The 72,089-nt window shown below is 41.2% G+C and overlaps 3 protein-coding genes across 3 annotated transcripts; 2 read left to right on the top strand and 1 right to left on the bottom strand.

Moving 5' to 3' along the window:
* Positions 1 to 9,486: 9,486 nt before the first annotated feature.
* Positions 9,487 to 12,628, bottom strand: spata2 (spermatogenesis associated 2). The gene is made up of 2 exons (XM_053317816.1): positions 12,223 to 12,628; positions 9,487 to 11,371 (listed from the first exon to the last, which is right to left on the bottom strand). The coding sequence occupies exons 1-2, from the start codon at positions 12,571 to 12,573 to the stop codon at positions 10,016 to 10,018; spliced, it is 1,707 nt and encodes a 568-aa protein (XP_053173791.1). The 5' UTR covers positions 12,574 to 12,628; the 3' UTR covers positions 9,487 to 10,015.
* A 3,761-nt stretch (positions 12,629 to 16,389) lies between these two features.
* rnf114 (ring finger protein 114) lies at positions 16,390 to 22,144 on the top strand. Its single transcript, XM_053317356.1, has 6 exons — positions 16,390 to 16,551; positions 17,443 to 17,593; positions 17,840 to 17,946; positions 19,815 to 19,929; positions 20,053 to 20,160; positions 20,269 to 22,144. The coding sequence occupies exons 1-6, from the start codon at positions 16,415 to 16,417 to the stop codon at positions 20,332 to 20,334; spliced, it is 684 nt and encodes a 227-aa protein (XP_053173331.1). The 5' UTR covers positions 16,390 to 16,414; the 3' UTR covers positions 20,335 to 22,144.
* Positions 22,145 to 62,106: 39,962 nt separating this feature from the next.
* On the top strand, positions 62,107 to 65,933 carry mafba (v-maf avian musculoaponeurotic fibrosarcoma oncogene homolog Ba). Its single transcript, XM_053317528.1, has one exon. The coding sequence runs from the start codon at positions 62,565 to 62,567 to the stop codon at positions 63,789 to 63,791; it is 1,227 nt and encodes a 408-aa protein (XP_053173503.1). The 5' UTR covers positions 62,107 to 62,564; the 3' UTR covers positions 63,792 to 65,933.
* The last annotated feature ends 6,156 nt before the right edge of the window (positions 65,934 to 72,089 follow it).

Genomic DNA, 72,089 nt, shown 5'->3' with positions numbered 1-72,089 from the left:
TCTCCAAAAAGGACCTGAGGAAAACGCATGGACATACCTGTTGAAAAATAATTCTGAAAAATTCATCTTTTGGTCTTTTGACTCCAAATTTGGACTGCATGAAGCCAAGACATGTGGCTGTGGCCTCATTGTCTATATCCTGCTGAGAGGTCCCTGAATGTCTGTACACATGTCATTGTATAGGCAAACCTATGGGCGAGTAAACAACCCCATCATTGTAACCTCTGCCACTCTTTGTCAGTAAGTCACAGAATCACACAGACACTTTTACAAGAATCCTGAGAGTGTTTCCTTTCCAATGATACCAGACACATCTCTGAGTCTCAAATTATGTGGGATCTGTGCTGCTCACAACTTGGGCATGTCGTTTAGGCTAACAGCATAAAAAACAGGGGCGTGTATTAAGTGGTTAAACCCCTAAAAGTAGCTGCCATTAAGCCACTCTTAAAAAAGAGAACGCTGGATGCTTCCATGTTAACCAACTACAGACCTATCTCAAATCTTCCTTTTATAGCCAAGATCGTTGAGAAAGTGGTTTTTAATCAACTCAGCAATTTCTTGAACCCCAGTGGCCTTTTTGACAAATTTCAATCAGGCTTCTGACATCACCACAGTACAGAAACAGCTCTTATTAGAGTGTTAAATGACATAAGGTTGAACACTGACTCAGGCAAGGTGTCAGTTCTGGTCCTGTTGGATCTCAGTGCTGCGTTTGACACTGTGGATCACAGTATACTGTTGAACAGGTTGGAAACTTGGGCAGGACTCAGCGGAACAGTCCTAGACTGGTTCAGGTCCTACTTGGAAGAGCATATTTATTAAGAGTTATTTTGTGACCATTGGAAATTATGAATCCGATCGAGTGGCTATGACATGTGGAGTTCCTCAGAGGTCAGTTCTTGGACCCCTTCTGTTCAGTCTATATATGCTGCCTTTGGGTCAAATTCTGCAGAACTCTAATGTAGACTATCACAGTTATGCAGATGACACACAGATATATCTAGCACTGTCCCCAGATGACTACAGTCCAATACAGTCATTGTGTCACTGTTTAGAGTAAGTAACAAATTGGATGAACCAAATTTTCCTTCCTTCCTCCTAAAAACTAGGGACCAAGTCCGAAACTTTGGCGTGCTGATGGACTCAGATCTGACCTTCTGCAGTCATATCAAATCAATCACCAAAACAGCCTTCTATCAGCTTAAGAACATATCAAGGGTTTTATGTCTCAAACAGACCAGGAGAAGTTGATTCATGCTTTCATCTCAAGTAGACTCGACTACTGTAACGGTCTTCTGACTGGACTCCCACAAAAAAGCATTAAACAGCTGCAGCTCGAGTTTTGACCAGAACAAAGAGATCAGAGCACATTACTCCAGTTCTAAAGTCTTTACACTGGCTCCCAGTCAGCTATAGAATAGATTTTAAAGTTCTGCTACTGGTCTACAAATCACTGAATGGTTTAGGTCCAGAATACATGAATGACATGTTAGTAGAATATAAACCCAGTAGAGCTCTGAGATCTACTGACTCAGGTCAGATAGTTGAGCCCAGAGTTCAAACTAAACATAGTGGAGCAGCTTTCAGCTGTTATGCTGCAACTGGAACAAACTACCAGCAGAACTGAAATCAGCCCCAACTGTGAACATTTTTAAATCCAGGTTAAAAACACTTCTCTTGTGCTTATGATTGAGCTCTTTCAAAGCACTTAAATTGTAATCTTTCATTTGCACCTCTATGTCCTTTTAATGATTTTAAAGTAAATCATTATTTTATACAGCAACCTTATATTGAATGCTCTATTCTAGTATTTTATTTCTCTCTTCTATTTTTCTGTACTTTGTTTTTATTATTAGTGTTATGTTTCCATGTGTTTACTATTATTGGGTTTTATTTTTATTTCTGGAATTGCATGTTTTTGTTTTTTTATTTCCAATTCTTACTGTTAAATGTTTGTTTTATGTAAAGCACATTGAGTTGCCATTGTGTATGAAATGGGCTATATTAATAAAACTGCCTTGCCTTGCCTTGCCTTGCCTAGAGAATAAACGGTAAAGAAAAATTAGTGATTCACTAACGTATACACAGTAGTAAGAACAAAATTGGTTGGTGGTTATTTATTGAAAAATGTGTACAAGTCAAAAAAGGATATCAAATTTAAATTATTTTTCATTGATTTTTAGTTTAATTTGTCTGTTTGTCTTTTTAATTCAAGCGCCCATTATTAGCTAGGTGTTTGATTGTTTGTTAATACTGCCTGATTTTTAAAATTTCCATAGGGTTTCCTGGTGGCAGCCATTGAGTGCACTGGTGACAGTTTCATGTGGTGTGGCACCTGGATTTGCAGGTGCCACACCGCCCACATAGCTTGGGCAAGTGGTGTTTTTTGGTTGTATAGTGATTATTCTTTTACCATATGTCTTTGGCACCACACTGTGCGTCCTCTGACTTCTCTGCCTTCAGGCTCTCCTTAAAAAAGCAAACAAGCTTCAAATTTACCAGTGAGGAATTAAGGCATTGCATTTGCAAGGACATCAGCAGCATGATGTTTCACGGTTAAAGGGGTCATTGGAATGTAATGACACCTTTAATTATAAATTGAAAAACCTCACATTAGCCCCAGGCAATTATATAGTGTACAAAATATTTATGATACTGAGCAAAGAACTTTTAGTATTTGCCTTGAGAAGACAAGAGCTAAAATAAACACAAATAATGGATAATGGTGAAATGTTCATGTATTTTTTGAGTCTCAAATGATTTTTTTCATCAAAGTGTGTCATTTAATGTCATTACTAGGACAGTGTGATGAGCACGCCTTCAGTGAACGAATATGTTAATCAAACGCCAAGGTAACAAATCATGGGCACAGCAAGAGTGGAGGAATGCCAGAGAGAGGGAGGCGACCTTCAAGTGACACCTTCACCATCCCCCTTACGACATGTAATTAACCAGTCAAACCCTTACACAGGTCAAAATCTCAGCTCTAACACACACCAGTCTTTGGCCTCTTTCTAAGCAGCAATAGATCCTCCTGGTACTGCTCACCTAGGATGTGTGCAGTTGTGTGGGTATCAGTGTGTGACATATAGTAGAATATATATTGTAGTTGCAGTGTTAGGTAAGTCTGGCACTGTATGTGGGTGGAACTCAAGTATATACAGTAAAAATACAGTGTCGTGTACATGTTGCTTTGATTAGGACTGACATGTTTTTAGATTCAAAATGCAGTCCATTAAAAACTGTGCTCACATCCCTCAGCTAATGATCAGGCGCTGTGTGGGGTTGCAAACTGTGGGAATTTCTGCCACTGGAATCTCAGGATGCAAATTTCTTGATATCCCTCCATTTTCTTCAGCAGTTGTGGTTAAATGTTGCGAGAGATGGCCGAATAGACAGAAAATTGTAGATGCTGGATAAACAACATGTAAAACTACAGTTTGACTCTATATGCATTAGAAAATGCTGCTTCTGTGAAAATACTTTACGCCTTGACTCATACAACTTACCTAAATGCATGTGCTGTGCTTTAATTTTTTCACAGGCACTTTCTCCTCAATGAGACCATTAACTGAGATGGTGTTAATGCTGCCGCTGTTGGTGAATTTATTAAAAGGCTAAGCAGTGTGCCATCAGTCATTATCTGTCTCTCCTGCTGAACAGTGTTGTTCTTCACTCAGTATGTCTTAGGTTCCCTGAAGGGTGGTAAAGGCTGTTAGTCAGCATAGCTCTGACATGTCGCTGAGGAGAGGATGATGCAGGGTTCATGTCCATCTCTGCTATTTCTCTTTTTGTGGATAATCTCAGCTACAGTTATCGCAAATCTAACATTAGTATGTTGGAGACAGGTGCTGGTCCAAAAGCAGATCCAATTATTATACCCAATATATGGAAGATTATTTAGACTAGTGATGGGGCCTTCACTCTCCTTTGTTAAAGCAAAGGAGAGCCAAAACAAACACCTGAAAGTTTATCCTTAGCAGTTGTGCATTCCAAAATGATCCTCCTAGCGCTTGATAAAGCATATCAGGTGGATCTAAAGTAAGAGGTAACAGGCGGTTTGTATAAATATAAAAGGAATTTCACCTGAGCTTCAATTGAAAACAATCCCGAACTAAGTATAGGATAAGTTCGGAAATCTTCGGCCTGTCAGTCACAGACACAGACATAGCAAGAACAGGCAGCAGCCAAAGATTGTACGTCAAAACTCATATTTATTTAATGTCTGTCAGGTGGTAATTTTAATCCTTCATTGATCTGTATTCACCCCTTCAGTATTTGTCTATGATACTTTTCCATGGAGCTCAAGCTCTGTGTGTTGGACTACTCTTTTCTCATTTGTTTTTCTCTGTCTACATGAATGTTATTCATTCAATTTGAACTAGAGATACTCATCAACAAATGACTTAGCACGTGCCATTTATCCTTCTCCAATTGGAAAAGTCACAATGTTTCACGGCTGTAAAATGGGATGTCTAGACAAGTTGTGTTCTCTTCACATAAGTAAAGCACAATGACAAAACAGTATTTCATTTGAACATATTTCTCCTCGAAGCTGACTCTTGTCTTTTTTAGCATGCAGAAGTTATGCTTTGATCCTAGACTATTTTAGTACATTTGCAACAGCTGCTCTTAAAAGCAAAGAGACATGGCATGCAAAGGGCTGTTTCTAGTTAGTCTATTTACTCAATGGTTGTGTTTGTGTGGGTTCCAATGTTATTCTGAAATGAGGAAAACGGTAACAAAAGAATAAATGAATTATTAGACTACTTTTGATAGTGTGTGCACGTTTTCCATAATACCCATACATCTGCTCATAAGAGTTACTATTACTTAATAACTAATGTAGATTCAGCTAAGCACTTGAATCTGTAAAAGTTGTGCTTGAGTCATATACATTCAGTTCCAAAGATAAAAAAGATTGGTGTACTTTATGTAGCTTCAGTCTCCCTTTGTATGGGTATTTATCGCCATCTGCTGGTCATATGGGAAAAAGCCAATTCATGCAGAACTGGGCACACTGTAGACTCAAGTCCTGACTGCATTGAGCTATGATTGAGATTAAATTTAATTAACTGATACACAGACATATTCAACAAATGTGTAGCCTGAAAGTCAGCTAAGAGGACATGAACAGAAAAAGCTCTTCAGTACCTCGAACAACAGTTACTGTCAGAGACACAAACGAGGCACGGTGTTGGATGGATAAGGACATGAATGTATCATTTGTGCCTGTGTGTGTGTAAACCTCTAATCAATGTTTTTTTCTCCAGCAGGCATCTTCTCTGAGTAAAATTAGGATAGATTCAATTTAGTGAATACTCAGAGATGTAAAAAGAAAACAACCTACCCACAGTGTGTCAGACACACTGCACACCTTTGTTCAAAAAGGCTGCATGCCCATTTTCAATCACCCACAAACTCAAGACAGAGAACAACTTTTTTTCAGAATTTTATTCTTTAAATTATTTTATAAAATCTCATTTACGTTTCAATATATATTTATATATATTTTCACCGATTAACAATTTTGGCTATTTTCCCTTTCCACCCCCATGTATGCCCACATATTGATCGTAAGGTCCATTACCCCTTCACATAGACATTGTGCAATGATCCTCAGTGCCAAGGTGGAGGGGGGAGGAGAGAGCAGAGACAGTGGGTGAGGGCACATGAAGAGGTTGAGGGAGAAGAGGTATGGGGTCTGGGCCTTGTACAGAGCATGCCAAGAAAGGGTTAGGGGAACGGGGAATGGTAAAGGGGCTGCCTAACTACACCATCACTGTTAATATCAGCAAGATAACCACACAAAGAGGTAAAGGGAGTATTGACTTCCACAATGACTTGAGTGTGTCCGGTGTGGGTTAAACTAATTATGTTCAAATGGCTCAATGTATTCCATGACACAAAATAAAAATAGCTCTTTTGTTTTTCCAACACCAGTAATTCATATCCACTGATGAATATAAAGTAAGCTCCACAGTAGATATTTACCATTATTACCTATGACAAGTCAGTTGTTCACGAAAAGTTAAAACAGTGCCAACAAACTTTGCAGCAGCCCTGAAGACTGTTTAGCCCTTAGTAGTGACCTACACAAGTTATCAGTCCACTGTTCTGAAGTCAGATCCACATCCCATGGTATGCGGGGTAGGTATCTATGCTGATGGTTCTCTTTCTAGGCTTCTTAAAAAGGTCAACATCTACAGACACAAAGCCAAACTTTAGCAAAACCACAGATTTATGTTACATCAACTATACATCCGGGCAAGCCACAGGATTTTGTCTTCTACTCCAATAAGATTTGTTCTTCATTTGGCAATACGATCACTCTTTCGACATGGCTCAATACTTCTAAAAGTCGTCTTTGCTGCTGGTATGATTTGTCATGACCAGAGTCGAGCAACTAAAATATATCTATGATAAATATTCAGACTATTTAAAAAGGCGTCATCGGATTAAAACGAAACAATTGCACACATCCCTAAGGTCACTCAAGATGTTTGTGTTAGCCATTTTCAAAGAAATCTTAAGCTACATCCGAACAGTATCAAAACATCCCTTCTTTATGTTTTTTTTTTTAAAACATGAAAAAGACACAAAACTGAACATTAAAGTTTTAAAGAGAAGGAATGAACAGAAGCATGAGATCAGACATCACTCCCTGTGACCAAATGTGTGTTTAGGTATGCCTGTAAGCAAAGCAAAATAAATTTCAAATTTGACTTCCAGGCAAAACATGGTTATTATTACAGACATTAACCCCTCTAAGCATATAGTAAATGCATTGGTCTACAATGTGTGACTGGCTGCATAATTCTGACAGATGCATGGTTCAATATGTTCCATCTTAGAAACTGTAGTGCTTCATCCATACTTGTGTGTTTCTTATTTCCTTAGCTGTCATAGAACAGGCTATGTTTTTAGTTTATATAGCCTGGAAAATGTCAAACTTTAACCTATAGACTGTTAAAATACAAAACAATGAAAATGACAATACCAAAAGCCTAAAATACTCCAGAATAGAACAGCTGAATGAGTTTAAGGCATTTAGAGGTTATTCCAAACAGAGCTTAAAGACTAAAGCAGCCTAAGCGGTCTGTCAAAAAAACCAAGACTCAGACCTTTTTTTTTTTCTTTCTTTTTTTTAACGTAATGTGATTTAAAATTAGCCCTTGGTGACTATCTACTAGTTTTAAATGCTAGCAGAGTTTATTTACCTGTGACCACCATGGCCCTTTAAAGTATACCAATGAAAGAGTTTGAAGAAGGGTTCACAGCAAATGGCAGTTTAATTTCATGTGCCTACTTACAAGTATGTGTGTATCCAAAGCCTGATATATCATAGACATCTGTTGTTGTCCAAAAACTATTAAACACATCAATGAGCCACAGTGCTGTACTGGGTGACATGTTCCTTCACCCTTAAGAGTTTGGTCATGATAGATCAGCTCAAAAGAACATTTTCAGTCTCAGTAGAGTAGTTCAATGTACTGTATAACGCCACTGCACACTATGCTTTGCGAGATTGTTGTGTAGCGTATCACAAACGTTTGACTTTGTACTGCAGTTCTTGAAAGAAATTTACAATGTCGCACAAAGTCAAGAGGTTATGATAAGTAGCACAACACAATGAGCTTGAGAAGCTCTGTTAATGAAAAACACATCATGGTTACGCAACGGTGAATTTCTCTCCTGAGACTGACAATATGCTTCTATCTTTGCAGCCAAGAAGACAAGATACAGATCAACCTTTGTATACACACATAACACTTGTAAGTTAATCAATTCACTGTTGGTTTGGTTCTGCACATGAGATTTGTTGAGCATAAGAAAAATACAGCAATATTTTTAAATTACTCCATACATGCAATCACTGTACAGTACAGGGAGGTAAACACCTCAGCATAAATTCCTATAGTGCAATATCATGCAATGGGCATGTGATGAATAATTAGCTTTTGTGAAGCAAAAATGTAGGGCTGGACAATTAATCAAAATGTTATCACAATCGCAATATGGCCTCTTGTCTATCTGTTTGGTAAAGATCCCTGCTACAAAAAAAACACCATAATTATTTTGACGTGTTTTTTCCCCATCACTCCCGCAATTGTAACATGTCAAAAATACTCGCAATAAGACATTTTCTTCAAAATTATTCAGCCATACGCAAATGCTACATGTGATTAACAAAGTGTCAGAGAGGCATCCATTCAACTCTAGTCATTTCTGAGCTTGTAGTCTGTGGTGGTGTTGTACTTAGTTTCTGTAATTTGTCTGTAGGATGGGCAAACAATTTACAGTACACCATCAACACAACATGCATGCTCAGAAATCATGATAGAAGAGCTCCATCAGCACCTCTCTATCAGTCTCAATCAAATCTAACATTTCAGGCATCACAAAAGTAGTATTTGTACTACTGTTTTCAACTGCACTATAATTTACAGGTGCTAATGTTTTTGCATCCACCCCCATACAAGTACTACTAGTGGTAGTAATAGTAGCCTAAAACCAGTTGCATGAACAATGATCAGTCTAAATAGCACAAAGGACAAACTGATATCTCATGAGTACTTTTTAAGACTGGAAACCTTATGCTATATCAGAACACTGTTCAAACAATAAAGGCCATGATTATCTCACAAAATAAACTCTGCTAACCTTTAAAAGTGACTGGGTTAGTTTATTGTACGTTGGGGTATTATTTCCTATTCAGCGAAAACATGAGTTGAAATTTACAGAAGAATGAGGTACTATATACAATATGTATTGGGTTTCTAGGGCTAGTTTAAAACCACAATGTTTAACTAGGTGTACAAGCTGAAGCAATTTGAGGTAGACAGAAACCGTGTCAGACTATACACTTTCATACTGTCTAAAACCAATCAATAGGTTCGCACACTGTCAAAGAACTGCAATCATTTGATTTGTGGCTCAGCATGAGACTCTCTGTGACTCCACATGAGACTGACGGGGAACCACTGATCTTTTAAGGGGCCACTACAACATCATGGACCATGGAGGCTTAAGGAGTGTAATGAAAGGGGATGGGCAGGCTTGGAACTGACACAACTCAACAGGCTATTTACCAGAAAGAAGTCAAACACCACACATCTTCAACGTCTCAAGTCAACAGCAGCATTTAAACTTCAGTCATATAACCAGAAACAATTGAGGGTTAATTTACAAGGCATATTTTTTTAAATAGAATATATGGCATCTGACCATTGTCTCAATGTGTCCCTTTGAGATATTTCCCACCCCTGGTTTATACCTTCAAAATCCCAATGCCAGACCTCATGCCCATTTAACAGTCTCACATTGTTCTACAGAATAGAGATTAAAAATATAAACTATTGACTTATTGACTTCCAGTGTATGTTTTCTGTTTCAAGTTTAAAAAGATCTCCTTTGTCACAATGCAAGCTTAGAGGTCTTTTCTACACGCGCACACACACACACACACACACACCACACCCACGCACACACACATACACTCACACACTCACACATATATATACTGTATAGATTTATATATATATTTATATATTAGAGGAATTTTTAGCTGAGAAGTTAGGCAAAGTATATATGTTCATTTGGACGGAATTCATTCAAAAGGAGGAGGAATTAAACTCTCTTTTCTTCAGTTTCCCTTTTGAGGAGGACAAACTTTGAGGAATTCGGGAAGCGCTACAACATCACATGACTACTCAAGAGCAGGTAGCAAGGTAAAAGGAAGAAGAAATAGATAAAAGGCCTGAACTTGTACAAGGCAGAGAGATGGGCAGACGATATGGCTCTCTGTGGCATGTGCATTCCAGGGCCCTACTGACAGCAAGAGAAAATATACAAAGTTCAAGAGAGGGTTAGACATAGCGAAAAAGACCATCAGATAAAGGGGAAGATAGTGAATGAGTTGTTTAAGCAGGAACAGAGCTAAAGCAATAGTGCAAGACTACGCTGCAGATTAAGGGAGGGGACTACAAGGGAGAAAAAAATTTGTCTGCCTGATTCATCGGTACACCAGGTGAGATATGGTGCCAGATTTGAAGTTGAGCTGATGGTTGGGCACAAAACTGTGCTGAGGATTCTTTCGCGTGCACATATCCTTTGCATACAAGCCCATGCATGAGTCACATGACACCTTAGAGCAGTTCACACAGGTGTGTGATGCACCTGGCTTGTTGCAGAACCCGCAGCGTGATCCCCCCATGCTTATTCGCTCACTGCTGCCTACTTTTGGCGTTGTCAAGGCAACAGACTTGCTTGGAAACAGCTTCGTGGACAAGAGGGGTTTCTCCACCATCTGGGGGTGAGGGTGGGGATGAGAGTGTGAGTGGGTCAGTGTGAGGGGGTGCGGGTGGAGATGGGAGTGGGTGTGAGTATTAGAATACACAGAAAGCTTTTCCTTGACAGGGATGTATCCATCAAGGGGTCGTGGGGATTTTGGGTGGTAGTCTTGGAGGCCACAGCAAGGGGAAGGGTCCACATCATGACAGGCAGAACAGAGGATCATGTCACACCTCTGGCAGGAGGCCATTGAGGAGCAGCCAAGTCCACAACCCTGACACTTCACACTTCCATGCGCTTTGAGTAGCCACGCATCTCTTGCATCTCGAGGCTCTCTGGATGGAGGTCGAGACGGGGTCTGCCTTCCTCCCGTCCCCGCAATACCCCTCTCTGTGTACAAGTCAATCTCATCCAAAGACGAAAGGTGGTAGGATGTATAAGCATCAGCTGGAGGAGGTGACTGAATGGGGAAGAAATCCGCAATAGGGCTATAAGAAGGTGGAGCTGCCACAGAAAAAAGAGATGCTGAGGTGCTGGGCCTGATGATCTCATCCTTCATATCCTCCTCTGCATCCACAAACAGAGGCTCCTTCCTCAGACTCAATGAGGCCTTCAAGACAGGCTTGCTAACTGCTGCGTGCCAGTGACCAGCCCCATCTGTAACATCCACAGATTTTGACGGTCGGCTTCCTCGCCTCAGGTGGTGAGCATGAGGTCTCTCGATATCCAATGGGCGCACAGACAGCCGAGCCATATCTGCACCGAGGCTGTCGCGTCTGCGGAGTGCCTCGGCACAGCCAGCTGCATCATCTCTGCAACCTCTGCGGAGTTCCAGGGCCTCCAGCTCTGAGGCTGAACCACGGGCCAGAGCCACTATCTCTCCCAGAAGACGACACTCTGCCTGGGCCAGGAAGAGCTCAAAAGCCAACTGGCGAAGATGGCCTGAGCCTCCTGGGTGCTCCTGCAAATGGAACTGCGAATCGTGGTCACAGGAGTAGCCTATGGTGCGCATTAGGGATCGGAGTTCAACATCAGTAATGGCAGACTGCAGATGGTACACATATGGGCCAGTGAAGGTCTAAAAGAGAAATGGGTTAATCAGAGTTAGTGTAAAACAATTAAAACAGCTTGACACCATGAAGCTAATAGCTATCCTAAAAATATGACCTCACATGCTATTACTGCGATAACAAAGTGATATTAAGTTCACCATCCTTGATTCAAATAGGATGGACAAAATAGTAGAGACACTTTTCTGTATAACACAATACAATCCATCAGCACCACAAACTCCCTCCAAAATGACAAATGAAGTTGAATGACTGTCTTGGGTATATTAAACATATATTTGAGGTAACAGTCACATACACATCTTAAAATAATAAATTTGAGCATTTCTTGATTTATCATTATTAAAACTATAGGTCTGTTTTGCTACAGTATGAACTAACATTGCATATGTAAATGAAAATGTTATTTCCTCGTAAAAAGAATATATTAGTGAGTCATATCCTAATATCGAGTAGTTTTATTGCTTGTTCTCACTGTATTCTTTAGATGTTATAAGGTTACTAATCAACTAGGGAGACCTTATATTATATATAAATATTATAATTAATCACCATGAATCTTTACTGATGTTCAAAGATCACTGCAGCCTTTGTGACCAGTGGCACAACTACTACGATGGAAGTGAAAAAGAGCTCTTTTACACCTTAAAGTTGTGAAATATATCAATGTATGATATATACCCTAACCCCTAACCCCCAACCCTAACCCTAACCCAATTTGCAACAGTTCACACAGAAAACACACCTGGGCTGATGTTTTAACATTCTAATACCTTAAATATTCCATCAAGTCAGCTTTAAAGACAGTACTCAAGTCAGATACTATACTTTAACGACCCTAAGAATAAACTAAACTTACTTTAATACATCTGAACTCCTTCTTCCAGGGGAAGAGCAAAAGGTTGGTGCAGATGGTTTCCAGAGTGTGGAAGGCTCTCTCGAGGCTCTTGAGGTTACCTCCTCTCTGGCAGCGGAGCGAGGTCTCCAACACCTCATAAAAACGCACCATGCGGAAACGTTGTCCTGGATCTGGCTGATAGGCCCCTAGCAGAGCTGTGGCTGTAGACAGGAGGGCCTCACTGTCCTTGTGTCTGCCTCTGTCCCCCTCTTGTGCAGTTCCACTCCCTGTGTATTCCCCTCCATTCTCCAGGCGCCTCTCCAGTGCCGCCACATACCTCCGGAATAGGTCCTCTTTTAACTTAGCATCCATTATCTGCAGCAGACTACCAGTCAGCTGTTATACTTTTCTGAGAGAGCCTCACCCCTTTTAGCATACTCTGCACGAGGATGCCACATTCAAGCACCATTTTTGGTCACCATAATTCACTGGCTGCACTGGCACACACTCAACGTTAATAACGTTTTGGAGAGGTGGAAGAGGAATGAGTTTTGTGTCAAATCAGCAGCACATCCTCTTAACAAGAGATGCAGTTATTTGTGGCTTTCAGTTGGCGTAGCTAGGCTGCAGCCTGTAGGGATGCCTTCTTACGGGCATCTCCGATTTTGGCTCAAAGCCTGACTAGTTTCCAGACAAACAGGCCGATGTCATGCAAGACCAGGTCAGGAGGAGCTTTCACTTTACACTCTGTTAATGCAGAGTTGTATCTAATCCATTCCTTGGTTTCAGCATGTGCAGAGTTCAAGGTCACTCATCATGAAGACAGAGCCATGACAGTGTGATTCTTCTGAGCCGCCTGCAAGCTGTAATGACAGAGGAGAGCATTATAAAAATGGAAATCTGTCATTCTAACACACACACACACACACACACACACACACAGAGAGAGATAAAAAGAAATGTGGCCACTTTTGCTGATTCAGCCTGTGTTCATTTAATCCCAAAGAAAATGCATTTGTATTACCAAGTGTTTTTTTTAATTTCCCCCCATCTAATGACTAGCCTAGGTTAAGAGACAGCGTTTGTGCCCTGGGTGGGATGATGTTATGAATCGTGTGCACGTTTTAACATCAGCCCTACTAGACTGTTTCACTATTATTATCACCATTACTCTCTGTACGACCAAGAATGAGACCAAATGAATCAAAGCATGTGTAACGCGGATTGAATTCACTGTTATCCCTTTTGTCTTCCGCCCTTGTTTGCGCCAGAAAGAAAGTGAGATATCGGTCCAAACGTTACATGCGTATAAACCAGGTAGCCTGCAGATAAAATTGAGGACACTGTTTCTGTCACAGAAAGACCAAATATCTGCCTTAACGCTTGAACCACACAGCAGAGAAAGAAGAGGTCCTGCTTCTCTTTCCCAGGTTAGCTGGCCGGTTGTTCCAGTTACTTCGCACAAACCTAGCAAGTATCCGTTTAGCGAGTTAGCAGCATGTCCGGGCTAACAACATCACCATGCTTCGCTGTTGCGCATCAACTACAACAGACCCAGCCCTCCAATTCTAATAATGTCAGAAATGCTATTAAAATAGTGTACTCGTTATTTCTTCATGGATCTCATACCCTACAAAAACCGATGCTGTGGCTGCCATGGGCCCCGTAATGAGCATAAGCAGTGAACGCCCATTTCAGCGCAGCTAGCTAACAATTGCTTTAGCTAGCAGGGCGGTCCATCTCTAAATAGAAATCTGTGGCGATTTTAGGGTCAATCTTCTGAACATAAAGCGTAAACTGTACTGTGACTCTTGTATGACCAAATCTAATTCTGCTTCAGTTGAGAGATGACTGTTTTGTAACCAAATACACCACCATCCGCACATCTTACCTTTAACAAGTGCTAGCCGCTGCTAGCAACGCCTCCTCAGCTGTAGGAAATTCCCATCATCTCAACGCGCATGCGCACGGTTATGACAGTTCAGCAGCAGCACTGGGGGCCCACGTGCTGAGCCCAAACTCATCATCACCGGGGGAAAAAAATCACCATCATCATCATCATCATCATCATCACCACCAGCGATCAAACAGCGTAAGTAACATGAATATGCAGAGTATATTACACAGAACAAAAGAACATAAACATCGTATGTATGTGCGTGTGTGAGTGTATTAAAGCCTTGAATATACACTTTGTACTTATCTTGAATTTCTATTTGCAGTGCATCTTGTTCTGAAATTGCACCTTCAATTTCAATCTCACTGTTCGTGTAGCTTTACATTGCCCTGTCTCCTGATGTCACAGGGCCGACTGATGCCCTTTTAAACTGTATTTTAGACATTAAGTCATGGATGGCAGGAAACTTTTTACAGAAGTACTGGTTATCGTCCTGAAGCAGTGAGGGGAAAACTGAATTTTAAACTGGAGGCATTGCACTAAAACCATCAGGGAAAGTCAAAAACCTAGGTGTGGTTTCTGACTCCAAGTTAACCTTTGAACACCACATCAACATATAACTCAACTCAACTCAACTTTATTTATATAGCAACCACAACCACAGCTGAAACAAAATGCTGTACATAAATAGATAAAACAACACAGGAAGATTAAACAATTAAGAGGAAATAAATACTAAAATAATTGTTTATTATTTTTAAAACAAATTAAAAAAAACTAAAAACAAACCATAAAACACTAAAACAGGAGCAGAGTCTCATGCATGGTTGAAACTAATAATGTTTTTTATTATCTTAAAAACACGGGCAAAGTGCTACCATTCATCTCCCAAGCCAACACATAGACACTGATTCATGCTTTTATTACCTGTAGGATTAACTATTGCAATGCTCTTCTTTCTGGTCTTCCTAAAAAGAATATTGCAACATTACAATTACTCCAGAACTCAGCTGCACATTTGTTGATGAGGACCAGAAAGAGAGCTCACATTACACTGATTTTAAAGTCTCTGCACAGGTTATAGTTCTTAATGGCCTTGGTCAAACTTATTTATCAAATTTGCTTTTTGCTTTTTATTATTACCGTCCATGTCTGTGGAACAGCCTTCCTGAAGACCTGAGAGCAGCTGCAAGTGTTGACATTTTTAAAAGCCGACTTAAGACTTACCTTTATAGCCTGGCTTTTAACTAAATTTTATTTATAGGTTTCATTATATTCTATCCTTTTATTTATCAATTTTAACTGTTTAGTCTTTTAATTTATTTAGCCTATTTATTGTATAATTTTAGTTGTTTACATTATTATTTCCTCATTTTAACGTTAACTCTTTAATTCTAGTTTGAATTTATTTTTTATTAAGTTTAATTATTTATTTTAGTTCCCTTTATTCATTTGGTTTTATCCAGTTCCTGGTGTTTTCTCATTGCAAATTTCCGAGAGTGGGGTTGTGATTCTTCAGTCCTCAGTTTTCAGTTGCCTTTTTTCAAGTTTGTATGCAAGTGTTGATGATAAAGGCATTATATTCTATTTAATGGCACATTTTCATATACATTCACAGCTATCTGCAATTACACGATGTTAAGCCTTTCAACAACAATTAAGTCAAGCAAATGTAGCTTAGATATGAGATAAGCTAAGATAAGATAAGATGTATCTTCATTGACCCCCCTTGGGAGAAATTCAAATTGACACAGCAGTAAGGGGTGGTGAAAGTGATCAAATAAATAAAATAAAATAACATACTATCTACACTCAATAATCTCTGTGCAAATAAATATGCAATAACTAACTGTGCAATATGCAGGAGTTCCTGAGATGATATAGATGTGTGCAATGTTCCTTTACATAGTAAGGACAACATCAGTCTTTTTTAGTGGGAGTGGGTACTGTCTGGGAGATGTGGTGTTGTGCAGTCTGATGGCTGATGGTGTGAAAGAGCCCCCCAAGGTTTCAGTTCATCAACCTTTTTTAATTTTGAAATTCTTTTCAGTACTATATTAAAGCACAATATTTTAATATAAAACAGCTTTAGAGCTCATATAATGATTCATCGATTATTTAGTTGAATCAATAAAAAATACACTAATTAAATGTATGTATTGCAGAATTATTGTGATAAACAACAACCATATTTTTTAAACAATAATGAAGATGTTTTGATGACGCCGCCCTCGCGCAAAAAAAAGAAACCAAAACCTGGTGACGTCATAACGGGGACGGTCGGTGGCGGACTGACCGACACAGTAAAGAAAAGAAATGGCGATGCTCGGTGGGTTTAGCTCTACACAGCACAAGAAAAACATCTCTGACGGCAGCGGGGACGTGTCAGAGTTTGTCTGTCCTGTTTGTCTCGAAATTTTCGACAGTCCCGTCACAACACAATGCGGACATACGTGAGTATTTTACCCTTTTTTCCCCCGTATCGTCCTCTTTTTAACCCACGTCTACCATTAGCGATGCAATGGTACGAGGTGAAAATAAAGGGGGAAATGCTCGTTTTTAAGCATGTCTTGCCACCAGAGTCGCAAAACATCGACCGTATGTGTGCCTGCTTTTGTTATGAGCCTGTTATCCTGTTTGTCTTACTTGAATATTTGGCAAAACCCATGCAAAGCTGCTAAATCAGTTTCAGTTTTGTTTACATCAAAGAGGAGGCCTCGCCTGGGAGATGTAGTTTCTATTTCAATTGTATACACTCGGCAAAACATTTAGAGGGACTACAAGTCCCTGCGCCCTCTTGAGGTGGGGACTTTCCATCGGATTTACAGGAAAAGCTCCTCAACTGGATCAATGAGGCAGACAGTTTGTTTCACGTCAGCCTATAAATGATAGGACTGGTTGTAAAAAGCACATATTTCTGTTTCTCTTTTATCACAGTTACAGTAAGATGACACAAAAAGGAATTGGTGTTGTTGTTGTTGTGATGCATAACAGTCAAAAGATTGAATGAAAGAGAATGAAACAAGTAGCTACATAAAGTGATATAGTGTTATAATACAGAAGAATTAGAAGTATATTCTGTGTGAAGAGAGTTGACAAGTTAAAAATAGTGCACAAGATGTTGACAGTGTATGTAATGTTCAAGTGTAAGTGTGCAGGTGATTTCATAACATGTAATGTCTGTGAGTGGGGTAGAGTCTGCGTCAGTGGTGGCCCTGGGCCTTGTTGAGTCCAGGTGCAGTTTATGTCCGGGGTGGAAGGGGTCGGCCATGATGACAGTGACTTTCATGACTTGTTTTCCTTATCTGTTCATTGTCATATACCTTCACTTGACTCTTTTCTAGGTTCTGCCAGAGTTGTTTGCAGGAGTGTTTGCGTCCACAAAAGCCTGTTTGTGCTGTATGTCGGGCTACCCTTGGTCACTGGGCTAAAGCAGTCGAGCTAGAGGCCGTCATCCAATCATCTGTGGCGGCTTGCAAGGGATGTGGAGCTCAGGTATGGGTTATGAAAGTTCAAAAGTTGGCATAAAGCATATGAATAACTTGTGCTGGTTTTATTGTGAGCTAGATTTGGAAACATAGAAGGGCATGAGGGGCTGAACATAAAACTACATTATGCGCTTTGAATATGGTCCTCAGTTTAAACTTCAGTCTTCATATTCAGACAGTAGCAGGGAGAATAATTATTTGATCATTTTGTCATGCTGTGGTCGTTGTTAATATATGTTTTCTCGATATTCAGGTTGGCCTTTCTCAGATGAGAAGCCACACAGCTGCCTGTTCAAAATACCAGGAGTACATTGAAGAGGGAGTGAGGACCACTGCTCAGAGCCAGCCTGCCATCATCAGGTAAACTAGAGGGTAATAAGATGAAACACGTACTAAGTTGGAAATGACTCCCTCATTCACCCATTCTCTTATACCTACATAATTAAAACTCAGTAGCGGACTATATAGTGAGCAGTAAGTTGTTGCCATCACTGACAGCTGCAGTATTGCATAACTATAAGACTGCATTCAAACCAACTGAAGCCCTGCGAGGAAAACTTAAGCTGTCCTCAGACATTTGAATGAGAATACTGTGTTGACACAGGAGGATGCAGACACTGAGGGCTCTGGCTGTTCGACTTTTATTCATTTCGCAGACTAAGTAAATCCAAGCCATAATAAATCTAGGAGAAGCCTTCGAGAATAAATGCAAGGCAAGGCAGCTTTATTTATATAGCGCATTTCATACACAATGGCAACTCAATATGCTTTACATAAAACAAACATTTAACAGTAAGAATTGGAAATAAAAAAACATGCAATTTAAAAAATAAAAATAAAACCCAATAATAGTAAAAACATGGAAACATTAAAACATACAATTAACCCCCACCCCCCAACTAATAATATTAGTTAAATAAAAACAAAGTACAGAAAAATAGAAAGAGAGAGAAATAAAATACTACAATAGAGCATTAAATATAAGGTTGGAGCATACAATAATGATTTACTTTAAATTCTTGTATTGCTGGTAAATTATTGTATAGCATGAACCTGTTTCCCTTGCAAACACTATGAGAAAAGATCAAATAATTGCCACCTTAATAATGTTCCACAGTTGTAATATTCTCATTCATAGTATTACTGGACTTCCTGAATTATATTTCATATTCTGACAGATGCCTCAAATATGCCCACTGCAATGCAACCCCTTGCATTTTATTCAACACAAGGCTGTTTCCTGTCCAAACACCCACTAACACATATATCAATGATGAAGCATTGTAATGTGGGAATTATTGTCAAGAAGGTAATTTTTTCAGGCCACTACATACTGTGTCCGTAGTGTATACATTTCACACTAAAATAAACAGATACACAGCTCAGAACTGTCTGCACAATTCTACATTTTATTTAAGGGTGTGCCAGATATTAAAAATCAAGGATGAAAAATTATGTCTAAATATGCTTAAGGACATTTCTGCTATATTACATCAGAGGTCTTATGTTCATAGTTTTACCTACACTGTGAGAAGGACAGCACCTCCATCACTGTAAAGACTGGACACTAGCGCTCCACCAGATATACCTTTTTAAAATCCGGTGTGATGCAACCAAGGAAACACAAGCCTTAAACCAGTTGAACAACAATTTTATTTGCTCCATTTTAAACCATCTGTACTGGTTCATTTGACAGTTGTTTCACCACATGCCACATTCCTTCGTAAACAAAACAATCAACCTGCTGTTTCTAGTGAAGTACACACACGTTCTCGTAGAGTGATGGGTTATGATTTACATGGTTGTGATTAACCGTAGTTAAACGGGCCAAAACTATAACAGTGAGATCCAGCCATAAGAAACCGTTGTGCTTTTCATATTGTGACAATGATGTTAGAATGTTCAGAGGACTGTGGAGAACATTACAAAAAAGACAGTTGTTAGTCAAAATGTGGATATGATGATCAATCAGGTAGTGTCCTTCCAAAGTCTGTTTCACTCAGTTAAAGTAGTTGGATTAGTTCAGAAAATGGTGATGCTTTACTGTTAAGCAGAAAAAACAACTCTTATGCAATCACAGTTTTAAACATGGGCATATCATGATATAAGTGTTGTATCAGTATCAACCTATTCAAATGCCATACATAGAAACTATAATGTAGAAAAAATAACATAAAATAGAGAATCAGCAGTAACATATTATATTGTTCCTTGTTTCTTTCCTACAGTCCAGTGCCAAACCGCTACACCTTTACCTGTCCTTACTGCAACTGCCAGAACCTTGACCAGGATGGCCTGGTTGAACATTGCACTTCTCAGCACGCTCGAGATGCACGCCAAGTGGTAATAAATCAAGTTTAGCTGTGATTCCATGAGCTGCTCTTTAAAAATGAGCTTCTAGGCATTGTTTGGATTTAATCATGCTTGATAATTAGTTGTGGATGTTTTATTATTCTCTCTCTCTAGGTGTGCCCCATCTGTGCCTCAATGCCTTGGGGGGACCCAAACTACAGGAGTGCTGACTTTTTCCAGCACCTGAAGATTAGACACACCTTTTCCTATGATACCTTTGTTGTAAGTCAAGGCCTGAAACACTAGCTGAAGTTTTCTATTTTTTGACATTAATGATGAGTAATCTTACGTTGTTTCTGTTTATTTCTCTTTCCACCCATGTCTTTGCAGGATTACTCCACAGATGAGCACACAATGATCCAGGAGGCTCTACAGCGATCCCTTTTGGACAACTGAAGTGTGAAGAACAATCTGCCAGTGAAGGGAAATGGTGATGTGGTGTCTTGAGAAGACAGTAGCATCATTCATCTGTTAATGAGGATGGTGGTACTGTATTACTGTGGGTAATCAGTTTCACAGGGAATTGGTATTGTAACTATGAATCTATAGGTTTAATATTAAAAACAAATAAATCATGCAATATGGTTAAAAAAAAGCATACTGTACTGTCTGATATAGGAGTGATCCTGTGTTTCTGGTGTGATAATATCTTATCTTCCCCCCAGTTGAGCCTGTAGACTTGATAGTTTGTTGAAAATCTACTAAACTATGTTTGTTGAGCTGTTCGTTCATTGATGACATGGTGTCACATAGCCAAAAACTTCCAAAGCTGTAATTAAAATCCCCTGTTGTCAATACTTGATGTAATAAGAGGGTTCTACCACTAGGTGGCTAACTATTGCCAGCAAATGATAAACTTCACTCAGTGAAGTCGTCAAGTAATGTTCACAGTAATATATAATAATCTACTCAAGAGTGATTCTGCATGTTAACTCTAATAAGAGAAGATGGGTTTTTGTTAATCTTTTTGTTTCTGAGTTTATTGGCAAATGTCTTTTTTCTGTCTTTTTTATGCTGTTCTTGGGTGTAGTGTGTGTGAGAGAGTGTGTTCATTCTGTTTTCAGAGATCTACTGGAAAGAATAAATAATGTGGGGGTCAAACAAAGCCAGAGATGGCTGTTTGCTTTATTGTAATGTTTCTCCCTAATGTCTTTGTGCCTGCTGGTAGATCTTGTTTCTGACTTCCAAACTCATAGGGCTAATAGTTCACCCAGAAAACCAAAAGATGCAAGTAGGAAACCATCCATATGTCATAATTGGTCAGTTCAGTGATTTCCATGTGGCAAAGATTTATTTGCATGTTTATGGCCATAGGAGGGCAGTAGAGTTCCACCGTTATCTGGCCATCCATGACAGCCACTGGCCCTCACCAGCCTCCTGGCTCTGTTGCAAGACATAATTCAACACAGATTTCATTCTATAAATGTGCTTTACTCAATGTGTTGTTTCCAGCCTAGTTTTAACTGTGTTTTGTTCAAATGCAGCATACAAAAATGTCACTGATCTTAAAAAAAAAAAGGTTTTAGTGGGGTTATTTGTTAAAGTTTAACAGAATAACCACAACTTCACTTTTAGACATTGATGACGTGACATACAATTTTAAATGTAACCCACTGTAGTGTGTTTTCCATGCCCAGTGTCTTGGATGTTTGTTTCTGCTGGCTTTCATATTTCTTAACATCACTGCCAACAGTTCTGGGGGAAAAAAACAAAAACATTGTTATTATTTGTATGTTTCCAAAAACTGACAGCATGTGAAGAAAATTTCAGTTTGACATTGTTTGATTTGTACTGGATTATTTCAGTTTAAATGTTTTAACTTTAAATGTGAGCTGTGTGTATGTTATTTTATGTCAGTGTTATTTTCCAATGACACATAATTGTCACAACTCAAACACATAGTAAAATGATTCACACAGTTGCACTGCATTTGTCTTCTACTAACAGTACTAACAGGTAAATAAAACTCCACACACCCAGATTAAGTAGCCCTAGAGCAGAACCTTAATGCCTTTTTCACATAGTCTTTGGTGCCACTTAGGCTTAGATGTTCGTTTTTCTCTCCGGTAAAATGTGTAATAATTTTGAATGTGTTTCTCATGTATAATGACCTTTTTTTTCTCAATATATCTCTCATTCTCTTATGTCAGCCCTACTGTCAGAGGGTGCTAAATCCTGATAAATTAAAGCTCTTTAATTATTTAAACCCTGGCCCCAGAAATCAGGCGCAGTGATTTATACCTGTGTGTATGAGACATGTGGGGGAAGAAACAACACTCACTGCTTTGATGGATGACCACTGTGTGTGTGTGTGTGTGTGTGTGTGTGTGAGAGAGAGAGAGAGAGAGAGAGAGACTGACACACAGACAGAGAGAGAGAGAGCAGTTAAAATGAAAATGCGCAGGGTGAATCAATGGAAGCTCTGGATTTGCTCAACTGTCATAATTGGGGAAGAAGCAAAAGGTGTCTGCAAATGAAAAGAACTAATTGTGGAATATATTTGATAAGGAAACCTTTCGCCAAACACTTGTTCACGTTAGAAATCAGGGCAGTCCTATGTCACACCAACAATGCTCTTGCAATGTGTTTTTGCATGTAGTTGTATCGGTGTTAAGTTAATGATGAAACTCAGGCCCTTCGGTGTACATTGTCCACAGGGAGAGAAAACCCTCTCATCTCTATTATTTCCTTTGTGTGCCTCTTGTTTCTGTAATTACTGTAGCTAAATGATATTACAGTTTCTCACCTAGCTCTACGGGAATCTCACCCACCAAACTTCTTGATGTAGCCCCCCCTTTCTCTTTTCTATAATCCAACCCCCCCAATCAGATTTTTGCTCCTGGCAGATAGAGGAGAGATGTTAGCTATGAGAGAACTAACGAGATACTCGAGTGCTTCTGGGCAGGAAGGAAGTCGCGCCGAAAACATGGCAGAGAGAAGTCTTTCTTGTCTGTTTGGTGGCGGAGCTAAAAAGGGAGAGGGGGGCCAAGGTGGGGAATAGGAATAGGAAGAAAGAGAGGAAAAAGGGAAGAGAAGTGAACACATTGAATAAAAATTTCATAAAGTTCAGTGTGTGGTTTCTTTGATGCGAGCAATAGATAGTGTGTGGAGTCTGCAGGCTCTGTAGAGGCAGCAATTAATGCTACATGTGCCCATGGGCATACTGCAAGAGGCGCAGGGACCGTGGCTTGTTTTAGAAGTGTGTCGCACCATCACTCCACTCTAGACACCCCTCCACCAGCCTTTTGTTTTCTTTCAATGCATTGTAAACCTCTTCCACCCAAGCCTCCTGTGATGAGGACACTATGATTGAAATTCATCATTCTTGAACTTGTAGGTTCATGCCCCTCAGTGAATAAGAGTCAGAGGTTGCATGGTGTGAAATCAAGACAATTTCAGTCAACTTGTTTTGATATATTGTTTAAATAACACACTTTTGAATCATGGGTCAGGATTCTGCAGAACTCTGTTCATTGTGGTCTATAGAGGAGTCTTTCATAATGCCTTTTCAGTTTAAGTGATGGGGGACAAAATCTTCAGTCCAAAAATATATTGAAAAGTTCATCCGAAGGCCAGTTGGTCAGAGCAAGTGGATCTCTTCTAAAGTCTACTGAGTACAAAATTCCCCTTTTGTGTTTCCCTGTTGAGCTATAATGGACAATAGTAACAAAAAAGACTGCATCATCAAGATGACCACTTGACCAATTCAGACTGCTGATGCCTCCAACAAGTCCTCCAAATTAAATGACCACATAGCTGCACACACCTCTAGGAGTGTAAATGGTTTCCAAAACCATTATAAGTCACTCTTTAAAAACAATGATATTTTATGATAGTTCTGTTCTGGTCTTAGTCTGGTTAAATTTAGGCACAAAGGCCACATGGTCAGGATTAGGAAAAGGTCATGGTTTGGGGAAAAATTGCCTAACTGTAAGGCAACATTAAAAAGGTCCAGCATTGAGAAAAAAGGGAAGCTACTGCTAATGGTCAGTATTAAGTAGGAATGATTACAGCAAGCTTGACCTCTTTCAGTGTTCATATCAGGGGAACTGACTCATATCCATTCAGGAAGCTTTTGCACAATAAAAAAAGAAAGAATGTATCTCATATTAAAATAGTTTTGTAATATTCTCTCTGATACACAGAAATGGTGACAAGAGAATCTCCTCAAATGCCTGGAAAGTTCTCTCTCTTCGTCTATCTCTTTCTAGTTTTGCTGAGACAGGTATCTGTGATTAGGTGTGGGGCGTGTGAGAGGAGCACTGGGAGTTTGTTCACCGTAAAATTCCTCAAAGTCAGGAGAAACAGGAAGAGCGGGAATCCTGCCACCCGGGCACTGAAGCTCGGCAGGTCGGTCCTTTCAAATGTTTGAACAGAAAGTGCCAGTGGGCTTCCCCGACATCAATGCTGGTTCTACACCAAATTCTCTTCCGCTTTTAAACTCTTAACAACCGACCCCCTACCCCAGCCAGACACACACACTTCTTGTGTTGCTCGCCTAAGAGCAACGAGTCTTAACTTTGATTTAATAATGCCTGCAACCAACTTGGCCCTGTATCAGCTGAAGTGAAACTTGCACATCTTGTGTGTATGTGTGTATGTGTGTGTGCATGTGCATCTATTTTTGTGCCCTGTAAAACCTGCCCTCCTGCCAATTTATGTCAGAGGTACTCAGAGCTGCAAGGATAACACCATTTATCTTCACTCTTATCATTAAAAGCATCCTGTGTGCTTTGTTATTGTAAATCAAATACAATATCCTGAAAAGTGGGAATTGTTATTTGATCTGTTTTGTGTAAATCTAAGCAAGGGACTTTGGATTTGTCTCAAAACTACTACTGCTGTATGTGGCTCGCTGCAAAAAACTGTTTAAGAAGCCCCTCTAAAAGCTTGGAAAGTTCTCAAAATCACTGTTTCTGCAGAAATATTCTCCTGGAAGTGAAAATGAATATGAAACACATTCATATAACTATCAGGAGAATTGTTAATCATTGCTTCCCCATTTATTTATTTATTTGAAATCCGCACAGCCACTGTACTAATATTTGAAAGTTAAGCCCTCTGAGGTATAAACAGAGAGGGGGGGGTGAGGTCCCTTGTGTATGTCTTTGGGTGTGTGTGTGTGTGTGCGTGTGTGTGTGTGTGTGTTCATACACTGGTGTATTTTCCTGTGTCACAATGGAATAGCAAACCAAGTGAGGCGAATGGATCTAAATTTTAGTCCCCCTCTCTGTACCCCTGTAGACCAACTAAGACGTGTGTGTGTCTGTGTGTGTGTGTAGAGAGAGAGCAAGGCCCAAGGCTATTATTCTCCCATTAATTTTTCCATTTGAAATCAAACCTCAGCGGGCGTGCATGAGGGAATGAGAGGAGGGGGAGAGGACTAGAGTGGGGATAACCTCACCAGGTTTGGGGAGGGGGGAAAATGTTGGTTGTAGCAGCATTGATGTCCAATAGGGGAGGCAATTTCACTTCCAAGAGGAATCCTCATTATTTATCAGAAAGTCTCCCTGCTTCTCTTCCTGGTCTGGAATGCCCTGAGGGAAAACTGCCTGCCATTAAGACATGGTTTGATTTTTATATATTTATTTTTCTGTCTTATAGCTACAGAGTTATCAAGAATGGAAAAGAGAGTTGCGCATTTTCTGCTTTAACAGATGAGAGGAAAAATGTCACCCTGATGTTTTTATCTTGCTCTCACTGACACACAGATAAAGAGCACTCACACCTTTAAAATGCTGTAAATGTTCTCATTTTATCTGTCCATTCCACTTTCCACAGGAAAAAAAAAACTTTCAGTAGATTCAGGACAACTCACATCTTTATATTCTTCAGCACACATACAATAGAGAAGACCTGTTAACCATCATTCCTCCACCCTACCTACCCACATAAACGCACACCTCCTCTACTTCACACTTCCTCTTCGAGTCTCCTTCAATTCCAATCACTACTCTCCACCCTCTTTTCCCCCTGTCTTTCTTTGAAAAAGCGCCAGTGCTTGCTAATCTGTCAATCAGATGTTGTCCTGTTGTGGCAATGATGGGGGTCTGTGACGGTGGGCCATACACCTCCAGCAACTCAGAGCTTGGAGTGGCTCGATGATTAACCAGGCAGGTAGTGAGTCAAACTGCTGACAGCAGAAACACACTGACAGCTGATTTGGAAGACAATGGCCCCCGCTACCTCTACTTAACTTGTCATGGCAGTCAAAGCATCTTTCCCATTAACTTCTGATGTATCTGGAAAGATGGAGGGAAACACTCATTCACAGCATGCTTTTTGCAGATTTTTGGAAATGTTCACATAGTTTTAAATACTACTAAAAATGTATTTGTTTGATCATTTCTGTTTGATCATTTCTATTCTATTGCTTATAATCATATCTATGAATCATAAGATGGAAAACCATTAGCTTGATTGAAATAACAGAAAAATGCAGCACGATATGTGGAGACAGAACTGAGTAGTAACCTAAGAAATCTTGTGAAGTTCTGATTTATGGCCTCAATGTTTCAATAGAGGTCCATCAGAGATTGAAAGTACATAACAGTTTAATGGCTATAAAAGTACTGTACGCTGTTATTGTGGTAGGATATTACTTTGAATGGCTAATGGGAAACATCATAACGCCCTTTCACTGTATATCCAGAAGTGAAAGCCGCACAGTTCGGTGTCAGAGCTACAGCAACAAACCCAACGAAACCCAACATCGCCTTGTCTCTCAGATTAACAGTCCAACACTTCCCAATTATTAACCGCCCCTGCAGTGTAGCATTCATATTCAAAGCTATTTACCTCCCTCCACTTCCTGTGCTTTGTGTCTTGTGTCTTTACAGGAGGGAATGGACGATGCAGGCAGATCTGTCAATCAGACGGCAGCCCCCAACCACCAGTGGCTGGCCATAGACAGCCGTTCATACACCTCCATCGGCTCCGGTTCCCCCTCAGCTCAATGAGTAACTAACTTGCAGGTATTGAATCAAACTGCTGACAAGCAAGTGGAGAGGAGGGGAGTGGAGGGGTGGGGAAATGGGGGCTGTGTAGGTGGATGGATAAAACGATGGAAAGGGAGGGGAGGACGAAGATGACAATAGCATCATTTTATAGCCCACCTTGGTGACGTAACCTTTAACTTTGCAAAGAAAGATGGGTCCTATTCCTGTCCGTCCAGCATAAGGTTTTTGTTTTTTTCCTTTACCCCCCTCATTTTTCCCTCTCCCTCTCTAAGTAGCATCCTTTGATGGGCTGTCCCTCTCTCTCATCTTGTCTTCTTAGACAGATGAGTGCTGTCAGCGCTGCCATCACTGCCCAGCTAAACATTAATGACTCTCTTGCCTGACAAGTGTTGGCGGGACAGAGGAGAGGTGAAAGGGGGACGCCTCTGGACAAAACCCGGGATGAAAAGGAGAAGTGATGGCTTTATCTGCTTGACAGATTCTCTTTTGTCTCTCTGAACTTGCGTATATGTATGTGTGCCATCAGCAGATTCTTGGCTCGACATGACGGTTTTATTGCCCTGTTTTTCCTCCCCTCTGAGGAGCTGGACCTCTTTGTATTCCCATTGCCCCTCATCCTTCCTGCTGGCATTTCTGACATTCCTTCAAGTGTGTGCAGGCATGTGTGTTTATCTGTGCTCTGCTCTTATTTATAGGTTTGTGTGTGCTCCCCACGTATCCTCATGTGCGTTTCTTAGAGAGAGCATCCTGGACTTTGATGTTGGCAACAGTAATGGTGGTGACAGCAGGTCATAGGTAAGAGTCATCCCAAAGGGATGGGGAGTGAGAGGAGAAGAGGATGGAGTGAGGAGAGGAGGGGGATGTCCCTGCCGGTGTAAGAGTCAGTGTCTCTTGGTCAGTTTAGATGTTAGAAATATTACACGACTTCATGTCATGTTAAGTTTACTCCAAAGTGATATAGTTGTCCTCTGGAATATTCACTTCTTCTCTTATCCTTTCCATGGTTCTGCTTCATTGTTCCTTCCTACTGCAGTCACTTTTTCGGCACATTCACTGGTGTCTGTTGCCCTCTCGCTCTCTGTGTTGTCACTCAGGCCTACAGCCTCTTTCCCCTGTGCTCTTTTGAATTATTAACTCCCCAGCTCAGGGGAGTGAATGGGTACTGCTGAGTAGACACAGCACAGTTCCGGCTTCGCATTGCCCACATTTCGGAAGTCCGTCCATTTGAGGGGATTACATTGCTGCTCCCATCAAGCCCCACCCCATACACATTAACACACACACGCAACTGAATGCATGTAACCCTGTGCAGAACCTTGGTCATTATGAACAGCTGATAGTTGGACAGCGAGATAAAATGCCAAGTGGTTATGTCCTCCTGCCAGCATTCCTTTACTGAAGAGTTGCAGGCCTCCTGTGGTGAAGCCGCCCACTCGCCTAGCTTACTTCTCCCCAGGCAGCCTCTATCTTCTCTGGATTCCCGGAGCAATGATTAACCCCGGTTCTGATCAATGCTTCTGCTGACTCTGATACATCACTGGAGCCTTGCAGCTGCCATGTAAAGGAAGCGTCAACTCTGTGCTGCTCACGACAGAGAATATCCACTCCATCACTTACACAAAGACACACACATGCACACACACACAGAAGAAGCCAAAAAAACAGGAACACCTGACAATAGTTCTGTAATAGATACTTCTGCTGTGAAGTTTATAATTGTATTTTTGTAGAGATCCTTAGGATGGTTGTTGCACTGGATTGCATTATATATTCAGGTGTTTCTGTTATTGTGTCCACTTCTCTATACATGCATGTATACACTATATTTAGCCTGATATTGTATTCAGAGCAAGGGAAAGGACAGCAAGTATGTGAAAACCAAGCAGCTATTGTAGATGGACATAGAAAGAATGAGATAAACAGGGAACAAAGTAAAAGAAGGAACGAAGAGAAAGATTGGCATCACTCATCAGCCAGCGGTGCTTTACCTCGACAGCAGGGGGAAGCCCTGATTTCCTGAAGATGACAGGAAACACAATAGCAGAGTGTTCTGTCAGCACATCCTACTCACAGGGCCAGGTTAATGATTCTGTAGCCACAGCTGAGCAGGAGAGAGGGATGAGCAGAGGGAGGAACAGGGAGGAAAAAGAGGTGGAGAGGCTGGCATTCAGCTACATTTAGGCCGTCATTACAGCAGCATTAAGAATGATGGTGTGTTTTTGTCATTTTAATTACCTTTAATCTGATCTCTTCATACTTGGGCAATTCGTTAATGAGGCAGAACAAAAACTACATGTCACCCATGTTTAGCATGCATCCACGCTATCAGTCATACAGCTAACATGGCACAGTAGTTACAGTGAGTAGTTACAGTGAGGTAAACCCTCAAACGTACATTTCACTTTGTGTGGACCAATATTATACTGTCCCTAGGGTAATGACATATACATTTCATGTTAAAGTTTAGTGTTATGTGATAGAAATATTATATATTTGCTAAACATTTTTGGATCTATTTCTGTCTTCATTTATCAAAACGCAGCCAATGATTTCTGATTATATGGTTTAATACTGCATTTAATAAAAATCACTATCTATATTTCATTACTATATTTTTGAATTACTTGTCTTTTTATCTAATAGCGTTTTCCTTGAATAATTGAATTTCATAATTTTATATTTAATATTATTATTAAATATATCATCTCTTCATAATTTGGCACCTGATTGAAGCTTTAACTGCAATTTCAGACAGTGACAATACTTGAATGATTTTAATGGCATACAGTAACTAGAAAAAGGAAACTATAGAAATATCAGGGTAAACTACTGTAGGAGTACAGAGAGCAGAGGGGGGGCTGCCTTCTCCTCTTCGTCTCCATCCCAGGACTCGGTTAAAGCATTAACTAACTGCTGCTTAACAATATTGCTGACTGGTGTGTGGAAACAGGAGGGATCAAAGTTATCATGTAGAGGAGAAAGGTGCCTTTCACTCAGCCCATACAGCCTGTCCACTCCATCTTACCAGCCCATTCAGATCAGCTACCCAGATCAGCACTCAGGACACTCCCATCCTCCCACTCCTCAACTCCCTCATTCTACTCTCATCTTTTATTCCTCTTTCTTTATTTTCACACTTCCTTCCTTGCTGCACTCGTCATTACTTCATGTACACACAAGGGCGTAGGTTTGATTTTAACATAGGTTGGGACATTTTTTTGTTAGATGGCCAAAATAATTGTGTATGTGCAATTGCTCTCCATCTCTTTCTTTTTCATTTGAATGTACACACATATAGAGCCTAACAGCAAAATGTTTACTTTACTGAATATGTATTTGCTTACTTCCATGAAATCAGTGTATCATGATTTTTTTTGTGATTGTCACTTACTACTACTTAACTATTATAAGGTCAGGTGTCCCCCTATATCCTGCTTTCTCTCTTTTAATAATAGTGCACTTTTTTTGAAGATTACAGACAAACCCAGATCTTTCCAGGGACAATTCAGCTAAACTACCGTCCATACCCAAAACTGTGCCCATATGTACATGATATTAAATAATTACCACCAGAAATGCATCTGCATTTTCTTCCCTTGCATCCCATCCTCTTCCCTCACTTCTGTCCATCCGTCTCTCCATCTGTCACCTGGCGAAGTAATCACATCCACATTTGATAAGGCTGGTTAGGTGGGTCATAAAAAGTTTATGCTTGTGATGCCGGAGTCTCATTTATTATCCCTGCTAATGTAGCAGTTGGGGGTGGGAGGAAAGGGGGGTAGGGTGAGGGGGGGACAGAAAGAGTGTGAGAGGTTGAGAGAGAGAGAGGCCACCGCATTAAGGCATCATTACTCCTCTGTATGCTCCGTCCCTTACTTTCAACCCTGGATAAGTCCTCTTTATGCTTTATAGCCTTGACGAAGCCAGAGCTCCCTGTATTTAAGTGTTCCATGGCCACTAAGAGTTCAAGATGCTTATGGCACAGGAGGTGGTTACTGTTCTCTAACCACAGAACTATTGGCTTAAGCCCTAATGCTTGTCTCTATTTACCCTACATTTACTTCACCAGTAAATACTGTATGAGAATGTCCTGCTGTTCATTTCGCATTGATTAGTGCCTTTCCTATGCAGGCAAAAAGTACAAACTAATTTAAAATCTGAATGAGTATAATCAGGGGGAAAAATGCAATAAACATTTACAACATGAATGGTTAATCACTGATTCTGCAAAGTGGACAGTAGCGTTGTGTGCTGACCAGTGTGTTGATTCCTAAAGGAGAAGGAAATGTTTCTGTTTAGAAGCTTAGACATATCCATACAGGCCTTAACATCATGCTGCGACATTACAAATCTACATGTAAAAAACAGCTCTATTTCCTCCCGGACATGGAGTATTAAAGGATGATTGTCTATATTTTTTCCTATTGTCAACAAATCCCATGTAAATACCAAAACCAACAATGACTTAATCCTAACTCACAAGTACTGTTTGTGTAGTCAAAGCCTGGTATAGTGCATTCCTCTGTGCCATAAACCTCCACTATTGTCCAGAAATGAATACAAACACATCAGAAAGTTGCACTGGGAGACATTGCGATGAACAAGGGCACTGTAATTTATTTTGCATCAATGCCACACACATTGTCCTGCAACTGGAAATACTCACTAGAGCACCAAACCCACAACTGAAAAGAGTCCCCAACAAAGACACAATTTACTCCTACAACCTATAGTTCCCAGCTGCTTTAGGAATATATTTTGCCTTTTTTAATTAAAGTGTATATTTGTGACCTGTTTATGTCTTCAGTGGGAACTGTTGGGCTTTGGGCTTGCAGAGTCTGAAAATATTGGGAGATGGACAGTTGGTTTCAGTCTTTTCACTGAATTTGTTGACAATAATAAAATATCAAATATGACCAGCTGTATCCTTTAAATCCTTTAAAGATAAATAAAAATGCTCTAACATGGAGATACTGTTCATATGTGCTTCTCCAAACATGCTCCAAGATAACATTCAAACAATAGATAAGACAGTGTACGGATTTTTTTCAAAGGACCATGATGGGAACGTGCAGATGGGATGGGGAGGGAGTATGGGCATGTATGAGTGTGTTAGTGTTGAGGGGGGGGGGGGGGGTAGCCAGAGGCACAGATAGTGATAGATTGGCCTGGGAGAACTGTGATGCAGATCCACTCATCAAGATTGATGTTCTGCCATTCTGCTTTAAGTGCAATTAAATTGGCCCCTGTGTTAAAAAGCCCAGCCGATAACATGGCTGAGGCTGAGATTACGCTACATTTCCCTTGCGCTTTCCTCTACCTGCATCCCTGCCACAGCCACTCAGAGATTTACTTTACATCTTCTGCCTCTATTGGACAAGAACTTTCCCAGCATCCTGATCTGCTCATCGGCCCTGATTTATAACTTTCTGTGCAGCTTGTATTTTTTCCATGTAGCCCGCAAAGTAGTTATTAAATCAATGCACCCTAAAGGTTTTTAATCACTTTCTGGTTGTTGTCTTACCACAGAATTGATCACTTGTACATTAGTGCATGTTTAATGTATAATAATGCTAGGTGATTACTGAGAGGAAGGAAGTTTAATGTCTTCATGAACAATTCTTACATTACTCATCTCTGGTGGCCAATTTGACAATCTTGTCCAATCTTAGTCCAAAAGCAATACTCCGAAGTATAAGGACAAGGTCATGTGGGGTGCTTGTTTTCACTTCTGCTGCATTGAACAGACACTACAAATGGATGCAATCAGTACATGTTTTGATCAAACTGTTTTCCTGTACAACACTCGGAAAAAATCACTCTACTTGTCAAGCAGCATGTACACTTGATAATGTACTCAATTTTCTGCTAAATGGAAACATTTGCAATAATTCAAATTGAATGTCGATCACAATCCAATCCATCTCTCTCTCTGTCTCGTTCTCCATTCTGTCAAGCCTCGCCCACCTCTGTCAGTGTCAAGTTGTTAACCCCATGTCAACAGTGGCGCAGGGCGTATTTGGACCCGGTTGATGGATGGGTCTTGGTGGACTTGTCCCACGCAAACATATTCTCAGAGTCAGCTGAGAGAGGTGCAGCGCGTGTGTGTGTCAACCCCTTCCACCCACGCACATACACACATGTTCATCCGTGATCAAGTCTCTGGACCCTTTCATTCACCTACTGACAACCGATGTCTCCAGTTTAGACCCACATGGGTGGAGCTCTGACCCCACTGTCATAGAACGAAGGAGAAGAGATTCAAGATTTTTTTCCCCCTCCAAATGGCAAACTTGACCCATGTCCTCCACATCATTACATTTTCTTTTGAGGGCTTGACACCCTGTTCCTTTAACAAACCAGTAAAATTAACTGTGCCAGCACACCCCAAAGGAAACATGTAATAATAAGGGGAGGACCATTGCAAATTAGCATGATTTTCTTTCTTTTGTCATTATTTGAGTAGTCTTTAATTGAAATTTCACTCTTAAGATATTAAACCCATTATCAGACTTTCATGTGCTTGTCTTTAGTATTATAATTTTGCCCTAACCCTAACCCTTTTTCATTGTTATCATAAGGACAAGAGCTCCTCTATAATTCAGCAAAAGTTTATTTTTCTCAAATGAAATCATTCAGGATCCTTTTTATGGGTTTATTTATCTTTTTCTTAAAATCAAGACAGAAAAAACTGCACTGACATTACGACACCCTGTGCAAGTGAACACATGGTTTCATCAGAGATGGCATCAGTACATGACTGATCACTCGTCAATATCACGAGTTCATCCAGCACCATTAGTCATCTGCACTGCGTCCTGTCACTCCACACAGCTGCTCGCCGTCTCTCTCCTCCACATCTCATTTTTCTCTTTCTGCCCAACTTTCTCTGTTCTTTTAATACTCTACTCCAAATGCGGCTGGCTTCTAAGGCATTCCTGTCATGGTTTATGGGGGCTGGGGGTGAAAATAGGCAGAAGAAAAAGGAAAAGAGGAGAGTGCCACAGCTCACATGTAGGCGGGTGAGTTTAGTTACATGCCATGTGTTCTCTTTTTGCTCTTTGGAGAGGGGGGTTGTCATAATGTGTTGAGTTGTCCACTCTGGCTCAGAGGGTCACATTAACAAGGAGTCCGGGTCCCTCTTTGCAGTGGTCCCCTCACAGGACACAATGACAGGGGCTATCCATCACTTCTGTCCCTAACAGGGTGGGGGTCAGTGGGGGTGGAGGCCATGGGGCTGGGCCTGGCTCTGGCTGGCTGATGGAGGGCTGTGGAGAACAGGATGGAGCTGGTTAAACTTTAACCAGCTCTCATCCTACACACTAAGGACCACATTCAGCCACCATTCTCTGCTGTGGGAGATTCTGATGTTTCGTCAAACCAAGATCCATGACCCACCGCCCACTGGGACCCCCTCTCGCCCACTCATGGCCCCGCGCCCACCTGCTTCCATATGGATCACTGCGGCTGAGCGCCAAAGTTTTGGCCATAGCGTGGGAAGAAAGTGACTCTGGGGTCTCCTCTCCATCTGCACATAGAGCAAGTGGCTATATTAACCCAGCCCTCTGCACGTGCCATATAGGCCTCTGATATACTAACCATGACTTCATATTCAAAACTGTCTGTGGCACTGTCATATCTGCTGTCAACACATTTTCACAGCAGATCAATAGCAATGGCCTTCTTTGTGATTGTAGAGGGGTTAGTTCTGGGGCACGTCATGGTTACGGCATGAAAAATTATGGCTGGCCTTTTGATAGTCATTTAATACACAGTTGCACACTTTCATAGAATTTGGCAAAAGCCTCTCCCCAGTGAGTTAACAATGCCTACTGAAAATCATATTTCCATGGCGGCCCATTCAATCTTATCCCCCTGTTCCAAGAAAAACTGAAGTGACAAATGGGTTGTGAGCACACTGGGTTGCTCTGGGTCACATCAGGTGCAGAGCAGGTTGGAGGCGTTAACCCAATGTGTTCCTGTTCACTGGTCCAATCATCTCCATTGATTGAGCCAATGATTGAGAGGGTCCTACCTTTCTTTATGATGCCAGCGGGAGGAGGTGAAGGCTGAACTTAAGGGGATAAACCATAAAGGAAAATGGAAGATACAGGGGAAAAAATAGTAATAAGAATTTTTGCACATATAACTTTAAATAATGTATCAAAGTACATATTAACAGTCCACTTAAGTTGCAGACTTCTATAAAAACAGGGCAGAAATAGTTTAGCCTCACTCTCAGACACTTAAGACTCCATATTTGTGCTTCATGTCTATAAGTGAGAGTCATGTGACAGTATGATTTAATTAGATTTGATGAGATGACTTGGACCTCTATACACACTTAATAATGCAGTAATTTCTGCCCATTTGACATGGGGAGAGTGAGAGAGTGACACTCTTAGGGGCAAGACACTCGGAGAGTGGTGAGTGGGGAGGAGGCGAGTAAATGGTTTGAGGTTGATGGTTTGAGGGGGAGAGAGGAATAAGGTGCTGCTGTGCAGCGGAGGGAAGAGGTGAGAGGTTTGTGAGGAGGGGAAATGGAGAGCTGTCCATTTGTACAAACCTAAGAATCTGTCATCTGTCGGGTCGTGTTTTCTTCGCTGCAGTGTTAAGGTGGTTTTGACAGCCAGGACTTTCCCTCCTTCATCCATGCTGCAAATAACATTACGGAAATTGTGTTTGTGGCATTACCTAGGCCAGGGACTCCTGGGAAACTGGCAGGGTCACAGGGGTCAGGTGGAGAGAGAAACAGCAGAAGAGAGGCAAAGAATGAGAGAAAGAAACCAAGACAGGCTAAACAAGACCTGATTTAAAATGGTCATCAATCATAAAAATGAACCTGAAAAAAAAAATAATAATGGTAATTATTTTGATGAACATAATATGTGGCAATATTTGAATTACACCTATATACACATTTTCCAAAAAGTTGGCTCTAATTAGCTGCAACATTTACAAAGCTCATCTGGACTGGGACGTGCAAGGATTACTCCTACCAGCATATATATAGCGCTGTGTCTAAGATTTGCTACCTCTAGTCTCTTAGGGCATGCACAGACTCCTAAATATTTCAGCAGTAGAAATGAACTGCTCTCTCAGGGGGACAATCCTGTGCCTGATTGCCCTGGCCTGGCGTTTATAGTCAGGGTAGGTCCAGGTTGAACTGGGCCAGGCAACAGTCTCAAACATGTAGGTCTATACATCCCTAACCTTCACTAACAAGGACCAGGGGAGCAGCAGCACCAAAGCTCAATAAAGCACAATTACAAGCTAAAGGCAGGATTTTGTGTTCTTATATGTGTGTGATTTCCCCTTTTACAGCTCACAATCAATCTTTAATGAGCCATTGAATATTAACTGGATTTGTAGGAGCTGAGTGTCAACTCCTATGAATGTAAGCTGGAGGCTCAAGGTTTAGCAGACAGTGAAGATGGAGGAAAGAGGGGGAACGGGGAGGGTCTGCAAAGTGGGGGTAGAGTGTTTTACATGGGTTTTATATGCAAAAAGTGGTTATAGTCCATTACAATTACAATCATTCACCATGGGAAGGACAACCAGGATAATTGTAGTCTCCGTACCCCCCTTGAAGCCTCTACAGTAACTGTATTACAATGGGACAAACACTAGTTCAAGAAGGGATCACAGATTTGTCTCATTTTGAACCTCTATTGAATCTATAAAATCAATCAGAGGGGTTGCTGATAAATTACAGCAACATCATAACAGAGTTCCTTGTCTGATTCTTCATGCAAACCTCTGCCTGCCTGGAGCACAGCCGAGGCCCTGCAGCAAGACCGGGGTAACTCCCTGGACCCTAACCCCCTGCCAGGCAACCTCTTTGTCACTGTGCTGCCTGCTACTGATTAATGGACGTAGTCTTGTGATCAGAAGGCTCGGACGTAGCGGAGGTCCTGAACTCTCTGTGTCTGAGAACTACAGATGGGTCTAGAGGACTGAGACAGATTAGGCCTTGATGCTGACCCCTATGGAGAGACCTCTGGGGTGGAGGAGCAGGCCAGGGGGCCCAGGGATAATGGGACCCCTCTCACACCTTTTAAAAGAGAACATGTTTATGGCTACTTAGAGGAAATTGATTTGATTGTGCAAGAAACGTATGTGTGAACACCTCTGGCACTTTTATTGGCTATTTGTCTTTTAAGTCACAGCTGGAAAAATTTATGCCCACATTGGGGTTCAGGAGAGTGGGTGCTTGGCTGTGTGTGTTTGTGTGTTTAAGAGAGTAAATATTAATATATGTGTGTGCATATAGGCATGTGTACATGTGTGTGCGGCACACGAGAGCAGGTCACGATAAGCGATGCACTGAAGGTGCACTTTAACTGGGTGTCAATCATTAAGTATCAGCCCTAATGACTAAAAGTGCATAATGGAGGCACTGGCGGAAATAAAACAACAAGATTTGTTGGGGCACATTAATTCTCTGAATTGATGTCAACAGGCAGCTACTTTCCCCCGCTCGTGTTTTCTTGCTCATGCATCTTGACTCTATTAAATGACAAATGTTTGAACATGAATTTCAGCTCATGATTTCATTGGACCATCGAAGGAAAACAGAACACTTTCTTACTGCCTTCAGAGATTTTACTTAATTTTTAGTATACAATTATGCAAATGTGAGGTGCTGATCGATAATATGAGAGGGTTGTAATCCTCTTAAATAAAAGTCAACTTGTGGCAAATAACAGGCTGCAAGCAGTGAAACCAAAGCGTGACGTTCTTTTCTTTGTTTATTTCATCTGATTTCATTTGTTTTTTAGAAGCTATCCAGTATTTTACTATGACAAAGCATAGAGGAGAGATCAGCAAGAGAAAACATAAATTCGTCTTACCATATTATGTACTTTTTTCTGATGAACCATCTCACCTCCCCTCATATTTATTTCACAACCCCTTTAGAATTGGGAAATCATGCTTTGCAAAGGAACTATTGGAATTTTGATAATCTGGTCATCTAAATTACTCAACATTTACTTGCTTGTAGCAGTATGAAAAAGAGCATTTTGCTAAATGCGAAAAATATAAATGGCTTTTGGCCTTGGCAGACCAGCAGATGGTTGTTCATCTGAATTTGTGAAATAATAAGTGGTATATGTTGAATAACATAATAGACTGATCTCTCTTCCCAGAGCACACTACATTCTTTTGTAAGCAATGTCACATTAAAGTCAGGGAGCAAGTGCAGAGAGATGGAGGGATGATGGAGTGATAGAATGACGATGAGGGTGAGGATCATGGATGCTGTGTCTGAAGATCAGACGCAGGGAGGGAGCCTTACTGCTCAAAACAGTTTGATTTATGCAAATTGAAGAATCTTATCGATTGGTAATTGATTTACTTTGATACATGCATTTACAGCTGTAGTAGTAATGCACTGCTGTAGGGCCCCGCCACCTTGCAGTTCGCCTGTATTAAGACAAATCAAATTCATCTGTCCATCCTTTCTCTCTCTTCTGCCATCCATCAGCCTCATTGCATCACTGCTGACAAAACCACAGTCAGTGTTTGTGTGTGTGTGCGTGTGTGTGCATGTGTGTGCATGTGCTGCTAGCTGCATGTTTGAGCAAGTCCATGTGTTGATTCAGTGTGCGGAAAAATTTGACCTAACCATATATAACCTCCACCTATGAAAAGGGCACACAGCCTTAACCAAGAAAATGATACAGACAAAATCAGTGCACAGTGTTACACGGTTAGGTAACTATTTCTATGATGCCCATATCTATAATGTGTTATAAACATACTATATAATAATAATTATAGCTATAAGAACTATTTCATAATGCAGTAATTATTACCTTCATAATCCTCATAAAGCATTTGATAATGACTTATAAGGTCAAGTATCATAACACTTCAAAACTGCTGGCCACTCAAGAATCATAGTGTATTAGAATTCTCATTGTTGTAATATGTTATAATCACTGTTATAGTGCATTATAATGTAAAGTGACTCTAGTTGGTCAATGGGTGTTTTAAGTGAAGTCATGAAATTCTTGATTTGTAGGCAAATGTAATACCCTACAAGCTGGTTATATACTATTAATAATCATTGTTTGCTTTAAGTAAAATGGAAAAATTATCATCTATCTGAGAATTGCACGACATTATAAAATTAAATTATTTGTTTAATGGGTCTAATAGACAATGAATTGAGAACTCCATTTTAGCACAACTTTCTGATGATGAACAACTGAAAACTCACTCTAACTAAATCAATTTCTACTTTACCTATAGCTGTATATTTTTACTTATTTGTCAACATTTGATTAACAAAAATGACTTTTAAAAAACACTTGGTAAGTTATAAGTGATTATTATAGACATTCAAATATATTACAGCTATGATAATTATTATACACTATGGTCCTTGCAAAAACAAGCAAGTGACCTGTAATTATTAAGTATTATGACACTTATACCTTATAAGTTATTATAAAATGCTTTATAATGTGTTATGAGTATTGTTATAAAACATTATGCATATTCATGAGTGCAGCTACAGCAGCACGTATAACACATAATAAGTGTGTTTATGATGCATAACAGACATGGGCATCATAGACGTTATTCAGTAAGTATAAGTGATCTAATGTCTTTCAGCAACTTTATTATGGATCTATTTAGTTGCCATTTATTTACATGCAATATTGATTCTATTATCCTGCTGGTAAAAAGGGTTCATAGAAGCCTGTGTTCATCTTAATGATGGCGTGTGTATGCTAGTCTGGGTGTGTGTGTACATCTGCGCACTGATGCTGAAATCTATTTAAGCCAGAGTGTATGTTACTGTCTCTGTGTGTGTGTGTGTGTGTGTGTGTGTGCGTGTGTGTAAGAGGGAGAGAGAGTGAGTGAGAGAGAGAGAGAGAGAGAGAGAGAGAGAGAGAGAGAGAGAGAGAGTTATTTGGCCATCCCTAGGGGGGACAGGGCTTCTGCTCCTCTCTCTTAGGTAATGGAAGCAATGTGTCCATAATCCCAGTGAATGACTAATAAAAGAAAGTAGCGCCTTGGGCCTGTTCCCTCAGCAATATTATGGCTGGGTATTAAACTGAGTGCCTGTGTAATACTGTCAAGTCACTGTTTTCTCAAACACATTCCACATACGCTTTATTTATTTATTTTTCTTCTTGCATATCTCCGTTTTCGCAAATGAAATCGAAAGTGCTCTTTATGAGGGGAGATTGCTCTCATCGGTGTGAAAGCTGTTTATAAAGTCCTGAGTGCGTGAATCATCACATAGCCAACGTTGGATCCATTGAGACACCTGAGGCGCTTGTGAATGCTGCCTTAATGGAAACCAAACGCAGCTTGAATACTAATAAGCCATGACACCATAACCCACAGCCCTCCACCCGATACCCCTGTACTCTCTTTAAACGCTCTTTAATGGCCGTGTTAGTGTTATACAAGACGCTCATTAGACACTTTAATTGGTTTGGCCAATGTTGACAGCAGTGTTGATTGGCCGAACCAGACTACAGTGTTAGCGTGGCGGTTTGTGGGGGTCAGTGGTAGGGTGCTGTTGGTGACTAATGTGGTCATAGTGGACCCCATGTCCGGGCTGAGGAGCTGATTAGGATGGGCAGCGGGCAGGGGGTCTCCCTGTGGCAACATGAGGTCATACTGTCCTGTTCCTAACTAGTGAAATCTATGAAAATCAAGGCCAGGAAGGGCAGGACGCTGTGTACTAATTAGAAGACAGCTGAGTTTTAAAATGTTCCGCGTCCTGTACACCAGTTTTGTGAGGATGATGTCACTTCTCCTGGATCTGTTGTCATGTTGATTATTGCTGATCGGAGAGGTGTGGTATTGCTGTTTTCAGACATCAGGCCAATCTATTTTTCTTGTGGGTTATGGACCAAATTTAAAGAAAAAAATCTGGTATTTGTTAACAAAGTGTTACACATGTATTGTAAATCAATTATTGGTCATGACATTTAAGAATAGGGCTGATCAGAGCATACATTTCCACAAAAACTTAAAAAAACAATCATCTGTATGAACATAAAACAGTATTTCCCTAAATCATTGTAGCTGCTGTAGAACTGCATAGCATAGAAAATCTTCCATACCAAGCCATGAGGTCAGCCAACAAACTGAACTGGAAGAAAATTCACTGAATATGCAATGAGATATTTTCCAAGTAAATGGTATAAAGTTGTGAAACTGAATTGTGCAACTGCACATAAGAATGAGAGAAGCTAAGGCTTGTAAACTGTAAATTTAGCAGCTCTTTTTTTCTGAATGGTTCTTTTTCACACAAGACATTCTGTCATGTCACAGTAGGAAAAGCACAGGTGTGAATAATAAAATGATTTATGCTTGAATTAATTAATTAGCTTCAGTGTTAGGTACCTGATATTGTGCATGCAGTCGCACTATCATGGCTTACTGGGACATTTGAATAGAACAGAGAAACCATTAATGTTATTAATGTAACACCTGTGCTTTTCCTACTGACTATTCAAAATGTCTGTGAAAAAGGCCTGTGACCACCATGTGTACATACAGGGATGCTCTTATGTATTGCTTTTCAGTGGCTGTCTGACACGAAATCCTCTTTTCACTATTCATCTTTGATCGAACTATAAAAAACCGTGAAGGGAGGAGTGCAGCCCAGTCACCCCTCTGTTCACTCACTGCACTATCCCAGCCCAGCACTGTAATTATGATTGATTTAGGTCTGGGACATATATTGCTTGGCGGGCCTATTCTGACTCTACTTCATCACCAGTCATGGCTAAATGCTTTAAAAGCATTGATTTGCCTGAATTACAACATGGTATCAGACCTCTCACCTGTCTGTGGGCAGCTCTGTGTGCGTGTGTGTGTGAGAGTTGGCGAATGTGTGTGAGAGAGGGAGTAAAGACGGATCTCACCCTCCACATATCATAACACTCGGCTCTCCTCTCCCTTTATCCTCGTCATCCGCCCCCCTATCATCTCCGTCCCATCGATTTGCCCCATAAAAGGTGTTTAATTCAATCAAGAGTAAAGTGAGTGCCTGTTTTTCTGGGTCCCTGTCGATAGTGGTATAATCAATTAGAGTGGCCTAGACCCCCCCCCCCCCCCTCTCTCTCTCTCTCTCTCTCTCTAAAACTCTTGTACACTGTCTAAGTCTGTTCTGTAGGTCTGTAATATTCTTAAACTAACATATTCGTAGATAAATTATATTACAAAGGTATAACATAAATGTCTCTTATTACTAAAAATAACAAATAATATGTTGACAACACTGAATTTCCTAATTATGAACTTTAACCAACATTGTAATAGATCATTTTATGCACACTCTTTTATCTGGAACACTTTGTCATAAAACATGAATATTAAATGTCTTGGAATGGTTTGGAGTAGACTGCCCTGACATTTAGACCACACTGGAGGTAATTCTGCTCCTTTATGACAATGCCTCAATAAGTCACATAGTCTCTCAGGATAGCAGACTGTTGTCTGGCCTGTTGGGGATGATGTTGATGCTGTGCAGCTCTGTCAGGTACAGCAACTGCAACTGGGCAGCTTTGTGACCTGTGTAACTCAGCACCACACTGTGGCTGTATTAACAGTTTTACAAACAACACATTACATAATCTGCCTGCAATCCCTGTGAAAGATATCATTTCCTTTCCTATCCACAGCAATGTATGGATCCCGCTCATACATTGTAGAAAGTTGATCTTGTTTTGGCTGCAGTAATAGGACCATGTCATTTTACTATCTGTTGCTCTTCTAGTTCTGTTAGCATCCAGTCTGCCTTTCTCCTTCCTCATAGCATCAATGAAGTATTTTGCAGAATAATAAAACACCTGCTGGCTCATCAGTAGAGAGCTCAGGCAGCTTGATTTGGATCTGGCATTTGAATAACATCTCTGCTACTATATCCTATATTTTCTTCCATATGAGCAGTGCACATAACCTTGCAGTTTTTTTCTATCTTTTGATCTCCCCATTCACTTGAGGCCAATATGGAGTAATGCATCAGTGTTTGATACCATTTTCTCTCAGGTAGGCTTTAGACTCAATTGTGAGGAGAAGAACACTGTTGTCATTTGTCTCAGAGCTTTGATTGTGTTTGCTAAGGTGATACTTGTAATCATAGTCACCTCCACCCATCTGGAGTAATAATCAGTCACCACAAGAAGGTATCTCCTAATGATCCACATAAGTCAATGGCGAGACTTTGCCAAGGCTTCACTGGTAGTTGTGCTTTAATTGTAGGGATTGATGTGGTGGTGAACTGTTTAGCTGATTTCACTATCATCTCTGCATGTCTGTCCATTCCTTACCACTTTGGTTCTAAGTCTCTGTTTTGTTTTTACAATCCCTTGATGACCCTCAAGAGCTCTAATCAGGGTGCATGTCTTTGTTGATTGTAGCATAACTATGCAGATGCCTCAAATTGGCAACACTATCTGTCCAACAGTCAACTTTGCTTTGTTTGCTATGCTGATCTGCAGCTTCACATTTCTCCACTTTCTATACCCTCCCTCGGGGGTGTTAGTACTGGGTCCTTGGCTGATATGTCTTCCAGCTCTCTTCTAAATGCATATGGCAAAGCACTTGTAGCTAAAAAGTAGATGTGGTGTTGATGGCCAGCCATGTCCAGGCTGGTATATCATCTTAAATGTATATATATGACTGTAATCTCAATGGCCATCTTTTGGTCCTTGCTGGTGGTTTTTGACTTAGGGGTGTAGGTTGTGACCATCAGAAAGTCGTGCCATAAAGAAGCACATGGAATCTTTTTGCACGCCCACACTATGGCGAGTGCCATGCTTTCTGTCTGTGAGTAGCATCACTCTACATCAGACTAGTATCTACGATCACGTGTCTCTGTATAGGTTGAAATAAGCCGTAGCATGTGAGCTGGCTAACTGCCTCTTTAGCCCCACAAATTCTGTTTCTTGATCTTTTCCCCATGTCTACTTGCTTGACATCTTTGTGAGTCTTTTTTAGAGGCTCAGCAGTGGTGGCCAGATTGGGGATAAATCTGCCACAGTAATTGAATAGCGCCAAGAAGCTTCATATTTCAGCTGCATTTGTTGGTCAGCATGCATTCTCTATTACCTCCACTTTTGATTTTGCTGCCTTGATGCCAATCTTGGAAAGAATGTGACCCACTTTCTGCTTTTAATAGTGAATGGTTTCTCTTGGTGCAGTCTCTCATCATGCCATTCTGGATGCTTGTTGATCTGTTGCTTCCATTGCCCTCGCAATTTACTGAAGTCCAGTGAGGTTCAGATTTTTCTCCCACAGCAGTTGTCTATGCAGCGTATTGCAATGGCACCTGTCAATCACTTTGTCCTGCATAAAATCATCTCGGTTTTCTCCGAAGTTGCAAGTAGCAGCCAATTTCTTTAATCTGCTCACAAAAAACTGTCCACAGATTCCCCCTGTGCTTGTTCCACTTGTCTAAACACATATGTCTCATAGGAAATATTTTTCTGTGGTGTGAAATATGTATTCAGCTTTTTTGATGCTATTTCATAGTCTCCTTCTTCTCTCATCTTGTCAAACGTGGAGAAAATGTCCTGAACTTCTGAGCCAGCTCAATGCAACAATTAAGCTCTCTTCCTCGTAACATCTTGTATCCCTGATGCTGTGATATAGAGTTCTCGGACATTACCCTGGTCAGTGAAAACATCACAGGGTGAAACCGTGGGTAGACTCAGAGTCATGTTGTTCCTCATGAGGTTTGCTTACACTAGCTTGCTTTTGAAAAACATACGTTTTTACTTCCTTGTTAAGAGTCCATAACAAGTGTTTTCTATATCTCCTTGTCACCAAATGCAGTATTCTTTTTTTTTAAAGATTTTTTTCAGGCACAGAAACCTTTATGGACAGTGGATAGACAGGAAATCATGGGAGAGAGAGTGGGGTGTGACATGCAGCAAAGGTCCGCTGCGTACGTGGCATGCGCTCTTAACCACTCGACCACCTGCGTGCCTGAAATGTAGTATTTTTAAGCCAGCATATTCATAGATAAATCCAATCAGAGTCAGTACTGTGAATCAGAACATGTTTTTTAACTCCTACAGCTTCCGCATCAATTCTACACACACACACACAGGACAGAAAAAAAAGATTTGAGGTTTTGCTTTTTGCTTTTCTTTTTCTGAGTTTCCTTGTATATAATATTTCCACACGGTACACACACGTGCATATACACTTTTACCCGTGTGGTTTGTAATGCTGTATGATGTACTTCTATACACATGGTTACAACAGAGCACTCAGCACACTCAAGCACACAAACAACACGACACCTAACCACCAGACAATAAAGCAAATGAAAAAATAAAAGCTCCGATTCATCAAATTCACACAAGACTCCACCACCCAGTAAATTAAACAATATTTCATAATCACTCTGACAATAAGACAAGAGACAGCAATTTGGGATGAGAGCGCCTTCTCAGTGGCGAAGCGCATACAAACACTCACACACACACACGGACACATAATTATCAGAGCGGACATGCTCTGGAGACCCCAGACACTCCCCTAGTACCTGCCCAATCAACTGTCCAACAACAGACACCCACCCAGCCTTCATTTGTCTTGTCTGTGAGCTTATGTGTGTGTGTATCAAGCTAATTACCACCGTGAACCATCCCACACACAGACCTAACCCAGACATTGTGGCGCTGTCCAGGGACATGGGAGGTTGGTAATTAGCTTTCCATTATTACAACACACACGCACACACGCACACACACACACAACCTTATAACACACATACACTTCAGAGGGGTAGTAGGAGGGTTGGGAGGTTGTGTTTCAGGACTTGTTTTGGGTGCAAGGACACTGTAGGAGGTCATAGTTAACGATCTGTGTTAATATTGGTTGCTAGTTAACTAAACATTTGATCTGGTCATCACCATTGTTCAACAGACAACAGCTGGACCAGCAGTAAGACTACTTTTTGGACCAGAATAAAATTGTATCCACTTGATACTTTCTCTTGAAATCATGAGTCATAATTCCTACATTAAGAAATATGTGAGAGAAACCAACAAACGAAACAAAATGATGTGTCAGGTTAAATCTAAGATGGTGACGATACTTTTTACCTGTGAACTGAAATTCTTTGTTTTACATTCAGTAAAACTCAGCAGTTCACATACTCAATAATTTTGTGCTCATTACATACTGTTAGCACTGGATTGTTTGCAGCAGTAATTGTGTTAATGCTATAATTGTTGTAATTGTGTCCAATTACATGGTTATTGTTTATCTGTCTGAATGGAAAGTAGATAGAGGAGGATGTAGAGAATGAGACATTAGTCAACTGCAATAGAAAAGCCAACAATAACACAAACACAGTTCTGCTGCTCTTCAAGAAATCTTCACATTGCCAGAACCAGCTCCATCTTGGTGCCATATGTAGTGTGCAGGAAAATGGTGCAGGTGGGTTGAAGGTGTAAAAAATCTCATAACTCCAAGCTGGCCCAAAAAGTACCCCCATCCCACCTCTGGCCCAGCTGTTGTCTGGGGGTGTGTAATTGTGTCAAAACCGTCTATTCCCCTCCAAGAGCGCCTCCCTAAAGCAGTTAGACGCCTCCCCCCACATGGTCCTGGGCATCATCATTTTCCAGCAACCATCCATCTTCGGCCTGCGATTAATTCTCTTCATTTCCGAGCACAGGCCATAAATCCTGGCACACTTAATTAATTTCACGGCCAACGCGGGGCTCCCGTAAAGCGGGGATTGTTCTCGCAAAAGCCCATATTAATTATGCTATTTTACAGCCATCTCATTGAAGGCTGTGTTTCATCTTTCATAATTACATTTTCAACAACAACAGGGGCAACAAAAGGAGTCTAATTATGGATTTGGCGGCATGCTCCCTTGTAATAAGTCAACGTTAGCATCGAGCCCACGACGTGGTGCTAAGGCGTTAAGACACAGCGAGCGTAGAGTGGCCTGGCAGAATCGATGTGGGCTTCCATGTTTTATTATTGTTACTGTAACTATGATTTTAGCTGAGAGTACAATCAAAACGCAGAACATATTGAAAGCATTTGGTGGGCTGTTGGCATAAATTGTGTTGATGAAGTTAGAAGAGATTATTGTCACTTTGAGGCTCTGGTGATCATTACTCTTGTGATGGAGCTCATTGAGTCTCTGTAGTGGAGCTTGTCAGCTGCCGTCCTGATGTTCAGGCTGCAGATTCTCCCTCCTGTCAACGCCTCAACTCATCATGCAACACAAGTTTCCCTCATGCGCTCTAAATGTGCTTATAGACCACAGAGAAGCACCATAGTTTGAACAGATTAAACTAAAACATTTTATTCACCAATTCAAACTGTGTGACACACTGACCTGAAAAAACTTCAAAGCATGATTTTCATCCCCGGGCCTTGTGTCATGTCCCCCGCTGTTGCACTTTCCCACTGGTCTGTGCCACAGGTCACCACCCAGTCATGATGGGTGACAGAGCCTCTGTTAACAGCCACCTACACACGTCGTCCAGCATCCAGCCTTCCACCCACACACTCCTGGAACTGAGCAGTAATAATATACTCTCACACATGCTCATATAACGCAAACCGTAAGTATGCTGTGATGCATGGGCTGTCATGGCTGCCTAGTTGGTGGTAAAGTCGAGGCAGAAGGCCTGTGCTTGTTAAGTCATGATGCCGGGGTGTTGGCTTGACAGACATGTGTTGCAGATAACTGACAAACAATCACAATTTCTATAATTCGTTGAAGAAAAGAAGTTTACCAAAGATTGTGGCTGCTTTTTTGGCTGTAAATTTGATTTGCTTGACCCTGCTTTTCAAATGAGAATATTTGTTGCTTATGTCTGTTTTAAAGTGAAGATCTTTGGGGTTTTGACTGAACTTCATGAGATCTGGGAAATGATAATGGAGACTTTATTCAATAGCATAATTATCAAAAACTTATCAAAAGGTATATGTGCAGTGTATACCAATGAGAATTAACTAACATACCTTGAAGAAACCCAAGTGTGGTTGAAGTATTGTTATTACAAAATCATTTAGCTGAGCTATGTGCAGTCATCTTGTCTTCTACTAGAAAAGACAGAGGAGACATACAGCCATGAAGATCGCTGATTAAATGTTGAGAACTAAGGCATGTGTTGTGTACGTTATCAGAAGGAAGACAGTAACCCTAAAAGTGAATTTACGATGGGGACTGTAGTAATAATAGCCACCTTGCTGACCTGAGAGTGCAGCTATGTCACCTCTGATCAGTGGTGTTACAGTCCACTGCCGGATAGTCCTTTCACTTCCTATTAGGCTCCCCACACTGAGAGTCTGCGTGAAATGGCAAGGGCCATAAGTCCTTTGACAGCGACCTTGAACATATGTGTGTCTGTGTTCATCCATGTGCAACAACTACCAGCATCTCCGCCAGTGTGTGTGTTTGTGTGTGTGATATCTCTTCCTCCCCTCTCCCCTCCGCTCCTTCCTTGTCAAGGCCATCAGTGATCAGTGGAGGTTAAAAGTTACAAATCACCCCTCCTCCCCCACTCTGCCCTCCAACCCACCTCTTCCCCCTCTTTCCCCTCTCCTCCCCACCTGTCCTTTACACTCGCCCAGGGGAAGGCCTCTAGGGGCCTGGGTCTCATTCGTATTTGGGGCCATGGCTCCTGTTGAGGGTCTGCGGGGGATCAGAGGCAGCGGAGGGCAATTACTCCTCTGCTTTAATTGGCATTATCATTTTAGAAGGCTGACAGAGATGGATCACCTGGCAGGACCCTGCTACTGTTGGTATTGGAGCAGGGGGATGGATGCGGAGGGGTGTGGAAAGGAGAGAAAGAAGGTCTCAGCCTGGTGGGCACAAGGAAAGCAGATAAGGGGAGAAGAAAATGTAGTTGGAAGAGAGGAGCACAAAATGAAGGGCAGAAGCGAAGAAATAAATCTGACACAAACATCATCTTAACAGCCTGAACAAATAACCCCCATTACAGAAGAAAGGTGCGTAGAGGAAATTGTGTGGGCCAGTATCTCTCTGGGTCTGTGAGGATGTGCTAGCCCTCATAAATGTGTGTGTATGGCTGATTTTATGCTTGTGTGTGTGCAAGGCGAAAGGGCAGGGGAGGGGGAAGGAGGTGTATTAGTGTAACCCAGTGTGAAGCCTGGCGAGGGCCTAACGAGCAGCATGGCTGTGGCTCCATAACTCAGGTCCTGTAAAGCTGTCAGTGGAATTAAGAGGCACCCATTATAGGTGCCCATACGAGTGCCTCAATGCAAAATACCAGTCTTCTCCCTGGGGCCAGCAGCGCCAGATAATTTTAGATACTTAGTGAATCATCTTCAAAGCTAGAGCCAAGCTTTTTTATTTCTGTGGTTACTGCTTCCACACTCTATACACATTCTTATATTAGGTTTGGAAACTTCATTTGTGCTCTCTGAGTTCAAGTTAGCTTCCTCTTCTTCAGTGCTTCTTTCATCACAGACTCCCAAGTTCTCCCATCTGAGAGTACCCTCAGATTCCCAGTATCCCCGTAGAGACTGAACTAGACAACACGCCACAAAAACACAGTGATGGATCAATGAAAAATTATTATGAAGCTGTCTAACCTGAATTATTGCTCTGTCTGTTGATAATCCCTTATTTGTCTCTTCCTGACATCCAACAAAATCTGTCAGTCTGACTAAAAAAAGCGAGGGACGGCTGATGGAAGATGATGAAGTGAGTGGAAGGAGGGGATGTGGGGCCCTCGCTTCCCGCCTCTTTTAAGGAAAGAACATACTTGAAGCGAATGCTGCGCTCTCTCTCTCACTCTCTCTCCCCCTGATATGAAAAATGAAAACTATAAGGGAGACAATAATAAAAATAGCAGTGTGAGTGGACAGGCCAGAGCAGTCCATTACTCACAGCTGCTTTGGGCTGCGTGGTAAAAATGTGCTGCTCACTGCAAAAGCATGCATCACCGCTGGCCCAAAACAAATGGGCTGTCTCCAACGTATTTACCTCCAATTGTTCAAGCATTTGTGGGGAGAGCTACGGCCTGTCCAAACAACTCAGGCCTGTCCATCTGAGGGACGAGAGAGTAGGTTATTGGGAGACATGATGAGAGAGATGCCGGATGCACCGCATGATAACAACATAGGAGAAAAAGGCTTAGGGAGGGGGTGGGGGTTATTCTAAAGCTGGTAGAATTTGAAAATGCAGGTACAAATATGGAGTTATAATATATAACATATATGTAGTTATATTTGTATAGTTAAACAAAACTAAATGACAATCATTTTCATTTATAAGGCAAATACGCTCAATATTAGACATTCCAGTTTCTCAAACAAAATGATTTCCTGCTTTTCCTCTCTCTGTTGCCTGTCATTTAATTTAATATCTTAGACTGTTGATTGGGAAAATTAGCTATAAGAAGACATCACCATGAACTTGGACGGACAGTATCAGGAAACATAGGATTCAGATGAGGGAATGACCAGAAGCAAGTGAAGAGGTAATCATATGGTTGAAAAAAACTCTAGCCTGAAATGCATCTTTAAACGTCCCAAAGTGGTTACAAAATTCGGCTTGTAAAACATTTTTGTGTGAAATTCGTTTTATTTATGTTTAGAAATTCTGGAAAGGAGATAAGAGTGAAGACATCTCAAAATCTGTCTTTCAACAGCGGAAAGACATTAATTTCTACATTTGTTTAAACAGCAAGTTCATTGACCTGGAAAGACAAGCAAATCCTCCTGTGAGTTGTTATTTCTTTGTGTGAGTGTCCATATGAATGTGTGTCTGAGGAGTATCAGTTTCATGATTAGAAATCTATTTGTTTTCCTTGTGAAGCCAATGATGATTTTGGAAAGCGAGACGAGGAGAAACGGGAGTGTTGTGTGTAAACAGAACAGAGGAGACAGAAGGTGCGAGGGAGTTTGATTCAAATAAACCACCAATTCAACTCATCTCGCCTCCCTATTCCTATTGACTTTAGTTTGAGAGTGTCCCTGGGAGGCTGTGACTAGAGACCTTGAATAGCGGATAATAATTTAATTTGGCTGAATGTTTTTAGGCACTTATCTTTCTATTCTTTCATTTTCGATTTAAAGGGCGATCAGAACAACATTGGACCCCTGTGGAGCTCGAGGCTGGGGCCTGAGCCGCCTTCATAGTGCAGCTTTACAGCTCAACATCTCCCATATCCTGGTGTGATACAGCTGTGCTTAATGACAGAGTTCCACTCTTAAACGGCCCTCCTGATTAAGATGGCTCTCCACATCGCCCCTGTTTATCTCCAGTGCGGTCGTTAGCCGGAATGAGCCCGCTAATGATGAGTAGTTTACAATATGGCACTCTGGCATAATCGGCCTCCTGTCATCATCTTGTGACAGAGAGGATCCCGCCCAATTTCAGCCTGTAGCTCTTTGCACGGCGTACGTCTGAAAGACAGCAGATTTAGAGAGCATCACAGTGATAAACAGGAGCGAGTAAACATATTTCCTGTTATGATGATGTGCTTAAGTACGTCAAACATCGCCTGATGATGAGTACATCAAAATAATAAGCTGGAGGCAGAGAAAAGCATCTCTCTTGTTTCCATATCATTCCAGGGAAATTTGCGATAGAGGTGTATGTAACAACTGCATTATTATTACTCCTGCAATATCATCGCTGACTGCTGTAGGTTTGATGTGTGGATGTGTGTGTGTGTTTGTAAAATGAGGATATAAAATGTATAGAAAGTAATAAAATAAATGAAGCTTAAAGGAATAATGAAAAGGCCATTGAGGAGCGTACACAGATGAGAGAAAGTGAGAAGTATAAGAGAGGGAGAGAGAAAGAGAGAGCTGGTTATTTAATTTATGTGGGTAGGGGGAGAGAGTGGCAGTGATACATGGGTTTGTTAGTCAATTGATAAAGGAGAGGAAATTTCTAAAAAACATTCATCACAGAGAGATATGGCCACCATACATCACCTATTTGCAAACAACGAGGGCTAATATTTATCCCTAGAAGGGACAGAGTGACCCACACACACACACACACACACACACACACACACACACACACGCACACACACACAAACACACACAAACTGTGACTCACAACTCACCATGACCTAATTAAGCAAACAGAATAGACCTTAATTGGAAAAAGAAAAGCTATATTCTAAAGAAAGCAAATATAATGGCAAACATCACATCCCTTTATTGTAAAACTGAGTGCTTTTATACTGTTGTTGTGTGTGTTTTTTAAAATACCGATACATATTACACCACAAGTGAGCTTTTAGTGCTGCAGTGTTTGTAGTACTGGAGTGTCATGAAGAATAAGCCCAGATAAGGGAAGCAAAGAGGAATCTGGTAGGCCTACATGGTTAGTTGAATGTTCTTACTATGTCTTCTATGTCAGAAAAAGACAGTGGAGTGTGAGTGTGTGTGTGTGTGTAGGCACATACACTTAAAACAGTAAGCCCTAGCTCTTGTACATACACACACACACACACACACACACACACACACACACACACACACACACACACACACCTACACACACACACGCACGCGCACACACACACACGCTTTCCCCCTGTAATGTATTAGATGTTGAATCCTTCTGATACATTGCCACAGGCTGAATCTTTTATCTTTCCCTCTTTCCTCATTCAGTGGACTACGTGCGTGGAGACTTTTAAATTGTCAAGGCTGAAATTTAATTATTTAATCCCCCGTGATCGATCATTAGTTAAAACGCCCGATCCACAAATCCTACACACACCCACCCTTTATCGCCACCCCCCCCTCCAAACCACCCAGTAAGACAGACAGCATTTTAAGGGAAGGGGGCGGTGGGTCATGTTTCATTCACAAAAAAAAAAAAAAACCCAAACATAAAGCAAACAATAAATACACTTTGCAATCCCCCACCAGCAGTTTCCATTTAATTCAACAAACAAACAAATAAATAAATGTGTAAATAAATATGGCCACTGTGCAGGATGGGTGTTGGGTGAATGTGTGGACGTGTGTGTGTGTTGATGTGTGTTGGTGTGTGTTGGGGATGTATTGGGGGCGTCTTTGTTGCGACTTATAGTCCAGATGGATGACTTGTATGGGGGAGTGTATTTATTTTGCGGCGAGGCGACATCAGGAGATTTGTTATTCCCTGGCGTTGCCGAGTTTTTCACATTGCTCCACATCCCTGGGACCATATTTCATCCCCACACCCCCAATCCCCAAACAGATTTATTTACAGGCTCTCTTCCTGTACATATACACCCCCTTCCAACACATGCATACATACTGCTACAGACACATACTCATGCATATACACTATAAACAGCAGACGTGTTCAAGCACTGAGGGCCATAAAACACAACTCATCTGAAATCAAATGTATGCACACATGACACACTTACACGCAAATATGTACACACACAGGCCCGCTTTTTTTTTTTTTTTTTTTTGTACATCTGTGATGCAGCATTCTGTATAAGTGTCCAATAAGGATATTCAACAGTATTGTAATTTTACCATTCTGTTTAGGTCCACAGCCTCCTCATGATGGGGGTATAATTGCTCTCATATATTCCATAAAGCAGAGGGTCCTCTCTTCAGCTTGGAAAGAGACAAACTGAGGAACCAAATAAGGAAGTAAGATCTGCTATAAATACCAAATGATTGTTATAAATATGCCAAGGAAACTGTGCCAGACACTTGAATTTCATTGCTAAGTTCTGCATTAATTTATTTGGCTTTTTAACAAGAGTTTTTCTAAGAGGTTTGTCCCTATTATAGTAAACAATACATGCAGCGATTCTAATGTGGGAGCATGGTATACCAGTTTGATATGCACATAATTGCTTATTTTTATTAATTAGGCTTATTAGAAATCACCTCCACCTGTACAGCCAGACTTAAGTACCAGAGTCTATTATAGGTTCATTGTTTTTTTGAGGAACTTACTAAATGTACATAATCAGTGTGAATTCTGTCATGCACATTAGCATTGTGATCCTTTACTACAACTCTACAGGCTAGAAGCTGATGAAAATAATAAGAGAGTTAAAGTGCATACACAAACACTTTGAGTCTAAATAATAAAATAAGAAGGCTTTTTTCTTATTCCTTACCTTTGGTCTTGCAAAACAAGTAGCTGTCAGGGGGGCTGGGGGGTGGGACAGTTTCCCTGGAACACAAGAGAGAACAAGACAGAGAGAGAAAGGAAGAGACATAAATGAAAGATTAAGAGAAATGACGATAGAACAGGTAAAGAAGAAGGGTGCAAACAAAGAGTAGAAGGCCCAATCGAAAACCATCCCTCACACCCCCTTTGCAGGAGGGAACCCAGAGCTTCAGTCTCTTAATAAAGGGGGGTGGATGTCATGAAATGCCAGGCACTCTGCTTAGAAATGAATAACCTGGGGATATGTGTGTGTGTGGGTGTAAGTGTTCATATGTGTGTGTGTATGTGTGTGTGTGCACGCGTATGAAGGAGGAGGATGTTAGGGGTTCCTCAGCCCTGGGTCTCTCCCTATCTGTGTGAGTAATGATTCAGGCTGCCAGTGTAGTGGAGTCGCCCCATCTATAACCATTTACACAAAGGCACACATACAAACAAATACACACACACACACACACACACACACACACAAGAGGATTAATCAGACAGGAAACGGGGCAGGTGGATGGACACAGCAGCAGGCTGGGTTCATCCATTCACTTCTAAAACAGACGCGCTGTAAACACACAGGCAGAGTTTCAGGCGCTGACCAACCAGCAGCCTCACTGACAGCTTCACTAACACAGACGAAGAATGTTAAAATCTCTCTCTCTCACACACACACACACACACACAGAGAACTCAAATGGCTAAAGAAAATACCTCATTATATTTTTATCAGTCTTCAAACATTACTCACAGATCCATATAGACAGTGAAAGAGTTTCTGTAATCATTTCTCCTATGCATAAGAGATCAATTCCTATCTTGTCTCCAATGTAAGAGATGGACAAAATCCAGTATTCATTATTAGTCAAATCTAGTGGGTATCTTCCAAAGTTAATGTCCTCTTAGTACAAAATTCACCCTTTTTGTTCCTCATTACTGGGCTGCAACAGAGAGATGGTGAGGTGATGAAACAAAGAGGGGATTGTGTACTAAAAAGACAGCAACCTTGAAAGATTCATTCTTGTTTCATCTAACACAGATGAAGAATCATATTAGCTTCACTGTAGATGCTGTCCTCTGTCTCTTACGTGGTAATTGCATTATAAAGGGATTTCTTCAAGGCAAGTGAGGACAGGAAGAACAATTACAGCAACCAATAACTCTTTAAATGTACATTTGGCCATGTAAGTATTGTTTTAAGACAGACTTGAAAAAATGTGAACCTATCCTTTAATGATTACATGTAAAAAGTGCAAGAATAGACAGAGGAAACATTCAGCCAGTAAATAAAACTTCCATTACATTACGTGATGTAAGTGAACGTGAGTCTTTCGTAAACAGAGCTTGTCCTGTGGCTTTAGAGTAGGTTGGGGTGTGGTCCAGTGGTCAGGGAAATGGCCGGATGACCTGAACTCTGCTGAGTCATGTCCCAGGTGAGGGATAGAGCTGCCTCCACTGGTCTCCGGGACGTGCACTTAACCTGCAGTAATTACTGGAAACAACACTGAGAACATGGCAACATGGAACTCGTGGAAGTGGCTGGAAGATTTTAAATTACTCTGAGCCTCTTGAGGCACACTGTGGGAAAGCCTGCCAGGATTGTAATGTGGATGTTCAAGTTGTTTTCATCTTTTGCATTTAAATATCAGACTGGAGCCCATCACAACTAAAAGAACATATTTGTAATTGCAATGTATAACCTTTACATCCTAAAGTCTGTAATACAGGGACAATTATTAGATACATTTGGGATTGCCATCAGCAGCAATCACACTTGTATGGATAATGACCTTACAAAGTGAGGCACAAATGGTCAACATTGATTGGGTTAGTAGTGAAAGGGAGGAGGAGAGGAGTAAACCAGAAAGTGAAAAGCGAGAAATCAGGAGGTAGAGTGGTAAAAAAGAAAATAGGTTAAAGGGAAAAAAAGAAGACAGAAAAAGTGGAGGAAAGAGGCAAAGAGAGAAAGAGAGAAGGACCCTGCGAATGAGATCCAAATGGCTGCTAAAAATCATTAATCTTGTGGGGATCTATGTCAGCGAACGGCGGCGACACAAAGAGCTCTCGGAGCAGCAAGGAGAGCAGCTCAGTGACCCGAACCCAATTGGCTGAGAAAGGCCCACCAGGCTTTAATAGACTTTTGCTGATCCGACACTTGTTTGCTGGGAGCCACAAAGAGGCGATTGCAGGGGCTGACAGGGGCCTGCAGGCCCGGGGGCTCAACTCCTGGCCCATGATAAATGACCCAGGGTGGGCAGGGCCAGGGCCAGGGCCAGAGGAGAGGGGTGAGAGAGCTGAGAGGCAAGGAGGTCACCCAGCGAGGGAGGGTGGACAGAAGAGGAGAGAGGAAGAAGAAAGGCATACCGAGGATTGAAGAGTAAAGATGTTTGATAAAAGCATCGTCTTTGGATCCACAGTGAACGACAACAGGTCCAGAGATTATGACACGCAGGGAGAGTGCAGGGTGGGAACCTCCTCAGGATGATCTGATCATCCTGAGGAGGAATAAGAAGCAAAGAGAGAAAAAATTAGAAAGGGTGGACAAGGAGTAAGGAAAACCAAAAAAACAATAGAGGAACAAGAGAGGAGAGGAGCAGCAGAAAAGCAATGTCTGAAGAAAAAGAAGCACCTGCTTGGCCCTTATGCCTAAAATGCCCGGTGCAGCACCCACCTCTAGATCAATCATGCTCACACACTCACACAGTGGCACAAAACTGACCTGGGGTCAGCCCGCTCGTATGGACAAGCCTTTTCTGGTTTTTGCAGGTGAACAGTGGAAATGGACCAACTCTGATCATAAACAATTATACATTACACGCTTGACAGGAGAATAAAAAGTCTTCTCAGATTTTATACAGAGCCACTTGAGACTGATTAAAACCCTTTCATTACTCTTAGCTTAATAACATACTGGTGCTGTACATGCAGTGGATGACGCATTTTTTCCAGAATATTATATGAAGTGGAAATTTAATATAAACCAGAGATATGGTCTGACAGCTCCATATGCAGACAATTAAAGAAGGCCATTACGAAGGATGCTCCTCAGTGCTGACAAGTTAGAGAGCAGAGAGATTCTGTGCGAAGCAAAATAAACTAGTAAAGAAAAGATCATTATTATATGTCAGTTTTATAGGCACAATTGAGTTAACCATTTAAAAAGAGAAACAGGTGCTACTTATTAGTAGAAATGATCATTATCATGTTTTCAGTACATCATAAGAATTTAGTTACTTAGTTACGTTTCTTCCCAATTACAATGACCACTTATTGGCTTTGAAAATACAGATGTAAATTGTGGTTATGACCAGAGAATACAGGCTTTAATTATGCTATGCCTGCACTCTGATATTTGGTTCTTGTGGCGTCGCCTCCATTCTGTGGTTACGCAGCCCTAGTTTATAATAAAACCCAGTGTTATGCACAAGCCTCAGCAAAGAGCCAACTGGAAGGAAGCCAAACTATTGTACATAGCATTGCAATTTACATTAATGAAATGACTACTGCAAAAGGCAGATTTATTGTTCTTTTACTTCTGGGATTAAGCCAGTACAGTGCGTACTGACATTTATTTGTTGTTATATTTACAACATGTCAATCAGAGACATCTAATCTCAGAAAAGGCCTACAATTATGCCTTGGCCTCCCTATCATATTTTCATCCCTCCCCCCTCTAAAAAAAGAACTGCATATCACTGATGATACACATCAAACTATTAGCAATGAATAAATGCGCCACCAGAGGCGCCCTGTCACAAGAAATAAACCTTAATTTTCACTGCAAACAGAACTCACGGAGTAAATGGTGAGACTGTAACAGCTATAATAACCCCTGTGAATAATTAGGAGTGTCAACAGTAGGCATGTGCACAAGGAGGCCAGGCAGAGTGGATTTAAAAAAAAAAAGATAAACAATTGATGTTCACTGTCAAATCGATACTTTTTCATATTAATGAGATTGCCAGACTTTGCACTTATCTCACCTCTTGTTTTCCTCAAAGACTCCTCAGTCAATTATCCCTGATGGGGACGTTAGCTTTCTTCAGAGGCTGGCCTTTGCCTGTTTACACAGACGACACGTCTTAATAATACATGTTTTCACAGAGATAATCGATCAGTCTGGAGTAAACAAAAATGCCTGAGTAACTGTGCAGTTGTAAACGCACCACGTTAAGATTGGGTATGCAATATCGACACTGTATATATAATCAAACCCAGTTTTAGAAACAAATGTAAACTGCCCTAAACGTTTTTGCTCAGTCTTTTTTTTTTTTTTTTTTTTTTTAACTATAATTTGCATTGTATGCCACAAAAGAAAAAAGAAAAGAAAAAGAAAACAGTAAGTGAATTAATGCAAACACCTGTTTACACACTGGGATTCCGTTTTGAAAAGTGCATCATCCAGTTGAAGTGATAAATGCATTTTGAATTTTGCTGTAAACTATTTTGACTTTTGGCAAATTTACGTCGTTTTTAGACATATTCCCTTAGATTCATTCTGTAACACCACATGAATGCAACATAAACCACATGGCAGCTGTGTGGTCTATTACAGTGAATCAAAAGGCTGAAAAGTTTAAATTCACAATTCTAATTTTAAAAGTTATCCAGGTGAAAAAAAAAATCTGCAGTCAAATCAAAGCAGCAACGGGTAAAACTTGTGGAGGTGGAAGCCGGGGCTGCACAAGCTCGTCTCTTTTCTCCCTCCTGCGTCAAAGCTCATCAAAGCGGCACTTCCGAAAGCACCGTCTCTCCATCTCCATCCCTCACTCTCCCTGTCACAGGCCTTCTAGGACGGCTACCTTCCGTTTTGTTCTGCGCCATTTCCAGGAATGGTCGGGGGTACCATTACAGTTAATCATTACGCACGCTAAAGACCACCAAATAAAACCAACTGTTTACCTCAGAGAGACAGAGAGAGAGAGAGACAGAGACAGAGAGAGAGAGAAAGAGAGAGGGAGAGAGATAGTTTGTTTCTGGATCTAAAAGAAAGAGAGGAAAAAAGTATTCCTTGTTGTCACTACATCCTCCTATTCAGACGAAGTTTGAGTTCACCCAGATCCAAAAGGGTCTTGGCAACGTAACCCGGCCTCCGGACAGCAGGTGTGCATGTATGGATAGGTCCCCGGGTCGGCACTGATCAGTGTAGAAATCCATATTAGTACAAGAGAATCATGTCTCTTCCTATACAAAGTCCAAGGGCCTCCTGTGTGAAACCAGCGGGCCTGTTGCAGGTGTGAGATGTGAGCTGTGGGAAGCTCGGCAGCCACTGCAGCCTCCGTGCGTCAACTGTTAAATGTAACATTTTAAAGGTGATTTTATTTCTGTTATTCATTCCTAAAATCCGTAGGATGGGACTCTCATTAGGGGCGAATAAGCAAGCATCAACACTTTTTTTCGCTGTCCATAAGCACACGGATCACTTAATAGATCATTAACCACCGATATGCTGCTGACATGGACGCTTTTTTACATCTCGTCTCTCCATTACAGCCCGTTATTACCGAAGGGGGAGAGCCGCCGGCAGGCCTGCCTGGATCTATTAGACGGTGGACTCGGGCTATATTAGAGAGCATTACGACCTAATGGGGCTGCCGCCGGGTCGGCCTCGCATGGAAGAGGTTTTAGAGCAGCTCGGCACGGCACGACTCGCTCAGGGCGCTTTTGAAGTTGGAGCTGAGAACTGAGAAGCTCGCCTGCAGGTTCAGCGAATAAAAAGAGAACAATTTTAACTACCTGAACGTTTTGATACCGGCAAGAAATAGAGGTTTGAATGTGTGCTTCAGTGTAACCAGGCTGCTGCGCTCTAAGGCTGAAAGAGATAAACTAGTAATCAGAGTATGTTAGATGATGACCATTCACTCTCTATAATAAATCATACAAGGACTAAAAACAAGCCTTGTCTTTAAAGTGCACTTTAATTAGCTTTGAATCAAAATAACCTGTTATAGTAAACAGTTTGGTCTAAATAGTGCTATAAAACTAGTAATCACAGCCTAATAATAAATACATTAGAGTAAAAATAATAATACTGATAACAAACATAAAAAAATAAGAGAAATAGGTAAGTAATAGTCATAAATCAGTCAGCTGATTCTGTAAAGTTTTTGGTGTTTGCTTCAAAAATGCTTGGATGCTTATAAAAGTCTTGATATTCCCTTTAAAACGTGTAATTTTAATGTATCATTTTAAGATTTTAGAATTTATATTTGTATCTTTACGTTTTTCAACAATTAAATTACCAAAACTTTCACTTGAATTTGGTTTAAAAATAGATTTCAATATTGTAAACCATATTAAGATATTATGACTTGGTGAGTATAGGTTATGATTTATGGCGTGAGTTGGATGAAGAGTTAATCTATTGATACACTGCCTTACAACTCAGACCGATTAAGAATTTAAAACAAACAAATAAGCCTTTCATTATCGGATCTCATCTATGGCAGCCTCCTCTTACATCCAGCCTGATCAATATGCTCTGGTCGCGGCTGTGCTCAACCGTGGATATGAGGTGGAAAGGAAATGATAATCCAATCGATCCTTCAAATGGACTCATTTACAAGCAGTTTCCTTTTTTGCAGAGAAGCGAGACATTTTGCTCTCTCTTCTTTTTTTATTTTTTTTGTTCGCGGGACAATTAAAAATAAAGATCAAATCAATGATGCGCGTATACATCCTGGGCGATCACCCTATACCTGTTAGTGTCAGTGAGGTGATTAAACATATGACACCCAGTGTTTATGAGACTGAGGTGATAGGGATTAATTGTTGTCAGTCATAATTGCTGGATGTGACCTTTAAAACAAGCAATTAGCGCGGAGATTTAAAAAGAAAAAGAAAAAATCCAAGCACAAGATAAAAAGGGAAATCTGTGAGGAGCATCTGAGCAGCTTTTACCGGTTCGTGTGTTGCCCACGCAGGGGCAGCCTTGAGCCTGTTTTCTGGTGAATCCTCCCATGTTGTAATGCTGCCCGGTGTAAAACAGACTGTCCGAGCCAAGAGCAGCCTGATGTGGGAATCTGGGAGTAATAACATGCTCTGGACAAAGTCATCTTACTTTTTACCAGAAAAAATAGACTCAGTCCACAGTAATACTTGTGGAGGATTATAAAAATATATATTGGACTGTTTTGGTGGTATCATGGCAAAAATATTAGTGCATGAAGTTCAGTGCAGGAAGGTTACTGTGTTGTCACTATTGAGGATCACACAAACATAAGTGGTGCTTAGATGTTATTGTGATTCTTATTTATGAGCTAAAATACTGACCAAAGATGGATCAAGTGTATGTAAGCAAAGTGTGTTTACGGGCTAATACATTGTATCCTTGTTTGTGAGAAAGGTCAAGACCCAACTTTTATGATGATGAACTGCATATGTATTTGCTGGAAGATACAATCTTCAAAAAAAAAAGGGGGAGAAAGGGAAAAAAAGTAATTTAAAGAGTCAAATATGTCAATTTAATCTAGAATCTTAAAAATGAAAAGAAAAAGCTTAGTCTCCAAATCATATCAATTTGTTTCAAGCACTTTAATGACAAATATTGTCACGAAATGACAATATTCTTCTTGACAGTTAGACAGCTGTGCTTTTGGAAACAACTGGAACAATAGTCATTCTTGAATTTCTCACGTTACAGTTTTAATATTGGTTTTCTAAGGGAGTGTTGTGCCATATGAGTTTTATTAAAAGATGTTTTTTAAGTTTACAGCACTATGGCCAATAAATCACTCACATGACTCTCATTAAGGTCTGTCATAAGAGAAGACAGAGACAGGGAGCTTTGCGTTACACCGGAGCCGAGGATAGTGTCCATGAAGTGGAGGCATTTCTCTCTCCCTCTCCTCCACTTTCCTCCCACCTTCTGCTTTTAGGGAACTCGGTCAGCTGACTGTCTGTAGCTGTCAAGACTGTGTTGTGCGCCCTCCTCTCCTCTGTTCTCCTCCTCCTTCTCTTCCTCTATTTCAGCGCGAGTCCCGCTCCCATTGGAGAGTTGAGCGCTACGGATCCTGCCTTCCAGGTCGACGTCACGGTGCGCTATAAGGATAAAGCGCTGGCTGGCTCCAAGCGCAGTCTGCTGGATACCAGAGAGTGGGAGAGAGTGAGAGAGGCGAGCCTTTGAATCTCTGCGGTGCAGAGCTGGAAAAGCGGCTTCTCAGCGAAAATCAGACGCCCTATTTACTCTGCTTATTTGCTCCTATTATTTTCCTGGAGAAAAAAAAGGACTTACAACCAAGAAGTTGCAACGAGGACTGGTGCCCGTCTCAACGAACAAACGTGGTATTTCTTTTATTATTATACCCTATTTATGTAGATTTTTTTTGTGAGTACACTTCTACTGAAAAGGACTGAGCTTCTTTTTTTTCCCTTTGCACTGAAGCGCATTGCTTTCTACCTCCTGCCTGGTCTCTCTGCCAGATTATCCCAGTAGAAGTAGGCTATATGACGCAAACCGAGAGCAGAGCATTAGCCTGAAAGTTTTCCTCCACTACTTTTTTTTCGTTTTCCTTTTTTTCCCCCCACCAATCATACGGTGTTTCATGCTACAGCAAGTCAGTGCGCAGCGGTGGAGGAGCCAAAAGAACTATTGCATGAAACAAGAAAGGGGAGAAGAGACGCTGATTAATAAGTCAGTTTTTGCGACGCTTGCAAGTACAGTTGCATATCTGCAAAAAAGTCGCGACAGCAACATGAGTGCAGAGCTGAGCATGGGCCCGGAGCTACCCAGCAGCCCTCTGGCTCTGGAATATGTCAATGATTTTGACCTGATGAAGTTTGACGTGAAGAAGGAAGGCCTGGCAGGGCTTGAGCGCAACGGGGTGCGCCAGTGTAACCGTCTCCAACCCCAAGGCTCTGTGTCATCCACCCCCATCAGTACACCCTGCAGCTCGGTGCCCTCTTCACCCAGCTTCAGCCCCACAGAGCAGAAAAACCACCTAGAGGAGCTGTACTGGATGCCGAACAACGGCTACCACCAGCAGATAGACCCGCAGACACTAAGCCTGACCCCAGAGGACGCAGTGGAGGCCCTTATTGGAGCCACAGCTCACGGCCACCCTCCGCCTCCGCATGTTCAACAGCAGCTGCAGCAGCAAGGCGCTTTCGAGGGCTACAGGGGCCCGCATCACCACCACAGCCACCATGGCCACGGCCAGCAGCACCATCACCCATATGCTGGGGGCATCCCCCACCACGCCGATGAACTGTCCGGGCACCCCGGCGGACACAGCCACCCACACAGCCAGCACCACCATCACCACAGTCAGGACCCCGACAGCCCGTCCCCAGTCTCCCCAGAGTCACACCAGCCGCTCCATCACCATCGCCACCATCATCACCACCATCCACACGGCCACCTGAGCCAGTCGGGGGGGCATCACGGCTCCGGGGGCGGACTCAACGTGGAGGACCGCTTCTCTGACGACCAGTTGGTGTCCATGTCGGTGAGGGAGCTCAACAGACACCTACGGGGATTCACCAAGGACGAGGTCATCCGTCTCAAGCAGAAGAGGAGGACCCTGAAGAACCGGGGCTACGCACAGTCCTGCCGGTTCAAGCGGGTGCAGCAGAAGCACGTGCTGGAGAACGAGAAGACGCAGCTGATGAACCAGGTGGAGCAGCTGAAGGCGGAGATCAGCCGGCTGGCAAGGGAGAGGGACGCCTACAAACTCAAGTGTGAGAAACTGACGGGGTCAGGGGCCAATAACGGGTTTCGCGAGGCTGGCTCAACCAGTGACAACCCTTCATCACCAGAGTTTTTCATGTGAGTTGTCATAAGCCTTTTCTTGTGAACCCCTCACAACAAACTTTCCCCTCCACCCCCCATCTTTCCTTTCTCCACAAATGACTGACTGGCTGATGAACAAACGATGATAATCCACACCTCCCATACTGTTTATGATTATACTAATAACGGTAACAATTAGCCTATATTCATATTAGAAGAATAATCCATCGAATAGTATTCTCATATATAATCATCTCTCCATCCACGTGTCAACTGAGATACAAAGAGCAATTTAGAGTGTCTGATCAGTCGCAGCATCTTTGTAGATTAGTTGCTTGTAGTGAAGAGACTTTTTTTTCTTCAAAGAGGAGGATCGGCTGATGAACTTTTTTTCCCCCTCCTTTGAGGCTACAGCTTTTAATAATCTGTAAGTAGTGTGGGATGGCGTCGAGGCAGTTGTCTTGTAATTTTGTTCTCCAAAAATGATGACACTGTTATGAAACAACAAGTAGGCCCGGCCTCGCAGCCCGCAACACTTGAGACTCACATTCGACAAGTGGGCCCGTATAATAGATGGAGTAAAAATCTCCAAAAAGCAAGACTCCACTTTATGCAAATTTAACTTCTGTCTACTAACCTGGGGGGTGGGAGGGTGGGGGGGTTTGGGACATTTTATGCAACATCTCATTGATTTATTGCCTGCTTGGTTATATTCGAATATATATTGAAACAAAAAATCTGCATTAAATATTAATCCTGCATGCTGGACATGTACGGTAATAATTTCTATTTTGTACTTTCATCTTCTCGTGTATATTAAGAGCATGTTGTTGATCTGCGCTTCTCCATAGTTTTTGGGGGGTTAGAGAAATGCAGCGGGGACAGAACAGCAGGACTGCCGGTGCAGTATCATATGGTGTGGGTTTCTTTGGGCTTGTAAATATTATGCAACCGCAAAACTGCACAACAAGATTGAGGAGGCTGGTTTGAACTTCTTTCTTTCTTTGTGTTGTGATTTTATCTCATTTTATGATTTTATGATTTTTTTTTAATATTCTAGGGTAATAATTGTGACAGGATTGCATTTTTTCCAGTTGCATTTAAATACAACAAACTTTGTGTGTCAAGTGCACTTTTTGGATAATTATTTGTTCAGTTTTCATTTTGAATTTTGTGCAAACCTCCCTCCAGGAAGACATACTATGATACTTATATTGTAATATTATTCAAGTAAGGCCTACGTGCAAGTTTGAGAGTAATATTTGGGCACATGTGAAGCTGAAAACATGTGGCCACAATATTATTGGACCCAGATTGCACAGAAGAGGCTGTTGCGCACCAAGGCGAGGTTACAAGTTTTCTACGTACTGTTAAACAGCAGTATAATGTGGGCACATGCTCTCTGTCATTTTCAATTACACGTGGCTTTTGTGGCTCTAATTCAGAAAGTGCTGTATTAACTCTCCAAGAATCCACTGCAAAGGTCTCATTCCGATTGGCGGCCACCTGTGGCATTTCAACACTGGGCCTCATATACTGATGATTTATATTTTTTAAACAATATTTAGAAGAAGTGCAGCAACATACTTGTCAGGAGATTTATTAGAGTTAATATTTAGATAAGCGTTTTAATACAAGGTTTGACTATTAATGCTCTATGTTTTCCTGATTTTTTTTCTGCCGGTCAGTAAAAAAGGGGATTCAGGTGGTGCAAATTCTCAAAATGAAAACAATGTGTATGTTATGTAATACATTTTTTTGTCTTGGTCTTGTGTTTTATTATTATTTGATGATTCTGGTTCTGCTGGCCAGATGCATAGTTAAAGTTTTTATTTTCATGATTTAAGTTAACAACTGTCAGATCATAACGAATAAGCATGGTGCTTGCATTTAAACTATTGTTGAAAAGTCATGCATTTAAACAATCTTTCGTTTTTTACTGATTCAACTGTGTTGAAATCGAACTGAAACTGCAGCAGCGGGTTGTTGTTTTGTTTTCACCAATTCCATGTACTTTGCGATGATGGGGATCAATTTTCAATCCTGTTTATATAAATAATAGTTAAACACTTAAATTTGAACTGTTCCATTCAGGCTGGTTTCTGTTTTGTCTTATTTTTTGGTTGTTTTTGGAAGAAATTGTTTCCTATTTTGCTTATTAAAGTCATTCAAATGGCAATAACTCCCTCTCAGAGTTTTTTTCTGCACCCATAGGACAGATCTGTGATGTGATGGCAAAATCATGTGCAGATTGAGTCATATTAGCAACACATTAGCACTAATTAATTATCCCCCACACACACAGACACACACACACACGCTGCAGAGACAGTCGCGCCAGAGCACACTCACTTTTCTGCCAAAAATAAAAAAGAACAGGTTGTCGATTGCAGCCACAGCACTAACAGTTAAGAGGCAGAATTTTATGCAGAGCTTTTGGAAAATTATTTTCTCTTTTAAGAACCATTTTGCACCGACCTCTAAACTGTCCGTGGCCTTTATTTTATTTTCTAACTTAAGAATCATGTGGAAACTTTGGATCAAAGCCTGCTGTGATTAGATCAGGACTTCCACCGGGTCTTGCCGTTTATATGGCGCTGCAGGGCTTTGGCACAGACATGTCAGGGCTATACATGCTGCTGGCCTCTGCTGGCATGCTGACTTCTGCAGAAACCCCGCCGTTACAGGAGCGCACGGTAAAAGGAGATCTTTGACCTTGCAACATACCGGAGAAGAGACGAAAAACCCCAGATTTACATTAAGTGTTGAAATAATTTTTGGAGTTTCGGAATGCATGACTTTGAATACACTTACAGGCTTGATCTGGTGTGGTGTTACACAATTTGAGCCTTAAAAAAAAAAAAAAAACTCCGACCCTGTCTCCTAATGCGCTAACCCAGACCTCAACTTCAAAATAATCCCGTGTGCGCGCCTGCGGGTTTGATATTTTTATAGTTAACATTAATGGAGTTTATGAGTGCCATGTGTCAACACGCTTGCAGCATATTAGAAATGCATGCAAATATGTGACCAATTTATCAAGTTCAGGGATAACAGCCCCCCCTCAATAAACAATAACATTTGCTTCACAACTGGCCGTGAAGCGTTAAGCATTAAAACACATTTCGACGCACAATTATCAACAGACACTGTCATTCTTGAATGTGCATGTGCAGATAATGTGACAATAGGAGCAGAGAAGAAGAAGGGAGTAAGTGTTGATCAGGTCCGGGTCTAGAGTTTCTGGTGTCAGAACATTATCTGCCCCGTGTCTGCACATTCTCAAGGACAAAACCGCTAGGAAGAGAATCAACCAATGAGACCCGGGGAAGGCGAGTCCAGTTTACATTCTCTCTCCCTCTCTCTCTATCTCTCTCTCTCTCACTCACTCTCTCTCTCTCTCTGAACAGAGCCACTGCAGCCTGGGGGCATGAGTGCAGCTGGGGTGAACCAGGAGAAAGAGACGTATATTTACAGTTATGATAATAACACAAAATAACAAAACACATCTGTTTTTTTTATTGTCTAGTGGGGATCATTCTCACCTTATTCTTTAGATTTTTATATAAAAGCTGCTGTGTGTGTGTGTGTGTGTGTGTGTGTGTGTGTGGAGGAAAAGAGGAAACCAGGCTCTGTGTATTATGTATAGTATCATATGGTCTATTATGGCTTCAGAACTCACCACACTTGCTGAGACTCAGCTGGACGCACACAACTGAAAGTGAAAAGCGTATGCAGGCTACGAAATCAAGCAAAATAACCATGCAGTAGTTTAAGCTGTCAGCAATTTCACAAAATAGGCTCAAAATCTGTTTACACCTCCTTTATAATAAATAACTAAAAGTAATAAATGAATATTTCACTATTAAAAAATGAGAATGGTAATAATGTATTGAAATCTGATGGACCCATAACACAAATTGACCCAGTGAGGTGTATCTGTGTAATATTTTGTTGGATTTTCACTGATTTGCGTCTTTGCTGACTTATTTGAATTATGCAGTATGTGCATGATTAAATTCTTGCAGAGATGACAGCCCCAGGACAATTTTTTGTCATTTTCTTACATGCAGGAACCTTTTTTAAAATTTTGTGAAGAGCGTGTTTTTGTTGAGAACCAATGATGTGTAAGACTTCATAGAGAAATGTGTTGTGTAAAGAGAAAGTAAAGGGGAAAAAAGGCAGAGGGGGAAAAGTAGAGGAACGCATCAGCCTCAGCTCAGCGGAAAAGCCAAGGACACAGTGACCAGGCGTACTGTAATGATTTTAGTCTCCGATCACACATTCACGCCCCCCCACAGAGATCCTATCTGCATTCAGCCTGCTCTGCCAGCCTCCACCTCCAGCTCCTTGTACGAGCAGCAGCAGCAGCACTGATGAGCCTATGGACGGCAGCCTCAAACGTGGCCGGCTTCTGTTTGTCGCCTGGACCCCACAACATTTTAAAGCTCAATACCCTGTGAGCTACTGCAGCTCAGCAGCTTTTAGACACTCTCACAGCGTTAGTATTAGCTCTGCTGCAGGTATTTCAAAGTCTCTGAAGTGTGTTTGCACATTTCTCTCTGCTCTATACATTCAGACATGAAACACCAGGAACACATTTGCATCTTGCATAATTTGTAATAGAGCGTGAAGTCATCTTTGTGTTCATTTTACTGTATTTATTCCTTTTGCAGAACCATATATGGTTGTTTTAATTACCACTAGCTTCTGTATGGTTAAAAATTCCATTGAGGCACACACATGCACACACACAAGCAGTCCATCTCCCTGCAACACCAGCAGTCCATTGACTTTCATTGGAAGTGACTTGCCTGCTACTCTAAATCACAATGATTTCCTGGGGAATTAAAGCAGGCTTTACCCAGGGGACACACATACAGACACACACACACACACACACACACACACACACACTGGAAAGAATTAACCAGTTACTGAGTGTGTTCAAAAGCCAGTGAAAGCACAATGAAAGCAGGGGATGAAAAAAATGTGTTGCTCTAATTAGCCTTTGTGTTTTACTTTCAAACTGATGTCAGTGTCCAAGGCGCTGAAAGCAGTCGCTTGCGGTTTCCAAGTATTCACCACATCTCATAGGTGTGTGTGCGTGTGTTTCAGACTGGCTGCTGGAATCTGACAGTTTTCAGTGCACTGGACCCGAGTCAATGGCAATCAATCTTCACCATCTTCCCCTCGTCTCTCCCTCATCTTGCTCCTTCCTCGCCGTCATCTTCTCTCCCTCAATCCTCAGCCGAGCCCGGCCTTGTCTGGAGTTCAGATCAAGTCAGCGTCACTGCATCTGTTATTCATCTCCAGCCTGTAACATCCCACACACTGCAAGCACACACACACACACACACACACACACACACACACACACACACACACACACACACACACACACACACACACACACACACACACACACACACACACACTCACACTCACACACACACATACACACACAAGATGCAACCCAAATAATAACATACAAATAATGACATCACTCCTTTGACTAACACACAGAGTAGAACAGGTGGAATTGGAAATATAAGGAGCTGTCTATGTGTACACAGATCTGTATTTAAAATTACAGTTTGTGGTTAATTATTTTGTTTTGCACATTAAATTTAGATGTGGGCAATCATATTTGTCAGATAGAATAATTTGACATATAATAAATGTTTGACCATAACTCTACAACAAAAATGATTTTGTAACTGCAAGTTCACGTTACCGCGGCGTACCGTGATTACATCAACATTAGTGACAATATCTCAAAAAGGCTCCATTTCCACACGGTAGCAGACGAGAAGTAGCCGCTGCTTCCCGCTAACCTCGTCCACCGCAGCCCTTCTTTGTGATGAATGTGTATCTTCATGGTCACAACCAGTCAATGGTCTGTATGATGGATACCTATGACCATGGCCGCAGTGAGTCGATGAAAGTGACCCATGTGTACATCTCTGCTTCCGGGATGTGAAACCCAATTCCGGGTGGGATTGATCCATGTCTGGCCACTGCAGGGCTAAGGCCAGAGGGAGAAGATAAGAGCAGACACCAAGCGGTCAATGATACGTTTGAACCATCAACCTCTACTGCAAACAGGACACCAGAGACCCCCCCCCCCCACCTCAGAAATTTAAAGGTATATAGACCATATTTCATCAGGACACACATATGAAAATCTCTTGCTGCTGTCAAAGCACTGCTGACTTTCACTGACAATATTACAAATGGAAGAGAAAAAAAATGCAGGATCATCATGGGAGCCTGCGCCTGCAATCTGATCCAATTAGTGCCAAAATATTTAGTCTGTGTAAAGAAATTCAAGATTGATAATTTATGGATCGTTGACGTGATTTATGAACCAAAAATGCAATTTTTTTTTACTGAGAACAGCTTATGTTGTGGATTTCTACATTTCTTGTTTTTATATCAAACACAATTGAATATGTATGATTTTTACACCACTGGCAGATAAAACAAGTAATTTGAAGACGTCACCTTGGATTCTGGGAAAATGTTTAACAGATGAATAAAATCAGAGATGTGAGTGGCAGCCCAAAAAAAAAAGAAAAAAAGCCAATTATCTTTGTGTATAAAATGTCCTTAAAGATGATTTCCTATTTAGCATAAGTATAACACACATCAGCTCTATAGCCTACCAGTCAATTAACTCTACTGAGTACCTGGACTACCTTGGATGAGCACTGTCAGTATGCTACGTGAATGTGTATGTGTATCATCTCCACCCTGTGTACCGCGCTCTGGCCTGTTGTCGCCCTAAGATGTGAGGTAAATAATTGAATGGGTCCATTAATAAATAAAGTGCAGGGGGAGAGAAGAAGAGGAGGGAAGGAGAGAGGAGAGATTGGAGAGACAGGTCACTCATCTTTACAATCACCGTGCAGGGAGTGGTATGACTGCAAACACACTGCCACTTTTCTCTCTGAGCTCTTTTTTCTCCCCAGGAGGTGTCTGGACATAATAAGCATTAGCTGTAGTGAACTCTGACTTTGAGCTTGGAGCAGGATGTGGCATTTCAACACATTTCCTCTCTCATCCACCGGGACAAGGCTACTTCCTGTAAAACAGGTGGAGGGAGGTAACATGGAGCTACCACTAATGCACTGGCCAAGTCTACCTTCAACACGGCCAAATAGTTTTCCAGTAGGCCTTTGTAAATTTCAATTGGCAGTATGCTATAAGTGCTATTTAACAGAAAAACATGCCAGGGGAACAGTAACTGGAAAGGAGAATATGAAGTTGTGGTTTTAAACCGTAAACAATTTTAAGAGGATCCATTATCAGCTATTGAAAAGCTGCAGTAGTACCAGTGTGAAGTTTGGACACACCTTTCTATTCCCTTGAATGGAAAAGTGTACAAACTTTTGACTGGCACTGCATGTTTCATGTTAAAATGTTATTCAGGTGCCTTTTTGCCTGATGACTTCTTTAAAATAAAGACTACTGTTTGGGAAAAGCATCAGAAGATACGATTGTGTGACAGCAACACCAGAAATAGCTTGAATCCAAATTTGACAGACGAAACAAAAAAAAGCTGCCCTCAAATCACATCACCACTCTAACATGCCCAGTAAGTTTGTTTTTTTCTTTCTCTACTAATTCTACACTAATGCTCACTCACTGCTTTCTGCTTTCTCCCTCACCCATTCACCTCATTCTCGCGTTTGCTCTCCTTCTTTCCCCTTGTTTTCTCTTTCTGCGGGCCTTCTTTTTGATTTTACAGCCTGATCTCTATTTAGATTTCCTCGTTTGGAGTTGCCACAACGTTCCCCGCTGCCAACATCTGTAAGTGGTTTGGAGGCAAGAGACACTATGGAAAAACATCAAAAAACAAAAAGAGCAGAACTGCGCTCGACTACCAGGGAGATTAGAACAGAGACTGTGAAAAGGATACAAACTGCTCTGGGATCAGAGGCAAAAGCAAGCGCTGGGCCAGGCTCTGTCTGTCTGAAAGTATAAGGTTGGCAGTGGCGCTTGTTATGTAGAGGGAGATAAATGTTTGAATCAAGAAAACACATACACATCTTCTAGTATATGCCTCATGGCTGTGTAATATTCTGCACAGTCCGAAACATAAATGTAATATCTGCACAGACTGTACTTATATTGCTGCGGGTGTTGTATGGAGTTCTTGGGACCCCACAGTTTGGGGTTTACTGGGGATTGACCTCAATCACGTGTCAGGTTTTAAGCAGATTGGACATAAGCTGCAGCACTTTTAAAGAGATTATGTTATTGTAAGAGATTAGGGGAAGTAGATACATTGAAGGGAGCTAATGAGGGGGTTCTCCCCTCCCCAGCTGCCAGC

This window comes from Scomber japonicus, chromosome 4 (assembly GCF_027409825.1).
Source record: "Scomber japonicus isolate fScoJap1 chromosome 4, fScoJap1.pri, whole genome shotgun sequence".
In the NCBI taxonomy this organism is placed as follows: Eukaryota; Metazoa; Chordata; class Actinopteri; order Scombriformes; family Scombridae; genus Scomber; species Scomber japonicus.
Note: the sequence above shows the minus strand (reverse complement) of the source record. Positions and strands in the feature narration are given on the sequence as shown.

Excerpts from the sequence above, each read along its gene's own strand:
- rnf114 (XM_053317356.1), top strand. The coding sequence starts at position 16,415 with ATGGCGATGCTCGGTGGGTTTAGCTCTACACAGCACAAGAAAAACATC. Across the intron at positions 17,947-19,814 it reads AGCCAGCCTGCCATCATCAG|TCCAGTGCCAAACCGCTACA; the intron begins GTAAACTAGAGG and ends TCTTTCCTACAG. Across the intron at positions 19,930-20,052 it reads CTCGAGATGCACGCCAAGTG|GTGTGCCCCATCTGTGCCTC; the intron begins GTAATAAATCAA and ends CTCTCTCTCTAG.
- spata2 (XM_053317816.1), bottom strand. The coding sequence starts at position 12,573 with ATGGATGCTAAGTTAAAAGAGGACCTATTCCGGAGGTATGTGGCGGCA. Across the intron at positions 11,372-12,222 it reads AGGAGTTCAGATGTATTAAA|ACCTTCACTGGCCCATATGT; the intron begins GTAAGTTTAGTT and ends TTTCTCTTTTAG.
- mafba (XM_053317528.1), top strand. The coding sequence starts at position 62,565 with ATGCTACAGCAAGTCAGTGCGCAGCGGTGGAGGAGCCAAAAGAACTAT.